Source organism: Nuphar pumila, chromosome 8, assembly GCF_984573655.1.
Source record: "Nuphar pumila chromosome 8, dmNupPumi1.hap1.1, whole genome shotgun sequence".
Taxonomy (NCBI): Eukaryota; Viridiplantae; Streptophyta; class Magnoliopsida; order Nymphaeales; family Nymphaeaceae; genus Nuphar; species Nuphar pumila.
In genome coordinates this window covers 16,307,068-16,379,156 of record NC_143256.1, presented here as the reverse complement: position 1 = coordinate 16,379,156, position 72,089 = coordinate 16,307,068, and the positions used below count along the sequence as shown (strand labels likewise).

Sequence of the window (72,089 nt, the reverse complement as noted above, 5' to 3'; positions counted from 1 at the left end):
AAGTAACATAAGGTAGATCAATGACTTCTTTTGGATAGGCTTCACGAAGATAGTGACAGTCCATTTCAATGTGCTTAGTCCGCTCGTGGAAAATATGATTTTTGGCAATGTAAATTGCACTATTGTTATCACAGCATAGCTTAGTGGGCCCTTCAATAGTGATCCCCATGTCTTCAAGCAGCTGATGGATCCATACAATTTCCATGGTAGTAGTTGCCATGACACGATATTCAGCTTCAGTTGATGATATGGACACTTTTTGTTGCTTCTTACATCTCCACGAAATCAGTGAGTCTCCTAAGAACACACAAAAACCAGTGGTGGAGTGACGGTTGTTTGGGTCACCTCCCCAATCAGAGTCAGTGTAAGCAATTAAATTTAAATCAGAAGAAGAAGACAGAAAAACTCCCTTATTTAGAGTACCCTTTATGTATCTTACGACTCGCAAGATGGCACTCATGTGAACGAAGGTTAGTGCATGCTGAAACTGGCTTGCAGTATGGACTGCATGAGAGATATCTGGTATGGTGATACTCAGATACATCAATGAACCAACAAGCTGTCTGTAGGGAGTAGGGTCTGAAAGGAGAACACCATCATCAATCTTCATTTTAGCTCCTACTATAGCAGGAGTTTCACAAACCTTTTCATCTGTAATACCTGATTTGTCAATGATCTCAAAAGCAAGTTTAGTTTGAAATAAAAAATACCCTATATGAGAGTATGTTACTTCAATACCCAAGAAATAAGTCAGAAAACCCAGATCAAACATTTCAAACTTATCTTTCAACATTGATTTTATGCTCTTAACCCCTTTAGAATCACTACCAGTTATGAGCATGTCATCCACATACAACAGTAAGATGACAATACCTGCATTGGATTTTCTAACAAACAAAGCAATATCAGTAAAATATGATAAAAATTCATTTTCTATCATTACAAAATTAAACCTATCATACCAAGCCTTGGGGGCTTGTTTCAAACCATAAAGTGCTTTTTTAAGGCGAATCACCTTTCTCTTAGGAGTCTCCATTCCAGGAGGAGCATCCATATACACTTATTCAGTTAGATCTCCGTTTAGAAAGACATTCTTAACATCCAATTGATAGATGTTCCATTTGTTGATTGAGACAACAGTTATAAGACATCAGACAGTAACCATCCGAGCTATTGGAGCAAAGGTCTCCTCATAATCAATCACATATTCTTGACTATACCCCTTTGCAACCAGTCGAGCCTTATATCTTTCGAGGGATCCATCACTCTTAGTCTTAACCTTAAATACCCATCTACACCCTATTGTTTTCTTACCTCTAGGAAGGTCTTGAAATTCCCATGTCTTGGCTCTTCTCATAGCTCCGAGTTCATTATCCATGGCGGTTATCCATTTAAGACATTTTCGTGCTTGCTCGAAGTTTCTAGGTTCTATGTAAGAATGAATGCCGCTTAGACAGACTCTATGTTTAGGTGAGAAGAATTCATATGAGATGAACCTAGAAGGAGTGTTTTTATGTCTTTCGGTCCTACGAAGGTTGTCCTCACTTTGAGGAGCAGTCCTACTAGCATCATCATATCTTTCAAGGGCACTTTTGAAGGTGTTTCTATCTCTATGAGTATAGGTGATGGGATCCCTAGGAGGTTCCTCATCGACATGTTGAGGAAAAGGAGAGGACACAAGATTGGTTTCCCTGGTTTCATTATCACTTGAGTCATTCTGATTTGACTCATCATCACTAGTATCATCACTTTCAGTTAACAGATCAAATAAAAAAGAATAATCTACGTTTTCGTCATTAGATTCAAGGTTTTCGAAACCACTAAGATTTTTCAAAAACCTTACATTTCTGGAAACATATAATTTGTCATTTTTAACATCATAACATCGAAAACCTTTTTGGGTTTCGGAATAACTAAGAAAGGCTCAAGGAATGGCCTTTGGGGAAAGTTTGTCGTTTTTATCAGTAAGAACAAAACATTTACATCAAAAAACCCTTAGCCTGCTATAATCAGGTTCTTTCTCATACAATTTTTCAAATAGAGAAATCTTGTTTAAATTTTTTGATGGAAGTCTATTTATAAGATAGACGGACGCGAGGGCTGCATCAGCCCAGAGTTTTTTTGGAATATTTTTTGAAATAAGCAAGGTTCTAGTTGTTTCAATAATATGCCTATGCTTTCGTTCAGCTAACCCATTTTGTTGTGGGGTTTTAGGACAAGATTTTTGATGGAGGATACCATAGCTTTCAAGATAACTCTTGAATTCATTTGAAAGGTATTCACTACCAGTCAGATCTAAGAATTTTTAAACTTCCATTGAATTGGTTAAAAACCATCATATGAAAAGTTTTAAAAGTGGAAAACACTTCATGTTTATGCTTAAGAAAATATATCCAACAAAATCTAGTGTAATCGTCCATAAAAATCACATAGTATGAGAATCCTCCTTTAGATATCACAGGAGCCGGACCCCATACATCAGAATGAACAATTTCAAAGGGTTTTGTTGTAAACATGGATCTTTGTGAGAAAGGTATACTTTTCATTTTCCCAAGAATGCATTCATTACATACAAAATCCTCTTTACAAAGATGTTTAATAAAAGGCAAATAAGAGATTTTAACAATGTTGGAATGTCCCAGTCTCTTATGCCACACATGAATATCTTTGTTTTGAGCAACATTACAAATTTGATTTTTGGGAACTTGAAGAAAATCAACATAGTAGAGGTCTCCTTTCCTAGAGCCTTCTCTAATCAATCTCCCGGACCGGCGATCTTGTATCCAACATTTGTTAGAAGAAAATTTTATATCGCAACCATGGTCCGAGAGTTGAGAAAGCTAAAGTAAATTTAAATTTAGTTTTGGTATAGGACGGATTTTTGGAATAAAGAAATCTTGTTTTTCAAAATTACTTATTCCTTTAATTTCAAGAGGTGTTCCATCCGCCGTTGAGACAAAATATGGAAGAGAATTTTTAGAAAACTCGAAAAGAGAACAAGCACTCGGGGTCATGTGAAAGGATGCACCGGAATCTAGAAGCCAAGATGTCTTACCGGGTGGTGAGGAAGTAGACATAGCGGCTCCGGAAATTCCTCATTTGAGAAGGGGTTGTAAAGCTTCTACAATTTTTTGAAGGGAAAGAGACCCATTTGACGATGAAGGTTGTTCTTCCGGTTGAGATGTCATAGCCGTTGCAATCAATTTCTTCCATTTTGGACAAATAGGTTTAATGTGCTTCGGTTCTTTACAAAAATGACATGTAAGCTTGCTATAGTCCCTCTTTGCTCCTTGACCACTTGAGTTTTGATTCTTGAAGTAAGGGGGTTGTAGGTCCTTAAATTGCTCCTCGGTCTTGAGACAACATTAACACCTTCATTTTCTTCATTGTTGAAAGGTGTAGCAAGAATACTTGGGTTGCTCTTGCTTATACCCATCCGAGTCTCTTTCCCACTAAGTTTAGTAATTACATCTTCAAGAGAGGGGGAAGTGAAAGCGGATAAAAGAGAAGATCGGATTTGTTCAAATTCGGGCCTAAGCCCATTCAAAAAGTTGAAAAATCTATCTTCTTCCATTTGTTTATGGCGGAACTCTATGGCTTCACCACTCCACTTAGGTTCGAGCATAGCAAGCTTGTCCCAAATAGAAGAGAACTCGGCAAAATACTCTCTTATAGTCATCTCCTCTTGTTGAAGCGTTAGTTTTTGGAGATAGTACTTATGGGACAAAACCCTAGAGGTGTACATCTTCTCAAGATATTCCCATGCTTGAGAAGCCTTTTTGAACTTGATGATATTTGCATTAATTTTCGTTTCTACGGACGAAAACATCTAAGAGAGGATTTTAAAATTCCTTATTTCCCATTCTTCATGCTTTTTCGTATATTCTTCAAGAGCCTTGGTCCTTTCATCACCTTCAAGAATTTTTATCTCTCCTTTTTCTAGAGAGGTTATCTTGGGTTCTGGTTCGGGAATCAAGCCTTGGACATAGCCCCAAAGTCTTTTTTCTTTGATGTGAGCTTCCATATTTCTGGCCCAAACATGATAGTTGGACCCATTGAGTTTGAACCCAAGAGAGAAATGAGAGTCTTTTTCACCTATTAGAGAGGAAAGATGATGAAAAACAATACGTACCTTAAGGGTTTCTCAAGTCTTTCTTGATAAAAGAGGCTTCTAAAATATTGCCCGAAGAAGATGATCCACTCCAAAAAACAATAGCTTGAAGGCACGTTTTTTGAGGCACTAAAAAATGAACAAACGCACAATCCTTCTTCAAACGAGGCTCTGATACCATGTGAAAGTATCTTCAACAAGATACTATGATCAAGACCTTAATATTCTTGATAACAAATATGTGCACACATGTACAATAATTCCATTATTAATATTATTAGTGTTTATGCTCCTCAAGTAGGTTTAGATGATTCCATTAAGCGTCAATTTTGGGAAGATTCAGATGGAGTAGTACAAGGGATATCTTATGGAGAAAGGCTTTTTATCGGCGGTGACCTTAATGGGCATGTAGGCATTAGTAGGGATGGTTTTGAGAGTATCCATGGAGGCTATGGTATAGGAGAAATAAATGAAAGTGGAGAAAGGATTTTAGATTTTGGTTTGTCCTATGATATGATCTTAGCAAACACTTGGTTTAGGAAGAGGGAGTCTCACTTAGTAACATTTAAAAGTGGGGTTAATATGAGTCAGATAGATTTTTTCCTACTTAGAAAGAGAGATAGGGGTTGTTGCATCGATTGTAAGGTTATACCGGGAGAAAGTGTAGCTACACAACATAGTCTTAATTTTAGATCTTAGAATTAGATAATGCCGCAAAAGGGATAGACATAGGATAGATCCTAGAATTAAGTGGTGGGCACTGAAAGGAGCTAAACAAGGAATGTTTGTAGAGCAGGTAGTTAAGGAAGCTGATTGGTATCTCGGGGAGGATTCAGAATCAATGTGGAATAAGATAGCGGGTGGCATGAGAAATGTGGCTAAGGAGGTATTGAGTGAGTCTAAAGGCGGTGCACCGCTAGGTAAGGATACATCGTGGTGGAACGAGGATGTCAAATTAGCTATTAAAGTTAAAAGAGAGTGTTATAGAAATCTAAGAGTCGTGATAAAGAGAATTTGGAGAAGTATATGATAGCAAAGAAGGAAGCTAAAAAAGTAGTTCGGAACGCGAGGGATAAGATATATAAGGAGGTTTATGATAAGTTGGATACCAAAGAAGGCGAGAAGGATATTTATAGGCTTGCAAAGATGAGAGATGCTTGGGAGAGAAAGGTTTAGAATGATTGACAAATCTTTTTAACAAGATTTGGCGGACAAATAAGATGCTTAATGAGTGGAGGAAGAGTACTTTGGTGCCTCTATATAAAAATAAGGGTGATATACAAGATTGCACAAACTATCGTGGTATAAAACTCATGAGTCATACTATGAAACTTTGGGAGAGGGTGATTGAGTCTAGGTTGAAGAAGGTTGTCATGATATCGGAGAATCAATTTGGTTTTATGCCTGGAAGATTAACTATGGAAGCTATACATCTTCTTAGACAACTTATCGAGAGAAATAGATAGAGGAACAAAGATTTGCATATGGTTTTTATTGATTTAGAGAAGGCATACGATAGAGTACCTAGGGACGTTCTCTGGTGGACAATGATGAAGAAAGGTGTTTCTCTCAAGTACATTAAAATAATTAAAGATATGTATGAAGGAGTAGTAACCAATGTCTGCACTTGTGGAGGGGTGACAACCAATTTTCCTATAACGGTTGGGTTCCATCAAGGATCTGCTTTAAGCCCTTTCCTATTTGCTATAGTGATGGATGAGCTTACGAGATCAATTCAAGAAAATGTGCCGTGGTGTATGTTGTTTGCTGATGATATTGTTTTGATTGATGAGTCTAGAGCTGGGGTTAATGCTAAGTTAGAATTATGGAGACAGACATTGGAAGCAAGAGGTTTTAAGTTGAGTAAGAGTAAGACAGAATACATGGATTGTCGGTTTAGTAAGCAACAAAGTAATGATGGGAGTGTAGTGAAGCTTGGTGAGCAAGAAATATCGGTGGATGATTGTTTCAAATATTTGGGATCTATCATTCAAAAGTATGGAGAAATTGATGGAGATGTAGATCATAGGATAAAGATTGGGTGAATGAAATGGAAAAGTGCAACTGGAGTGTTGTGCGATCGTAGAATGTCATTGCGGTTGAAGGGAAAGTTTTATAGGACGACTATTAGGCCCGCTTTACTATATGGTACGGAATGTTGGGCTGCCAAGAGACATCATATTCAAAAAATGAGTGTAGCTGAGATGCGTATGCAGAGATGGATGTGTGGAAATACAATAAAAGATAAGATTCGGAACGAGGAGACACGTAAGAAGGTAGGTGTTGCACCCATTGAAAATAAGATGAGAGAGAATCGTTTATGGTGGTTTGGACATATTCGGCAAAGGCCTAATGATGCTCCAGTTAGTGTAAATTTTACCTATGAACAGACGTGTTCTGTTCAGATCGAGAGAGAGAGAGAGAGAAAGAAGCTTCTGCAATCGGCAGCCTCAATTAACTTGTTAGCTGCAACAATACATCATTAGGTTTAATAGGGTTACAATCATTTTACAATGACGAAGGTGCCCTTCATTAGTTGCACATGTTACATTTAAAATACAAAACAGAACTTGTGAATGGATATGGATCCTTTATCGGATCCATATCCATTCTATATTCTAATACCCTCCCTCAAGTTGTGCATGGGAGTGAACCATGTGCAACTTGTTCTTCAGATTCCAGAAACAGTGTCTGGTAAGACCTTTTGTAAACATATCGGCAACTTGGTCTTCTGAAGGCACATAAACTGGTTCAATCTCTTTGTCTGCTATCTTTTGTCTGATGAAATGTTGATCAATCTCAATATGCTTAGTCCGACTGTGATGGATAGGGTTGAATGCAATTTGTATAGCACTTCTATTATCACACATAAGTGTCAAATTTGAGATATCCTCTCCCATCTCTGCAAGTAGATGCCTAATCCAGGTCACCTCTGCTGTGGCAGCTGCCATAGATCTATACTCTGCCTCTGTGCTAGATCTTGCTACAACCTTCTGTTTTCTGCTACTCCATGAGACAAGATTTCTCCCAATGAAAACGCAATATCCTGAAACAGACCTTCTCTCATCTGGATCCCCTGCCCAGTCTGCATCTGTATAGGCCAGTATGTCATGTTTTGGTGTCTTCCATGAAGATTGAATATATATGAGTCCATCACCCACCGTTCCTTTTAGATAGCGAAGGATGCGTTTGACAGCATCCATGTGACCAGTTTTTGGTTCATGCATGAATTGAGACACTTGATTAACAGAGTATACAATGTTTGGTCGAGTAAAAGGTATTGCAACATACCCACTAAACTGCGATATTTAACTGCATCAGGATATAACTCACCATCACAAATACTGAGCTTTTGGTTGACAACACTGGGTGTGGGTAGAGGTTTACAATCTGTCATTCCTGCTTTAGCCAGAAGATCAAGAGTGTATTTGTGTTGAGTTAATGACATTTTTTCATCTTGTCTGTCCACCTCTACACCAAGAAAATATCTCAGTTCCCCAAGGTCTTTCATTTTGAACCGCATACTCAACAAAGCTTTAATTTGTTGAATGTGGTCAGGAGCATTACCAATGATCACAATATCATCAACATATATGAGTAAGAAAACCACAGTGGTACTATTCCTGTATATAAACAGAGAATGGTCAAGTTGGGAACGAAAGAAACCATGTTTCTGAATTTCTAAGGAAAAGCTTTCAAACCATGACCTAGAAGCTTGCTTCAACCCATACAAAACTCTGGTTAATTTGCATATATATTCTTTTGTGTCTCCCTCTGCATAACCTTGAGGTTGCTCCATGTAAACCTCTTCCTTTAAGTCCCTATGAAGAAATGCATTCTTAACATCAAGCTGACTAAGGGTCCAACCTTGTTCAATTGTCAAACCAAGCATAATGCGAATAGTTCCCATTTTTACCACTGGGCTAAATGTCTCGTCATAATCCTGACCATATTCTTGAGTGAAACCCTTGGCAACAAGACGTGCCTTGTACCATTCAATACTACCATCCGGTTTATATTTAATTTTATATACCCATTTGCATCCAACGACATTTTTATCTGAAGGACGGCCAACTATCTCCCATGTTTGACACTCGTGAAGTGCCTCAATCTCCTCATTCATCGCTTCAATCCATTTGTTGGATTGGATAGCTTGATGAAAACCAAGTGGTTTATCGTGTTTTTCAATCTTGGATAGGAAAATTTGAAAGTCCATAGAAAAGTTGTCATAACTAACCCATTTTTCAATAGGATGCCTTATCCTGCCTGATCTTCTCGGTGCTTCTCTGTTATTGGACGATGCAATGTGTTCTTCAACAGGTTCATTTGTTCGCTCTTTGGGTCTCCTGGTATACACATTACCTTTGTATCTCAGACATTCTGTTTGTGATGCATCATCCGAAACCGTCTCCCCATGTATGCTTTCAGGGGTTAAAGTAGTATGTTCGGCAGTTTGTGAAATAAGTTCTGCACTAAGCCATGGGTCATACCAATCAGCAACTGCACCAATATGTTCACGATTGGCGTCTGCTTCTTTTCCCAGAAAACTATTTTCATCAAAAACAACATTTCTGGAAATTCTTATCTTCTTGTTGACGGGATCATAGCACCTGTAACCCTTGTATTCATCTGCATAACCTACAAATTGGCAAATAGAGGCTTTGTCCTGGAACTTAGTCCTCATGGATTTGTCAATATGTACATAACATGTGCATTCAAAAACTCGTAACTCATTATAATCGGGATGTGCCCCAAAGAGAACATAATAGGGAGATTGATTTTCAAGAATGGGCATAGGAAGGCGATTTATCACATGAGTGGCAGTGTGAAAAGCTTCAGTCCAAAGACTAATGGGTAAGTTACTCCCATGTATCATACTCATTGCGCTTTCCACAATATGTCTGTGTTTACGTTCAGCAATTCCATTTTGTTGTGGAGTGTACGGGCAAGAAACTCTACGATGCATCCCATTATTTTGGAGAAAATCAAAAAATTCTTTGGAGGAATACTCACCACCTCCATCACATTGGAGAATTTGAATATTTTGAGAGAATTGATTTTTAACATAGGCATGAAAGTGACGGAAAATGAGAAAAACCTCTGATTTGTGTTTCATGAAAAATATCCAGGTAAAACGAGAGAAACTGTCAATGAAGGATACATAATATTTACTTCCAGAAGAAGAAGAATTGGGGGCTGTGCCCCAAACATCTGAACATATTATTTCAAAGGGCATGGAGGCTCTTTTATTTATTTGATGAAAAGGAAGTACATGACTTTTGCAAACCTGACAACTAGGACATATTTTATCCTTCACTGAAGGTGAAACAGACTCTGAAAGAAAACCATTTGACACTAACTTTTCAATAAAGACTTGACTACAATGACCAAGACGAGAATGCCAGAGATCTGACTTATTGCATTTGGATGTACTTAGGATGCTTTTAGAGACGAGATCAGACTTGAGCTTCATGATACTGGAGGCTGGATCTTCATTAAAGACATACATGTCTCCACGTCGCTCTCCTTTAGCGAACATCTCCTTCGTTTGAAGATCCTTGACAAAGACAGAAGTAGGAGTAAATTCTACAGATGAATTGGTAGAATCAACAAGTTTAGAGACAGAGACAATATTTTTCTTTATATTTGGTGCATGAACAACATCAGATAAAGGGATAGATGACTCAGACAAAGGAATGAGGACGTTGCCTATGTTTGAAATAGGGTGGTGAGTCCCATCTCCAGTTACAATGTTAGATTTTCCAAAATATGGAGTCAAAGTAGAGAACTTACCTGCATTGCCAGTCACATGGGTTGCTGCCCCAGAGTCAACATACCATATTCCATCATCATTTTGCTTCAGATTCAAGTTGGCCATTGCAGATAGTAGAAGATCCTTAGCATCATCACTGACCCGAAATGTACCTGCAGTTCCTGATGTACCAACATTTCTAGTGTTTTGCATTCTATTCCGATTTTGTGGGTTGAACCAGCAGTTAGCTTTGATGTGACCTCGTTTGTTACATTGGTAGCATGTGGGAACATTCCTTGAAAAACTAGCAGTGGAATTTGGTGGTGTAGGTAGTAACCCACGTCCACCCTGGATTGGATTTCCCTTGCCTCTGCCCCGTCCTCCTCGTGCACGATCAGCTATCACCCCTGTGGCAAGAACCGCATGCGTAGATGATTGTCCCGTTGAAGCTTCAGACATGCTTTTCAGTGTCATCTCATACTGAAAGAGTTTGGCGCGTAATTCCTCAAAACTGAGCAACGTAGGCAAGCACAATAAGGATGTAACAAGAACATGATATTCTGAACCCAGTGCATTTAGTGTCTGTTGCACCTTTTCTTTATCTGATACTGGATACCCAGCCATAGCTAATTGATCTGTGATGCTTTTGACTTGATTCAAGAATTCAATAATGCTCATTGTACCCTTTTTTAACATTTGAAATTCGCGTTTAAGAAACAATACTTTAGCCTCTGATATCTGAGAGTAGGTCTGAGCTAAAGCCTCCCACAAAACTTTAGATGTGCAATCATCAGGAATGAAAATCAGGACTTCTTGTGACAATGTGGAAGTGATGTACGCGACGAGGGCCTGATCGCGCTTCATCCAAGCAACAAATGCAGGGTTGCGAATAATCTTCGGCAATCCTCCATCATCTTTGTCTTCAGTTGTGAAAAATTCTAGAGGCATTGGAGTGGATCCATCCAAGTGGCCTGAAAGATCTTGGCTCCAAATAAAAGGAGCGATCTGCCTTTTTCAAGTCAGATAGTTGTTGGTGGTTAGCTTTTCTGAAACTAATTGCCCCAGGAAACTGGAAGAGAGACCCGAATTGACGGAAGAGTCCATTTGAAGATTTTTTGACAGGAATGGAAACGAAAAACACTAGTGGCTAAAGCTGGCCTGTTTTATCATAAACTGACAGTTATGACAGAATATGTTGAGACAGGCGTGGCAGCAGTAACGACAATCAGATCTTGGCAAGTGAGAGTGAAATCAGATCACTAACGTGACATATAGAAGCAAAGAAAATTTTTGGGCAAGAAACAGAAATGAAAGAATGTTTTAGAATAGGCGTGACGACAAAATCCAGATTAACACTAATGTGAATCTGGTTTCTTTCGTAGGAGAGTGGAACCAGATTCACTCAGGAAGGGACTTGGGTTTATGAAACTAAAGGTGAACCCGACTTTTGCAGGAAAGGGAATCTAGCAATTCCAAAACAGCTGTGACAGAATTCCAAAACAGCTGAAGATAAAAAGTAAGAAGAATCCAGCAAAAAATGGGGATAGGAAGAAAATAAAAGACAACAAAGATATTTTCAAAAGAATATCAAGAATTGCAAAGCAGCTGAAGATAGAGAATAAGAAGAATACCAGAAAATGGGGACAGGATGGAAGTAAAAACAGCAAAGAGACCTGTTGGCAGCAAGGAGAAGTAGACTTTTACATCGACTGGGCAAGCCTGTCACGCAGCAGAAGTTTCGTGGCTCGTTGACGGTAAGAACTTGATCTTCACGTCGACTGAGCAGAACCCTTCACGCCCAGAGGAAAAATCTGTCACGCAGCAGAAGTTTCGTGGCTCGTTGACGGTAAGGAGAACTCGATCTTCACGTCGACTGAGCAGAACCCTTCACGCCCAGAGGATCCTCTGCTGTGATACCATGTAAATTTTACCTATGAACAGACGTGTTCTGTTCAGATCGAGAGAGAGAGAGAGAGGGAGGGAGAGAGAGAGAGAGAGAGAGAGAGAGAGAGAGAGAGAGAGAGAAGCTTCTGCAATCGACAGCCTCAATTAACTTGTTAGCTGCAGCAATACATCATTAGGTTTAATAGGGTTACAATCATTTTACAATGACGAAGGTGCCCTTCATTAGTTGCACATGTTACATTTAAAATACAAAACAGAACTCGTGAATAGATATGGATCCTTTATCGGATCCATATCCATTCTATATTCTAATAGTTAGAAGGATGGAGAAATGGGAAAATATATTAGTTAAAAGAGGTTGGGGTAGGCCTAGGAAGACATGGATGGAGGTGATAGGAAAGGTTATGAATGCTTTGAACCTCACCAAGGACATGGCATTGGATAGAAATGATTGGAGGAGAAGGATTCATGTGGAAGACCCATAATGATTTTCTTTTTTGGTTGATATCGCCGACCCCAATTATTTTGGGATGAAGGCGTAGTTGTTGTTGTATGCACAATCAGAACACTTGTGCATAAAAGCACAAAATCATAAACTCTCACAAATGCACCAAAGGCATAAAAATAAATATTTGAACTTTATTAGGAGCTTGGGCTTTGACTCAAAGCCATGAGAATACAAGAGGGGAGAGGCCCCTATTTATAACCAAACAAGGAGCCACATAGGGGACTCCCAAGAGAGTCGTCCCAACAGTCATATATGTGACCGTTGGAGGCTCCCCAATGACTCTTTGGGGAGCCTCCATATGTGGCACAAAATACAAAAAATAAAAAAGAAAGAAAGAAAAAGAAAAAGAAGAAAAATAAAAGAATTAAAAAAGTTACAATCATATTCCAAAATGGAATATGCGTAAAATAAGTATTTATAGAATTACCCTTTTCGGGTGAACAATGAGACAAAAAAGAAATATATATGTATATGTATATGTATCTCTCTCTCTATATATATATGAGTATATATATATACGAGATTACAAGGTTGATATACATAATTTAATAGGTTCAACCCTCAAAATAAGGGAAAAACCCTACAAGCAGAGGCTAAGAGGGATGGAGAAGTAAAGGAGTTTCTATTGGCAGCCTTGGCATGCTTGAACATGAAACAAAATGATAAAGGTATTTGGTATGTTGACTCCGGAGCTGCGACCCACATTTCGGGTGATGCGGGTAAGCTCTTGAATCTTACTCCTTATGTTGGAAAAAATAGCATAGTCACAGGAGATGGTTCTCATCACTCCATCTCACATATTAGAAATGCCATTATACCTATGTCCAAATCGTCTCTTAATCTTTCAAATGTTATTCATGCTCCTAATATTCAGAAGAATATTGTTTCTGTCTCAAAACTTGTTGATGATGTTAATGCCTCAGTTGAATTTACTCCCTCTTCTGTTTATGTCAAGGATCTTTGCACGAGGGAGACATTCGCTGAGGGAAAGAGATGTGGTAACATGTACATCTTCCAAGAAGATCCCTCATTCTCACTTTATTCTGCCTGTTCATCCTTGAAGCCTCATCAGCATCCATCTTTTGTTTCTTCCGATTATGTGTTTGCCATTTCTGAATGTAATAAGCCAACTCTTTGGCATAGTCGTTTGGGTAATTGTGGTCGTTATTTTATTGAAAAACTTGTCTTGAATAATTTCATTCCCAGGTCCAGTCTGAGTCCAAAAGTCAGTGATACAAAGTGTCCTAATTGTCACTTATGTAAGAGTCGTGTTTTGCCTTTCAATTCAATCAATAAGAGAGCTTCAATGCCCTTTGAGGTCATATGTTCTGATGTCAGGGGTCCTGCCTCAATTGCTTCTGTTTCTGATAGTAAATATTACCGTATTTTCATTGATAGCTATTCACGCTATACTTGGATATTTTTTATGAAACACAAATCAGAAGTTTTTGGATTGTTCCAAAAATTTCACTCATTTGTCAGAAATCATTTCTCTACAATCATTCTAAATTTCTAATGTGATGAAGGAGGTGAATTCTCTTCTAACGATTTTGTTAGTTTCCTTCAGCATAATGGGATAAAGAGAAGAGTGTCTTGCCCACATACACCTCAACAAAATGGGATTGCTGAGAGGAAGCATCGACATATTGTTGAGAGTGCAATGAGCATGATGCATGAAAGTAATTTCCCTATCACCCTATGGACATAAGCTTTTCACTCCACAGTCTATGTGATAAATCGGCTGCCCATGACCATTTTAGAAAACAAGTCACCATTTTTCTTCTTATTTGGCGTTCATCCCCACTATCATGAATTACGTGCATTTGGATTAGTTTGCTATGTTCACATCAATGGTTCATTGAGACATATGTTTCAGGACAAAACCTTAAAGTGCAGGTTCTTGGGATATGTTGAAGACTACAAGGGATATAGGTGCTATGATCCATTAAGCAAACATGTCAAAATATCAAGAAATGTCATGTTTGACGAGATGAATTTTGACAATCAACCTGCTAATCCAAACCTTCATGTTGCTACTCCAAGTCCCAGTGTTGAGGTGTACTATCCATGGTTAAATTCAGAACTCTTCTCCAATACTAGGGATGATTGTTCTACAGGTTGCAGTTTGGGAATCAACAGATGACTCTCAACCAGAAGAGGTTACTACACAAAACTTGGAGCCAGTAAGGTATAAGGGTATTGTCTACACCCGGTGTGAGAAAGGCCCCTCATCCATCCCTGGCACAGATGTTGGTCCTTCTACTTCTGCTCCACAGATGTTGGATGTCAGGAGATCCACCCGGACCCGACATCCGCTTGACAGGTGGGTAAGCTATAAAAATTTTTCTTTGGATTTTCAACTGTTCCTAACGTCCATAAATAAAGAAGATGAGCCTCTCACATTCTATCAAGCTGCGAGTTTTGGAAGATGGATCGAAACGATGAATGAAGAAATGGAAGCCTTATATGAATGTCGTACATGGGAAGTTGTGCCTAGACCACTAAATATAAATGTGGTTGGGTCAAAGTGGGTGTGCAAGATAAAATATAAACCAGATGGGAGCATTGAAAGGTATAAAGCTAGACTTGTAGCTAAAGGGTTCACACAAGAACAAGGACATGACTTTGATGAAACTTTCAGTCCTGTTGTTAAGACGAGGACCATTCGTATTGTCCTGAGTCTAGCCATTGAACATGGATGGACATTGAGCCAACTAGATGTAAAAAATGCCTTTTTACATGGTGACCTAAAAGAGGATGTTTATATAGAGAAACCCACTGGGTACGCAGAACAAGATGCCAATCAGTATGTATGCAAGTTGAAAAGAGCACTCTATGGATTGAACAAGCTTCTCGGTCATGGTTCAAGAGTTTTTCACTGGAAATACAGAAGCACGGTTTCTCTCAGTCTCTTCTAGATCACTTATTATTCATTCACAATGAACGAGATGTTACCACTCTTCTATTGATATACGTAGATGATATTATTAGCATAGGGAACTGCAGAATAAATCAGAGATTCAAAATGAAGGATCTGGGAGATCTGCGGTATTTTCTTGGGGGTGGAAGTTGATAAGACATGTGATACCCTTACTCTTACTCAACACAAATACACAATGGATATTCTTAGTAGGGCAGACATGAAAGATTGTGAGTCATTAGCAACTCCCAGTATCATCCATCAGAAACTGAGTTCTAAAGAAGAAGATTTATATGAGGATCCGACTAGGTATCGCAACATAGTTGGCATGCTGCAATACCTAACTTTTACTAGACCTGACGTAGTGTATTCGGTTAATCAGGTATCTCAGTTTATGCATGAACCTCATACACCGCACATGGAGGCAGTTAAGCGAATACTACAGTATTTAAAAGGTACAGTTGGTGATGACCTGGTGTACAGGAAAAGTGAATCAAATCAAGATGGCCATGAAATCATTATTTATGCTGATGCTGATTGGGAGGGTGACCTAGATGAACGACTGTCAGTATCTAGTTATTGTAGTTTCATTGGGTCAAACATGGTGTCTTGGAGCAGTAGAAAGCAAAAGGCGGTTGCTAGGTCGAGTACAGAGGCTGAATATAGATCGATGACTGCTGCCACTGTTGAGGCTACATGGATAAGACATCTCCTAGCAGAGATGGGAGAACCGATTGCTCGACCACTTCTGCTGTGAGATAATCAAAGTGCCATTAATATGTCTTTTAACCCCATCTATCACATTCGAGCCAAGCACATTAAGATAGATCAACATTTCGTCAGGAAAAAGGTTGAAGAAAAGGAGATTGAGCCTATGTTTGTGCGAACCGATGAGCAAGTTGCAGATATTTTCACCAAAGGGCTCACAAAGGACAAATTCTGGTTTCTGAAAAGCAAGTTGTTCATGGTTCAAGACCATGCACAACTTGAGGGAGGCTGAAAAGAAGTGATTGGACCCGACCTCTACCGGATCGGATCCAGATCCAAACATAGTATTGTAATTCTTTTTGTTATTAAAGGGTATTTTTGTACCCTAAAAGTATGTATTAGTTAAATACTCGTACCCTAATATAATGAAAACACGTTGAACACTTTAACGTGTTGTTTTTCTGTGTAACCTGGAGATCATTGTATTTTAACATTCTCTTCCCTCCTTCCCGTTGTTTTTATTGGGAGAGCTGATGTGGGGTTGATATCATTGGAAATCACCATGACCAAGGTCCAACCCCTCCCTGCTGGGACTCAAAGGGGCAGCACTCCCAGCAAGCATCAGAATCACTGCTGTTACTTTCTCCTTTTTTGATTGTTTGTTTTTCTCACACTAAACAAACATCAGAATTGGAATCACATGAGATTCGAAATCATGTGATTTTTGAATCTCATGAGATTGCAAATCTCATCTGATTTATTCACTTTTGCAAATTACAACCAAACATACCCTTGATGTTGGTGGGGCATTTGGCTGAGCTTTCTCTTTTGTTTGTTTTCTCTTATGTGCTCAAGTCTCTTGAGTGTAGTCTATATTGAAGTAGTTCAAGGTTTGAGAGATCTTTTGTTGCGAAAACCAGTATGCTTGACACATTGTATGGGGAGTTCTAACCATGACCTGGTTTCATGGATACTTCATTGGTCCCTTTGGTGACTGAGACTTGGTACAAACAAATTTTTTTCTGAAAATTTTGTCATGCTAATCATTTTTCTGATTTGACAGTGAACTGCCATATGATCAGTGGTTTGGTGAGGTTTCGGAAGAGGCTATGCTTCGATTGAGTGGAAGAACTAAAATGATGAATGGGGAGCGGGATCTTAACAGTCCAACTGCATCTATATCAGCTCAGTCGATCTCTTCAATTAGATCTCATGGAAGCAACTAGTCATCAGTTAATGGTACCACTTGTGATCTATGGGGTCAGAGTAGGGTCATTGTGTTGCCTCGAAACAAGCCAATTCTTGATAGGCCTGCACATGTTCTGCCATTTTGTGGCAGTCATGTATAAATAGCAGACTGTTTATTCTTTTAACAAGCTGCCTTTGGTGTTTTAACCTGTGTAGGTTGCGATTATTTTTAGAGTTTAGGACGTCTTTTGCTTGCATTGGCCTAGCAAACCAATTTGAGATTGTAAATGTTATCCATTCTTTCTTTTTGTTAATGCTGTATTGTATCATTATCATGCATTGTGTCATGTTAGTTTGTATGTATAATTATTGAATTTCTGGCTGGGATGTGTTTCTGGTTTTTTGAGTGTACACCATTGATAAGAATTCTTTCCAATGGAAAGACCACATAAGGTGATGGATTCTCTGTTCTCAGCCCTCTCTCTGTGTTTGTGTGTTTGCACGTGCATACCCTGAATGAATTTCCTTTGTAGTTTCAATTAATCAGTCTTGGGAAAAGTAGAAGGAAAAATATAATGCGAGAAATTGCAGAAAGTAGAACAATTACAAATGGGAGACTGCAGAGATTGATCAGCACCTGTACATGATTAGCACGTCTATAGTCAAACCGCGTGGAGCATCACACCTCCCTGATACTAAACTGTAAACTGCAAAATAACATATCAAGCACCAATGGCATTTTATCGGGGGTGTCTGCCATTCAGACCTGTATTAGATTTCATAGTGCCGGTTTTAGTTAGTTAGCTCATTCAATCATATTGGATTCAGCCTAAATGATATCTGGATACAACGAAGCATACTTATATTTAGAAACTGGTTCAAAGATATTGTCATTCAAGCAACAATTGAAGTATATTAATATTTAGAAACTGTTTCAAATAGACTGTCAAACAAAAGTAGTCTACTTTATTTGTCAATGCTATTTTTTATTTCTTATTTTACTCTTTCATTGTATTCAAATGTGGGTGTCTATTAGTTTTGTATTAAGTGTATGGAATTTTAGCCCTTTCATTTATTTTGATCAAATTATTGTTTGTTGAGGATTTTGCATGGTTATAAAAAAATGTTTATGTAGCTTGCAAACTATTCATCATTTTTTTATAAGCAATTATTCATCAAATTTGAGATCTAGATGGTTCCATCTTTGCTACAGTCTACATGGAGCCATTTCAAGGTAGTCAAATGGGTCGAGCACGTGGGTCTTAAAGTTGCCACAGAAAATGCATGGTCCAAAACGTATTATGCAGTAAATGAGTTCCCGAGTGTTGAAAGGGTTTTGGTTTGACCCTGAATCTAAGCAAGTCATATCTCCTATGAACTATGCAACAATTACATAAAGGTAATTTTCTTAAAGGATCATAGTGCATTTTCACTTTTCTCTTCATGTAGTTTTTTTTTTTGAAGGAATAAATCATTTCTTCATTCAGCTCATACAAGCTGGTTGGTCGTTGAGAATTCGACCTTAATCAAATAGAACAAACTTCACATATAGAGGTCACCGTTTACAATGGGGTGTAGCCTCTCCAAATGCTCCACATCAGAAATGATAGATCGGTTCAGGTCACACAACATTGCAGCTTGTCTCTTTGAAGATTCTGGCATTCCTCTCGTGCCAGGCTGAGATGATCCAACAGTGCCAGACAAAGCACCAAGGCCCAAGAAGGAGATCTCTTGCCCAGGATTCCATCCTAACCATTAACCATTGGGTAAGGCAGCGACCAGGCTAGCCGTAAGAGCTCCTTGAAGAAAGGGCACTCCAAAAAGAGAGCACAAGGGCTGGGCAGTTGCATGCCCCACTTTTTCAGGTCCCCCTATCCAAGAGTAGCAACCAGGTGAAGAGGCTGGCTCTAGGGGATGGGACCCCTACCCTAGATGGTATATGCAGGTAGCTGTGCTCAGCCCGGATCAGTAAGATAGTAACAACTATTTGTAATTAGAACAAGAAATAAATAAATATAGGGTTAATCTAATCATTAAACTAGTTGTATTTAACATTAGATGAATTTAAACTTATTAAAATGACTAAAATATCTTTAAAAAAATAACATTTTTGAAAATCAAGGTCTCTTTTTTGGGAACTACAGGTCTTCTACATTTGGAGGGAAGTTAAAAGTCAAACATCTTTTTCAAAAACATAACTTTATAAATCTATCAAAATTACCTTTGTACCTCAAAAAGTAACTATGCAATTTCATAAATGTTATTATTTTATAGGCATTTTTAAGGTTGAATCCATCAATGTTAAATATAACTAGTTTAATGTTAGATTAACCTATAAATATAAATGAAGGCCTATCCATGGATATGTTTCAATTTAAGATAATTATAGCAAAGAATAAGGTCGAAAAATGACCGTACTCTATGGATAATTTGATGTGTTTTTCTAAAAATCGTATAATTTTCACTATTCTTCTGCAAATACTCAACTTCGTTAAGTCCTTTTTATCCTCCACAATTGCAAATTGATGGGTTATTGCGATAAAATTGTATGCTTGTCGGCTAGTGCAAACTCCCACTTAAATCCAGAATCACACGTTTTCTTGTGAACCTCACAAACTCACATAAATTTATTTACGAACATTCAGTGAAACTGAAACCCCTAACGTAACAAATATCCTACATAATACGCATATATAATATGAACCTCGCATAAATTTATTTGTGCACATCCGGTTAGACTGAAACTATTAAAATCACAAATATCCTACTTATTCACATATACTTTACCAGTTTTCATAAATATATGTGTGAACCTTCACTTAAACTAGTTGTATTTAACATTAGATGAGTTTAAATTTATTAAAATGATTAAAATATCTTTAAAAAAATAGCATTTTTGAAAATCCAGGTCTCTTTTTTGGGCATTACAAGTCTTTTACACTTGGAGGAAGGTTAAAAGTCAAACATTTTTTTCAAAAAAATAACTTTATAAATCTATCAAAATTACTTTTTTACCTCAAAAAGTAACTATGCATTTTACAAAATATTATTCTTTTGAAAGCATTTTAAAGGTTGAATCCATCAATGTTAAATACAACTAGTTTAATGTTAGATTAACCTATAAATATAGATGAGGGCCTATCCATGGCTGTCTCAACTTAAAAGAATTACAACAAATAATAAGGTCGAAAAATGACCATACTATACGAATAATTTGGTACATTTATCTAAAAATCCTATAATTTTTGCTATTCTCCTGATGTCAAAATTCGTAAATACCCAACTTTGTTAGGACATTTTTACCCTTCACAATTACAAATTGATGGGTTATTACGATAAAATTGTATCACTCGTCAGCTAGTGCAAACACTCAAATCTAGAATTGCACGCTTTCATATGTGTGCCTCACGAATTCACATAAATTTATTTATGAACATTCGGTTAAACTAAAAGCCCTAACATAGCAAATATTCTACATAATTCACATATATAATACGAACCTCACACAAATTTATTTGTGCACATCTGGTTAGTCTGAAACAACAAAAATCATAAATATCCTTACTTATTCGCATATACTTTACCAATTCTCATAAATATATGTGTGAACCTCTACTTAAACAGAATGTCACATCACAAATATCATACTTAAATATTTGTGAATTTATGACATATACGCAAATTTCTTGCATATATGTGGACTTTCTGACAAATATGCAAAATTTGCCGATACATTGCATATGTTTTGGATGAATACTATGCAAGTTTTCTTATGATTTGTGGAGTTCTCAAATCATATATAAACTCATTTTTGTGCCTAGGGTTTCTTTTTCTCGTTTGTTTCTACCTTCTAGAACCCTCTTTATTGTTTCTCACTCCTTGCAAAGATTTTCGTGTAATTTGACACTGCATTTTGAGGAGGTTGTGGTATCATCCATGTCATCGACTTTCCCATCTACAAGTTTGAACAGTGAGTTCCATACAATATATATGCATATTGTTTGTTTTTTCACACTGAACTTTTTTTTATATGTGATAATTTAATAACCCTATGCATATTTTTATTTGGTTGTTGCTATGGATGTCTTTTGCATGTTTTCCTATGTTGTTATCAACTTTTTCAGCCACCAGATTTATCGTTTAGGGTTTACTATGTTTAGGTTTTTTTTCATAGATATATATATTTGTTTTTGTTATAGATGATTTATGATTGTTTTCTTGCCCTTTAATTAATATTTGTTGCTCTTGTTTTAGTATAATAGGGCTAGGGTTCACTGTGCACAAGCATTGAACATCTATAGTGGTTGTTGTAGGCGGTCAAAGATGACATCTAAAAGGGATAAAGTACACTACTATAGGTCTGATTGATCTAATCAAAGATCTATAGTGGTCTTAAAAAATAATACCCTTAAAGAATTTATGACTTTAATATCTCATAAAATTGATATATGAAAGACTTATTGAGCCTCCAGTATAGTTATTCTCCGAACATAAACAACCAACAAATATGGATAAATGTTTTGAACGATGATGATGTAGAATATATGTTATTTAGTGGTAATGTTTACTTGGATGCATGCAAAGTTAATCAATAAATAGTTAAATGAGGAATAGTTGATGAATTGAATGATGTGAATAGAATGCGCATCTATCTCAGACACCGTTTATCGAGCTCAGTCCTTTGCCAATTTGATGTTGTACAAAGGCCAATGAAAAGCTAAAGGTTGAGATGACATCGATCATTTAGGTGCCAGGTGTCGATATCTCGATAGATGAGTTGTGGACACTTGTGGGTTAAATGTAAATTTATATTGTAAGCTTCAAACATTAAGGATGTAACCACATACACACATATAAGCAGTGGATAATGTTGCACTTCTTTTATTATTTGTATGGTTTAGATTCAGTTTTTGCTTTGATTTATGAAATTTTATTATTTTTGTGGTTTGTACATGCACACACACACATATGAATGAATATATGAGCATGTATGAATGAATGAATATATGAGCATGTATGAATGAATGAATGTATGAGAATATACAAGCAGGTTCATTATAAATAAATGGATGCTAATAAATTTATGCAAATATTTACTAGAATGAGAAAGTTTGCATAATTTGTCAACTTTCACAATTATTTTATGCAGAATGTCTCAATTTTCATAAATATTTTATGTGGACTTCTTCATCCTCACAAACATTTGTTAATTTCTGCATTTATTTTATGTAGACTTCCTCGTTTCAAAAAATATTTGTATATGATTGACTTTTTAATGGCTTTAACATGTGTCACGTTCTGATTGACACAATATTTTTTAATTATTTTTTGGCCAATTCAGAATAATTCACTTGAGAATGGATATTGGAGGATTCACCTGAATCATTGGGCCAAACGATACAAGTCCGATTCCGATACAGACAACAGTGGTGTGAACCCATTTTGACAGGAAAGATGCTTGTTTGCCTTTATTATGTAAACACCACCACATGTTTTCCATGGAGATGTTTGTTTCACCTCCCTTAGTAAAAGTTCTCTTTCCTACGAAAGAGTGTCTCTTTCATCCCCCCCTCGAAAAGAAAGCAATATCCATGCTTGAACAAAGAAGAGAGTGCGAATAGGCCAAGGGATTAAGCATTCTATTATTTCATCACAATTCCAGCAATGAACATTGCATACACAAATATGATCATGGAAAATATTTAGGTGTATGCATGGCTGATCAGACCGACAAAAGGAGAAGGAAAAAAAAAACACCCAATATAACCCAAAAAAGGCGAAAAACTCACATCAGCAAAATCATATCAAAACACGAGCCATTCTGCTATGTTCTTCTAGTCTTCAATCAAAGACAAACTGGAAAGGGTTTTCCTACAAACAAAACAGAGAATTCTTTTGACGAAGACTGCACAGAGCAAGAAATGTAAGGCCACACAACTTGCTTCCAAAGCCAAATCAACCATCAATTGCAGTTACGATCCCGTTACTGCTGCACTAATCTCCACACACGAATGCATGCATCTTCACCAGAGCTTACAACAGTGCAATCATCATTGAAAACTAATCCATAAACACCTCCCAAGTGAGCACCCTTTATGGTTATACGACTTGAAGCTGGCTTATCAACTTCATATATAATTATGCTTGTGTCTAGAGATCCCGTAGCAACCATTGTGCTATCAGGAGACCAAGCCACACAATTTATACGAGCAGTATGGTACAACATGTTCTTAAGCTTAACCTGCAGAAGATAGTCAACTGGTTAGTGAGACAAATGTTCAGGAAGTTAAAAATCAAACCTTGGTAATTAACATTACATTTCTAAAAAGGATTAATGCGGAAGGGAAAGGAAGAAAGAGAGATGGACTATGCAAATGGGAACCAAAAAGTTAGAAGTATGAACAACTTAAATATAGTGACAAAATCTATCAAAATAAAAGAAAAAAAAAACATGGATGAAGCATGACAGCCTTCCACTACTTTAATGTGTGTAAAAAGAATTTAGGAAACAAAAAGAAAATTAAAAAACCATATAGGATTTACATTGTGCTTGATAAATTGAACCATGGCATTTTGCTATGTCACATGGGTGCGGGTGCGGCGCAATTTCAAAAATTTTGGACACGGGGACTCGGCTATATATATATATATATATATATATAATTCTAGTAAACAATTAAAATTAAGTAGCCAAAAGTATGACCTTAATTTTTTCGAAAGTTTCAATTTGGCATTCCCATTTCTTTATGGTAGTTCTTAAGCTAGCTTTTCTAATACTTGTGAAACTAGTATTTTTTTAAACTGGAAAAGCATTTATTTAGCTATCTCAAATGGTTGGGTTACCTTTTATCGTGTTTTATACATATTTTTACATAAGTTGTGACTTGTGAAACAGTCACACAGACTGTGCACACAGTCTGTGCAATGCAGTCTGTGACTGTGCAGACTGTGCACAGTCACACAGACTGTGCATAGTCACACAGACTGTGTGCAATGACTGTGCAGTTGCAGTTGCACAGTCTGTGACTGTGCAACTGCATTGCACAGTCTGGTTATATATTAAAAAAAAAGATATATAAAAATTGTTTTTTTTTGTTTTTTGTCTTAAAAATGGACATTTTTGGACTCGGTCAAAGTTGACCGAGTCCAAAATGTGGACGGACGCGGCCTGGACTCGTTGACCGAGTCCGACTCGGCGTTGACCGAGTCCGGGCCGAGTCTGAAGCCGCACCCGTGTCCGCACCCGTGTCGGGGCGTGTCGACTCGGGTGCGGCACCTCCCTAGCCGAGTCCGTGTGACATAGGCATTTTGTAGTCTAGGAAAACAAGGGTAATTATAATACCGCACACAAGGCCATAAATGCTTAAGAATTTTCAAGGTTTTTTGATCTAGAATGCCATTGACATACAATAGAATGAATGTCTACTACATTTTTCATAACAGGGATATTGCGCCGAATCAATTCATTCTAGGTCTTGATTGCTTTGTCACCTTCTCATGAAAATCCAGAACATGCAATTAATAGCAAAGTACACCATTATTATCAAAACTGGTATTTGTCTTATGCACCACAATTTGCTTTGTAATCCCATTGTTGCTTAAAGCTAAACTTATGGTCCCCAATAGTAATATTCCTGCTTATTGCTGATCTCCAATCTTTACTGGGCTCCTCCTTTTCCCAGTTCCTTCAACTTGCTTCATGTCAAATTTTTTGTGTTCTGTAATTTCAGACAGCTTGTAACATGCCCATTCTATCCCTGACAATGCTCATCTTTCTGTTTAATTAACTCTTAAGGACAAGATGTAAGGATATGTGGCATTTCTTCAATATGTGTTTTTATTTTTACTTTACGTAACATGCATTAGTATTGTATCATTGTCATCAATGGCTCGGGTAATTGATTTGTAGTACCAGTTGGAGTCACACTATCTCAACCGGGCCATATTCAGGCAAACCTAGCTTGACTAATAAAAAAAAATTAACTCAATCCTAGTGAGGATTAATCTATTATGAGAGATCATCCCATGTGATTAATGAGTTGGGACATCAACCTGTTGTAGTTGGAATATTCATTTTCTCTTTCCTATTTCATTGAGTCAAATTGAAATGACAAAAATTGACACAGAATTAGAGCAGCCATGACGAAGTGATCTATTAATCTCATCTTCATGCTTTTTCCTCTAATCTTCTAACCTCTTTCTTCTCTATGGATTTAATATTTTTCAGAAGATTTCTTTGTTTTGAATGTTAAATTTTAAAACACTTACTGGAATCATAGGCAGATCTGACTGTTAGCTTTGAACAAATCTGGAATCTAACTTGTTTTTTGGTCCCATAGGCTTGGGTGAAGGGGATAAATGGATTGGTACGTGGAAATGGTAGCTCTATCTCAGCTGGTGGTGTGGTTGGCTGGAACCAAATAATCAAATCTTCAAGGGAGTACGACCTTGCAAAGGGGGGTGATTGAATTGGTAATTAAGTTTATGGTTCAAATCAAGCTTGCAAAGGGGTCAAGCTGAGGTTCCAGACTGACTTATGGTCTAGGGATGTAACTCTTGCTGAAAGATATCCACAATTTTTTCACATAAACAGAGATAACAGCATACTTGTAAGTGAATGTTGGAAAGGAAGAGCTAGTTAGTTCACTGAATTCAGAAGGAATTTCAAGGAGCAAGAGGTAGAAGATTGGTTTTGGTTATGACTATTGGATTTTTAGGCCCATGGAAAATTTCTGACAGCGAGAATTCCTTATATGGAAATGTGACGGATGTGTTATGTTCTCTATAGCTTCATTTAGCCATGCTTTTGGCTGTAAAGATGTAGACCACTTTCCAAATGACACCGTCCAGGGTTTCCATCCCTCTCCTACAGCCAAGATATTTGTGTGGCTCTTAGCACTTGATAAGGTTAATAACCAGTGCAAATTGAAAGACAAAAGTTTCCAGCTTGCAAGTACTTGCTACTTCTGTTTCGATGAGAACAAAACAATTGAGCATTTGTTTTGGTTTTATCCAGCATTTCAGTGGTTGTTCAAACAAGCTTTGGATTGTGCCAATAAAATGGCCAGATGGGGATTTAGCTTGGATTGGTCGGAATAGGACTGGTGGTTAAGAATCTTAATTTGATCTATTCTGTAAGCTTGTTGAAAGATTTCTTATCCCCTGGCTTAAATTATTTCTCTTAGACAAAAAAAAAGGATTTACATGGTTTGCAAAGTGTTATAATGTGCATCTCCCTCGCATACTGTCTGTAGACTCTGTACATACACCAATTCTTGTTTTCTTTTTGTTATGTGTGTGTGCTTGTGTTCAAGGATTGATACACACACACACACACACACACACACACACACACACACACACACATATATATATATATATATATATAGAGAGAGAGAGATGGTACCTCTCGAGTGACATGGTCCCATACAACAGCTTCTCGATTGAGATCACCAGAAATAAACATAGAGGCATCTGGGGAGAAACGAATGGCGTTAATAGCACCACGATGCTTCTCAAGGACTGACTCTTCAGTGAGAGTGTCCCCATTGACAGAATAGACGTGGAGTTTCCCATCTTGGCCACCAACAATGGCCTCACTTCCATCAGGTGAAATTGCAGATGCCGTCACAGCAAACCCAAGATTCAGAGTTGACAACACTTTGGATCCACGAAGCATGAGTACTCCTGAATCAGTTGAAAGCAATGCCAGCTCGGGCTTATCAAGTGCAATATTTAAGTCCTTTGGTTGTGCACCAATATCAATTTGTTCTTCATCACCACACTGATCAGCATGCAGCGGAATTCTCCTTACCTGTAAAATTTTGGGAAAAGGATCATCTCTTGTAGCAAAAGCAAGTTGAACATATTGTACATAGCTACAGTTGTTGTACAGTCAGCAAAATATAAGCCCCACAGCAGGATATCATCAATTGGAATTTGGCAGGTAGATTAAGAAATTGTTCCTTATTATAGGAATATGCTATTCATCAGACTTGGTGAGCAATACTACCGTGTATTGAACTTTTATAATTGGCTGGAAAGCTTTCCAGACAAGAATATATGGACTATCCCTGATATTTACTATCCGAACATCAAAGAAGAGGACCAAATATTTGGAGAACACCTGATAAAATCATCAAATTGGACTAGGACAATATAACTTAAAAACGAGGAGAAAATCTCCAACCGAATAGCCTTTGGAAATCTTTCACATGTTATTGCCATTAGACATACTAGCGAGCACAGACATGCTCCCAGTCTATGTCACAGGGACTCACCAAAGAGGCCTCTGCACCCACGTCGACGCGACGCGGGTGTGGCACCCAATTCGGTCAACCCGCACCCAAGGTTATCATTGTCCAAAATGGACTTGGTTAACTTTGTCCATTAAAAAAAGGGACAGGGCTCGATAATGGGTAAGGGTACCTCGAGCACCCCCCTCCCCCCCCCCCCCCCAATTAAAAAAATAAGGGGGTACCTCGAGAAGGGGTAAAGAGGGATGGGGCTTGAGAATGGGGTACCGCGAGTGGTGTTAAAATATATATATATATATACCCTCCCGCACCCCCACACCCAAGTTCTTTTAAAGTGCCGCATCGCCGCCCCTGCATCTGCACCCGTACTTATGTGACATAGCTCCCAGTTTATCCAATACATATATGCACATGTATGAATACAAATTGTAGTTAGTTGCCTGTTTATAGAGAGCGTGAGAGAGGTTGACTATACCATGCACGTGCGAAAATCAAATTCCACTTGTACAACTTACATAATGAATAACAAATAGTGTCAACTGTCACATACAAATCAATTCCTTATGCTGTGAACATTGGATCAAGAGAATTTCCGCTCATGACATTTTATATGTCAAAATTACAACTGGCACGGTAACAATGTCAGAACAAAACAATATCCATAGTGCTATGATTAGGCCAATGAAGCACTGCTCGTCATATTATATCATTACATGGCAAGGTGTACCTTTCAAAAGGTATATGTGTAATTAGGTTAACCTAAAGTTAGACATAACATACAAGAGAGTTGACTGCGACATCACCCACCATATGAGGCACTTTACAGCCCTGTGGTACCTCCTGTTATCTCTTCTCTATTCTTCGTCTTCACCACATGAACATAAAGTTGAATTACTTGCTTAAAAGATGTAGTACTGCTCATTTCAAGCATGGGCGTGAACAAATCTCAATTCATTTTTTATTTCTTCTCAAGGAGTATTGAAAATGATATTACTTGCATATTTTGGTCAAACTATTTCAATGGAATATTATATAGAATTTCAAAGGCTATTTAAGTTTCTAATTCAAGAATTTGACATCAAGAAATTGGTCTCATTTACGTACCTCTTAGAGATTGAAGTTACAAGAACAACAAAGAGTATATTTATCTTTTAGAGAGAATATGTTGGAAGATACTGTTATTAGTCAGTTTGGAGCCTTGTGAATTAACTAACATATCTGTTATCCGATTAGCCTGATTAATCAATTCATGCACAATGAAATGATACTGAGATGGGCCATGAATATTCAAAAAATTGAAGGCTACTCATCAAAAAGGAATCTTCTATGCCAATTCCTTTGAAGTACAAAATAGATGACCTGCATGTATGTGCATAAAAGAACCGCCTCTGGTTTTATTTTCTTTGAGAGTGAATTCCGTACCATTGAATAGAAAAGAGACAAATGATCATAAGCTTAAATGTTGAAGCCAAATTATAAAGCCATGTCTTTTGGGCCATTTGAAAAGAATTCATGTAAAAGCAATATTACAAAAGGCAGAGATTCAGGTGAAACTTCTAGGAAGCTTTATGGTGATAAATAATATCTATGAAAAGAAGCAACCATATATTGGTGACTTGCCACTTTAATAAGAAAGAGTTGCATTCAAGATGTTTAGCACTTCAAATTTTCTGAACAGAATTGCAAATTCTCCAAGTGAGTTCAAGGCTTGACTTCATAAATCAATTCGATAGATATCTTTGCAACACCTCAAGATGGAGCATTGTTGCCTATCTCAATTAGGGGTGGCAATCGGGTCGGGTTGGCAGGTCGACCCGGCGGGTTGGCTGGTCAGCATACCTCAACCCGACCCGTTTATTAAACGGGTAACCCGACACGACCCGCCAACCCGTTTATAAACGGGTTGGGTCGGGTAAACGGATTGGCAGGTTAGCAGGTTGACCCGCCCGCCTAACCCGTTTATTAAACGGGTCAGCTGGGTTGGCATACCCCTAACACGAACCCGACTCGTTTAATAAACGGGTTAGGCGTGAAAAGATATTGTCATTTAGTATAAAGTCTGGATCTCAGGATCCAGACACAATTCATTTTAAACACATGCTCATTAATGTTTCCTTAATGACATGCTATAATTTTATCATAACATGTAATGGGTATTTTCGTACCCTAGCTATTGTATCTGTGTGTATTTAATCAGAGAAGCAAAAATGAATACCCTGATTAGGGATTTTTGCTGCAGCCTCGTTCTCTCTCCCCATGCTGTGTTGTTGCTTGTAGATGAAGAAAGGAACCCATGATTTCTATCATGGTATCAGAGCAGCAGGTTCAATATTGAAGATCGGTTCCTTCTATAACTGATTTGTCTCCTTCTAAGGTACCTGTTTTCTCATTTTTCCTATCGATTTCTCTTGTATTTAAATCTGCAGTCCGAACTGAAATCTCTTCTTCGTACTCTCCTCTTTCTTTTTGCTCTTTTGAAATACATCATTAATCTGCTTATTGTCTTCTTCAAGTACCTCTTTTGATTCCCCTTTTTTATTTAAGCCAACGTGTTTCTCTTATTTCCAAAATCCAAAACTGAAATTTGGTCACGTTGGCATATTTCCTCCTTCTTTCATTCCCTGTTGTTCTTCTGTCATATCTACTACTTCTTTCACATTGTTGCACGTGATCTTACCCATCCATAAGCAAAATAATCAAGCAAGATCAATTTTTTTGATCTATGTGTGATTACAAGAGTTGAAAAGGATCACTCCAAACTCATTTGCATATTGACGTCAGATCAGATTGTGATCTGCACGCCCAGATCTATCTTGATTAAAATAATTTCATCTTCGAATTCATTTTCATCTCTGTTTTGCCTGTTTTCTCATTATTCTAAAAGGAAAACACATTATTTTCAAAATAACGTACCTATTACTGATTGAATTTTATTCAGAACAGATTCTTTACTGTGCAGTCCTGTTTTTCTGCCTCGTGTTCATTAGTTAAAAAAAAAAACTAGTCTGGTCTTTAGACTTCTCTGATACTAAAATTTATGTTCTGAATTATACTAGAATTCAATTGTGGTTGGGTCTTTGTCGTAAGGCCATTTCTTATTTTTTATTCCTTCTCTTGGTTGGATCTTATTCCTTCTTGTTTTTGGCTTCAAAAGAATATGGACTCATTCCCTCATTCTCAGTCTGGTCTTTCCTCAAACTTTCTCAGCCAACTCGTGTCTGAGAAACTGAACAATTCCAATTTCCTAACTTGGAAGCAACAAATCATACCATTCATAAGAAGTCAGGACCTTTCTGGACATCTGGATGGTTCTGTTCCTGTTCCTCCAGAATTCATACCACAAGAAGAAAAGAATGGTGAGAAAGATCTTTCTATTACCTATGTAAGAAATCCTGAGTATGTATCCTGGATGAAGTGAGATCAGGCGTTGGTTGCCTATATCACTTCTACATTGTCACAAGAAGTGCTTGTGGCAATTCCAGATGACTGCTCTGTTAAAATGTAAAACTGTGCAAATGTTTCATATTTACTGACAAAAATGATAAACTTTCTCCTCGTGTGATTCCCTGTGCCTTTTTAGGATATGCTGAAACCAGAAAGGTTATAGATGTTTTGACTTCAAAAATAATACACTATATGTGTCTAGAAATGTTTCCTTTCTTGAAAAGGAGAGCTTCTTTGATTTTAAAAAATTAAAAGACGTCACTGAGTACTCCTTTTTGCTAGATCTAATATCAACATCTGATGAATATGACCTTGATTGTAACTTTGATGATGATCAAAGAATTATTGATCTTAATGTTGAAAATGAAGAAGTTCATAGAGATACTAGTATTCAATATTCCAGGCGACAAGAGTCTAATCCTCCATGTGCACTTGAAAAATATTCTAACATTCCAACTAGACAATCATCCCGAATCTCGAGGCATCCAGGAAAGTTTATATCAGTGGCGGAGCCAGGGGTGGGCATGGGTGGGCGGCCGCCCACCCTAAAATTTGAAAGCGAGTCGACTCATGACTCGGAAAACCGAGTCGAATCGGGACTCGTGAAACCGAGTCGACCGAGACCCGGGCTCTCGATGAGTCTAGAGCCTGCCAAAAGAGGCGAGGGGTAAAACCCTAGCCAGTTTTCTAAAGCTCTTCCCCTCCGTTCCAGCATTCCCCTTCAGTCACAGGCAAGACGGCAACCCCATTCGCCGGCAACCCTTGTGCTCTGCAGTGCCGCCGGCCTCCCTTCGGTGAACCCGCGGTGGCGGTGCCCCCCTCCGAGCTTCTCCCTCTCGGCTGCAATCTCTGGCGACGTGAGGCACCGGTGTCGCAGTCAGTCGGACCTTTGCCAATCTCCGGCAACCATCGCTAGCAGTTTGAAGAAGACCCTCTTATCTCCTAAATTTGAGGGTGGGTTTTGTTCATGTTCAGTGGCTCTGGTGATACAGTATCCAATTATCCATTCTACAGGAGCAATACAGGCCAATCCTTCAATTTGGTTCTTGATCCTTTCTTTTTGGGGCACAACTGAACGTGGGTCTAGTTTCTTTCCTCCTTTTTGGGCGCAACCTCATTGGAAGAGTCAATCTTGCTATCCTTTCTTGGTCATCGTGCGTGCATAGGACTCTCCTTTTGTGCCTGCTGCTAAAACAAGGTATGGATGTCTATCAATGTAACGAAGGCAACAGATAGCGTATCTTTATCTACCAGATAGTTGGTGAGTGAATTGCTTGTTCTCGATTGTCTAGGATTCTTGTAGTGAGTAACTGTGGCCATTGACAGATTTTAATAATTGGGCGTCTGTATTTTTTGTCTAACAGGCATTTTTATACTCTTTTTGCTTGAATTCTGCATATGGTGCATGTTGGTCATCATCGGTGTCATAAAAAATGTATTCATTTTTTAGCTTAAAGCTTTTTCGGGGTTCTACGGCCAATCTTGGTGGTCAGAGGCGGAGCTGGGGGGGGGGGGGGAGGGGGCAGGAATGGGCTGTAGCCCAGTCCTGCCTCTCGAAACAGTTAAATATTTTTTTTTTTAAAAGCCCAGTCCTAGCCCAGCTCAGCCCTGACTGCAGCAAATAGTTTGATTTGTCCATATAAAATAGATTTTTATTAATAATTGTAGCCATTTTTTATTTTATCTCAATTTTTTTTTTTCGGGGGCGCTGCCCCCGAGCCCCCGACTATCACGCCAATTTTTTTTTTCCTACACCCCTGTTTGCCCATCCCCCACGTCAATCCTAGCTACGCCACTGGTTTGTATCATACGAGTCTTTCTCACCCACATATAGGGCAGTTATTGCATTAATTCACTCATATGAAGAACCATCCACATATTTTCAAACAAAAAATGATATCAAATGGATAGAAGCCATGAAAGCTGAATTAGATGCACTTGAAAAGGCTTCTACATGAAATATTCAAGATCTTCCTTCAGGGAAGAAAACTATAGGATGTCGATGGGTTTATAAAATTAAAACCAAGAGTGATGGTACTCTTGAAAGATATAAAGCCCGTTTAGTAGCCAAAGGTTATGCCCAAGAATATGAGATTGATTATGAAGAAACCTTTGCTCCGATGGCTCGTATGACTACTGTCCGAACCTTAATTGCCTTAGCTTCTATCAAAAAATGGTCTATTTTTCAAAAGGATATCAAAAATGTTTTTTTAAATGGAAAGCTAGTTGAAGAAGTATACATGGAACCCCCTCCTGGTCTAAGTATTCCTAAGGGTAAAGTCCTTCGCTTAGAAAAAACTCTTTACGGACTTAAACAAGCACCAAAAGCTTGGTATGATAGGTTTAGTCGTGTTATGATTGATATTGGTTTTCAATTCTGTTTAACTGACACTGCTTTGTTTATTAAGAATTCTGATGCAGGGATCATTGTGCTTCTTCTCTATGTGGATGATATGATCATCACCGGAAGCGATAAACAGGGAGTTGAAACAATCAAAACACTTCTTAAATCTCATTTTGAAATGACTGATTTGGGCTTGTTGAGATACTTTTTAGGCATTGAAGTTGCTTATTCTCCTAGAGGATATTTATTATCTCAGACTAAATTTGCTTTTGATATTGTTTTCAGGTCTGGTATTACTGATGATAAGAAAGTTGACACTCCAGAAGTTGTTAATGTTAAAATGAAGATTGATGATGAAGAACTTCTTGCAGACCCTACTCCTTATAGACAGCTTGTCGGGGCACTTTCCTATCTATCCATTACCAGACCAGATATAGCACATGTTGTTCATACAGCAAGTCAATTTCAACATGCTCCTACTTCTGTTCATATGGGAGCAGTCATGCGTATTATCATATACATCAAGTCCTCTCTTTCACAAGGACTTTTCTTATCTTCCTCCTCTTCTCTTGATTTAATTGCATATACTGATGCTGATTGGGGAGGTGATCCCAATAACAGACACTCAACCACTGGCTTTTGTGTCTTTTTAGGGGAATCATTGATCTCGTGGAGGTGTAAAAAGCAGCAGAAGGTATCTCTCTCATCCACCGAAGCTGAATACAGAGCCATGGCAACCACGACCATGGAAGTAGTTTGGCTTCGACGACTGCTTGCTGACATGGGAGCTGGAGCAACAAAGGCTTCACAAATGTGTTGTGACAACAAAAGTGCGATCTACATTGCCAGTAACATAACATTCCACGAACACACCAAACACATCGAAATGGATTGTCACTACGTCAGAGAGGAATATCTACATGGGATAATTGATCTGCCATATGTCACTTCAGAATATCAGTTAGCAGACTTCTTTACAAAGCCTCTCGCTGCTCCCCGATTTCACTTTCTCTTAGACAAACTTTCGCTCATTGTACCGTAAGTTTGAGGGGGAGTGTTAAAATGTAAAACTGTACACATATGTATATATAATAAAATTATATTATTATTATATATATATATAAATACATTTTTCATTTCTTTCTTTTTTGTATTTTTTTTCCTTTATTTTTATTTTTTGTCTTTATGTCATCTAGTTCAGTTTGAACTAGAATGACTGTTGCTAGTCAAGTCCTGTCCAGACTTGACTAGCAATAGAGTTGTTGGACTGACACATTCCAACAGCTGTTAATAGAGTTGTTGGACTGTGTCCAACAGCTCTATTGAGTCCTCTTTGAGCTGTGTATATAAAGGGGTGCAGCCCCTCTTGTATTTCATTCCAATGCTTCTTAAGCAATTGGTTTTTCATATCAATAAATAATACATTTTTGTTTTTATTTTGTTTCCGGTTATACCCTTTTTAAGGGTTATGCTTTAGTGTCATTCTTGACACTTGCCCTTGTTAATCTAAGCTCGTGTTTCGAAGATCCCCATTTCATTTCATGCTCAACAATGCAATTATGGCATCGACTGGTTCAGACATATTCTCAAGTTTCTCAGGCCAGAGTATTATTTTTAAAGAAAGAGTTTCAAATGCTAAGAAAGGACTCCATGACTATTATGGAGTATTTGAACAAAATGAAGACTATTACAGATCAATTGGCCATTGTGGGATGCCCTGTTAGTGACAAAGATATGGTGCGACAAACTTTGAGTAGGTTGGGGTCGGACTATCATATGATGGTTACTTCCTTATTGTGTTTGCCAGATTTACCTACATTTGAAGATCTTCGTGTCAAGCTTTTATAGTATGAGATGACGTTGAAAGGATTTTCTGAAGATACTCATGCTCATGTTGGAGCACACAATGTTCTTGCCACAGGAGTTGCCTATGGGCGAGGACGTGGTAGGTATGATTTTCGAGACAAATGGGGTCAAGAAAGAAATGGACAAGGAAGTCGTGGAATACTACCTACACCCAATGTTCCTCCCAATGGGCAAAGGCAAAGGACAATACCTACCTGCTTTCTCTGCAACAAAAAGGGACACATAAAGGCAAATTGCTGGTTTAACCCGCAAAATAGAGGAAAGCAATTGGAGACAAGAAAGGGAACAGATACATTGAAAAATAGTGGAGAAGTCAAAGAGTTTCTATTATTTGCCTTGGCTGAATTGAATATCAAACAGAATAATCAAGGTACTTGGTATGTTGATTCGGGTGCAGCCACTCATGTCATTGGTGATGCTGGTAAGCTCCTAAATCTTGTTTCTTATGTTGGTAGAAATAGTATAGTCACTGGAGATGGGTCTCACCACCATATTTCGCACATTGAAAATTTTGTAATCCCCATGTCCAACTATTCTCTTGCACTTTTAAATGTCATTCATGCTCCTAATATCAAGAAAAATATTGTTTCTGTCTCTAAACTTGTAGATGGCATTAATGCTTCAGTTGAGTTTACTCCTTTTTCTGTTTGTGTTAAGGACCTTCAAACGAGAGAAACATTCACTGAAGGAAAACGTCAAGGAAATATGTACGTGTTCCAAGAGAATCCTTCCTCTCGTGTTCAACCTGTTGATTCCATCTTGAAGCTCACATCATCATCTTCAGTTTCTACTGAGAGTGTTTTTAATCTTTCTGAATGTATTGAGTCAAATCTTTGGCATGGTCGTCTGGGTCATTGTAGTAGTCGCTTTATTGATAAGCTTGTTTCAAGTAGTCTTATTCCCAAGTCAAGTCTAGACTTAAGTGTCGATAATAAAAAGTGTTCTAGTTGTCTTCAGTGTAAGAGTCATGTTCTTCCTTTTCATTCCATTAATAAAAGAGCTTCAAGACCATTTGAAATTATATGTTCTGATGTTTGGGGCCCGGCTCCAGTTCCTTCCATGTATGGCACTAGATATTATCTCATATTTGTTGACAGTTATTCTCGATATACATGGATCTTCTTTATGAAAAGTAAATCTAAAACCTTCAAGTTATTTCAGAATTTTCATTCTTTTGTTCAAAACCATATCTCTCAGAATATTATTTGTTTCCAATGTGATGGAGGGGGTGAATTCTCTTCAAATGACTTCATAAATTTCCTCCAAACAAATGGAATAAGTAGATATGTGTCTTGCCCTCACACACCTCAACAGAATGGGATTACTCAACGGAAGCATTGTCATATTGTCAAGAGTGCAATGAGCATGATGCATGATAGTAACCTTCCAGTTACCTTCTGGGCAGAGGCTTTTCACACAACTGTCTATGTCATAAATTGATTGCCTATGAACATCTTAGAGAACAAATCACCCTATTTCTCTTTGCATGGTGTGCATCCAAATTATCACGATTTGCGTGTATTCGGGTGTATGTTATGTTCATGTTGACAGTTCAATGCGGCACAAGTTTCAGGATAAGGCCTTAAAGTGCAGATTTGTGGGGTATGCTGATGATTACAAAGTCTACAAATGCTATGATCCCGTGAGCAAGCGCATAAAAATATCAAGAAATGTTGTGTTTGACGAATCAAATTTTGGTCATAATGCTAGCACTCCTCCTGAAATTGAAGTTTATCACCCTTGGTTGAACTCAGATCTCTTTTCTAGTATTGATAATGTATGTTCTTCTTAATGTAATCAAAGAGACTAGGGAAACGTATCTACTCTTGCGCAAAGAACTCAAGAAAGTGTAACGTCTGAATCACTATTGGCCCCCGAAAGGTATAAAGGCATTGGTTACTCTCGACGTGAGAAGGAGATACCTCCCAGCTTTAATCAGGAGCATAATTCTCCTTATGTTTCCACTCAATCACTTGCTCACAGAAGGTCTACCCGACCTCGGCATCCTATTGATAGGTGGGTCAGTTATGAGAACTTCACGATGGATTTTCAACTTTTCTTAACCTCTTTGGGCAAGGAAGATCAACCGACAACATTTTATCAAGCAATAAATTCTAAGAGATGAATTGAAGCTATGAACAACGAAATGGCGGCTCTTCATGAGTCTGGCACTTGGGATATTGTTCCCAGACCACATAATCGGAATGTGGTTGGGTCAAAATGGGTCTATAAGATAAAGTATAAGCTAGATGGTGCTATCGAGCGATATAAGGCAAGGCTGGTTGTCAAAGGATTCACACAGGAGCAAGGACAAGACTATGATGAGACCTTTATTCTAGTTGTGAAAATGGGAACTATCCGCATCATAGTATCATTGGCTGTTGAGCACCAGTGGACTCTCAACCAATTGGATGTGAAGAATGCGTTTCTACATGGAACTCCGAAGGAAGAAGTATACATGGAGCAGCCCACTGGGTATGCAAAAGGGAACTCTAAAGAATACGTGTGCAGGTTAAAGATAGCTATATATGGTCTAAAGCAGGCATCTCGATCTTGGTTTGACAGTTTCGCTCTTGAAGTAGAAAAATATGGGTTTAGTCGGTCTCTTCTTGACCATTCTCTTTTCATATTTAAATGCAAAGATATAATTACCCTGTTATTGATATATGTTGATGACATTATCATTACAGGTAACTCTAATGAACATATTGAACAGGTTAAAGAACTTTTGAATCATAAATTCAAGATGAAGGATCTTGGTAAACTGCGATACTTTCTTGGAGTAGAAGTTGACAGGACTCCTTAAGGCATGATGCTTACTCAGCATAAGTATACCATTGATGTTCTTAGCAAGGCAGGTATGACAGATTGTAAGCCCCTCAGCACACCCAATGTACTTCATCAGAAACTCAGTTGCTAAGATGGAGATTTGTACAAGGATCCTACAGGATATCGCAGGATAGTAGGAATGCTTCAATATCTTACCTTCACTCGGCCTGACATTGTCTATTCTGTCAATCAGGTATCTCAGTTCATGCATGAACCACATATTGGGCATATGAAAACCGTTAAACGCATTCTTCGATATTTAAAGGGTACTATTGGAGATGGTCTTCTGTACAGAAAGAGTATGCCTGGTCATCACATGCATGAACTCCTTACTTACACAGATGTAGATTGGGCAGGAGATCCAGATGAACGTAGGTCTGTCTCAGGATACTGCGTTTTCATTGGGCTAAATCTTGTCTCCTGGAGCAGTAGAAAACAAAAAGCCATAGCCAGGTCGAGCACAGAAGATGAATATAGATCAATGTCAGCTACTACAGCCGAAGTAACATGGATCAGACACCTGTTGACAGAAGAGAATCGATTTCTAAAAGTATTCTCTTGTGTGACAATCAAAGTGCTATCAACATGTCATTCAATCCTATCTACCACAGTCGTGCCAAACATATTGAAATTGATCAACATTTTGTAAGACAAAAGGTTGAAGAGAAGGAAATTGAACCAGAATACGTGCGGACTGTTGATCAAGTTGTTGACTTGTTTACAAAAGGACTTATCAAGGACAGATTTTGGATGTTCATGATCCAAAACCATGTACAACTGGAGGGGGGGTGAAAAGATACTGTCATTTAGTATAAGGTCTGGAACTCAGAATCCAGACCCAATTCCTTTCATTTTAAACACATGCTCATTAATGTTTCATTAATGGCATGCTGTAATTTTATCATAACATGTAACGGGTATTTTCATACCCTAGCTATTGTATTTGTGTGTATTTAATCAGAGAAGCAAAAATGAATACCCTGATTAGGGATTTTTGCTGCAGCCACGTTCTCTCTCCCCATGTTGTGCTGTTGCTTGTAGATGAAGAAAGGAACCCATGATTTCTATCAAGGCGGGTCGACCCGTTTATTAAACGGGTTAGTTTAAGCCCAACCTGAACCCGCCTAAAAGGCGGGTTGGCGGGTCGGGTTGGGAGGTCGTGTCAGGTTTTGCCACCCCTAATCTCAATATTTGTCATATTTTATGACAAAATCTTTGCAGTTTGTAGTTCTACTTTTAAAGGCAGTGACATTTTTTATTGATAAAAATATAATTTACAATCAAGCTCCTTTACCACCCGGAGAAAATTATTAACACTATCATAGTTCACTATACATGGAGTTCACAAAACTATACTAGTCATCAATAACTTCACTTTTCATATTCTTTATATATTTTATATTTTTCACTCCATTGTTCTCTAAAATGCCAAAATTACTTCTGTAATATCACATAAGGGCATTTTGTGAAGCACATTCTTGTACCATTTCTATATTGAGGGATCTAACATTTCTCCATCAACGCAAGATTTCATTTTCTTGTTATTCAATTGCAATGAACATCTAGTCAGTCTTTTCCCTCAAGACATGTTTTATTTAGAACACAAGATCTTGTTGGCTTACTATGCCTGACTCAACATTGAGTAGTAATTTTAGCTAGTGTGTAAATTGCCTACCCCATTAAGGTGCAAGATTGAATTGAAATATATTCATTTCAGTGATCATATTGGATAATAGAAAGACACATCATCATGTTCTCCAGCCTAGTTGCAATCATAAGTCATCAAGAAAATCAGCTTCAAAAAGATGGTGCAAGCACACAAACCACAAGATATAAAAATAAAGGCAACTACTACATGTACATGAAGAAATGGTGCTACCTTGTTATCAAAGGCAAATGTGGTGAGCTCTCCTTCCACCACTGCAAAACATTTAATTTGAGAGTTCTCCCTTCTCTGTAACCTTCCTGCACATCCAACTCCTTGCATCCATCGGACAATCACCCCATCATAACTGCTAGATAGAATAATATTCTGGCTGCCTTCAGAGGTGACTGCCAAACCAGTGACGCTCTTCATGTGCCCAGAAAATGATACTGGCATCTTTTCTAGGTCATTGGCTGAATATATACTAATAGTGCCACCAAGGGAAACAGTGACAAGATGATTATTCTGCCACAGGCAACCAACTAGCATTCCGTCCAGTCCAGAATCAGATGAAGTAAGTGTCTTCTTCACCTTACCGTTTCCATTTTCATCAATCTCCCACACTTTTGCAGTTTTATCTGCAGACACTGTTAGCACCTGAAACAGCAGGATAAGCTTTCGCAGTAAGATATGAGAGTTGGCTACTAGAGAAATAAATATATAAAACAAAGAATGAATAGGTATCTTTCTGTTGAGTCACACCAAAAGAAAAAATCATAATCAGCAAGTGCATTCTCTTTGAAGACCTAAAAATAAGAAAAAACAATGTATCAAATATTGCATTAACACTTTCCTTTAATCTACTTGTAAAATTGCAACAGGCAATTCAGTCAAAACCAGAAATCCAGCAGTAGCCGATGTGATTCGAAGCTAACAAGGAAAATGAAGGGCTTTTCACCATCTCTATTTCTCATAGTGACATAATCACTTCAACAGATTAAGTTTGCAAACTAAAGGCTATTAAGATACAACATACAATGCAAACTACTTGTCTTAGATGTTCAAATGATATAACCCAAATATTGTTAAGATATATATATATACATATATATATATATATACTTGTATATATATTATGTACTTTAAAGTTAAGTCAACTGTGGTTGACTTAGACTAGTTGTTGGACTGCTGGTCCAACGGCTAGAAATCTAGCCATTGGACTAGGTCCAACAGCTAGTCAAACTAATGTGGACTCCCTTTTTCTCTCCTTTAATCTCTTTTCTTCCTCCGTTTCTCTATAAATATGGGTGCCTTTGTAAGGTAAGAGAGTGATGGGTAGTTTTAAGCTTCTTGTGTGTTTTTGAGTGTATTGTAATGATGATTAAAATGTATTTTTCTTTGTATTTTTAATGTTCTTTATTAATGAAGTTATTCATTCACATTCTATTGTGTTTTATTTTAGTTATTATGTTTTTATCCAAATGCATTGTGTTTTTATTCTTGGAGTTCATTATAGAGTGCATTGAGGTCCATGCCATTTTGTGACATGGTATCAGAGCAAGGCATCATGGTCTTGAAAAAGATTCGTATTAATGAATAGCATGGATTCAAGGATTTTGCATTCCGGTATGTATCTTTAGCTTTTCTATCTTCATATGTATGGTAGGTGTTTTGAAAGGGTTATATTAAAAATGAATGTCTTCTTTTGAAATTAGAATATGTAGAAATTGTTAGAAGTCAAGCACCTTCGACCAGATCTTCATCCACAGCAGAAGAGAAAGGGATTTGCAAGAAGGAGAGACGGCAATGACTGACACGATTCTCAATGAGAGGTTGTGCCCTATATTCAATGTTATATATATGATACAAGTTGGATTGGGTCTGTCAACCCAGACCCGATAATACCAACCATGTAAATACAATACAAAAGAATCATTTTGGGTCTAGAACTAGACCTGTACACTACATTCTCAATACCCCCTTCAAGTTGTGCATGGTTTTGCAACATGGACAACTTGTTCTTCAAGAACCAAAAACGCATATTGGTACGGCCCTTAGTGAACAAATCTGCCACTTGGTCAGCCGTAGGAACATAAGTAGGTGCAACTTCTCTATCTTCAATCTTTTGCCGAATGAAGTATTGATCAATCTCTATATGCTTTGTGCGACTATGGTGAATAGGATTAAAAGCAATTTGTATGACACCTTGATTATCGCGCAAGAGAGTGGTGGGTAGCATAGATTCTCCAACTTCAGTCAAAAGATGTCTCAGCCATGTGGCCTTTATTGTAGCAGCCACCATAGATCGATACTCAGCTTCAATACTAGATCGTGCAAATGCACGTTGTTTGTTGTTACTCTATGCCATCAAGTTCCCATCAAGAAAAGCACAATATCCAGAAACCGACTGCCTGTCATCTGGAACTCCAGCCCAATCTGCATTTGTGTATACATCCAGTCGATGTTGCTCCCCTTTAGTCTTGGATTGATGATAAACTAGACCATCTCCAAGACTTCCTTTTAAATATCGAAGGATTCTCTTGACAACATTCATATGCTTTGTTCGTGGGTCATGCATGAATTGTGAAACTTGATTCACTGCATACACAATGTCTGGTCTAGTGAAGGTGAGATATTGGAACATACCCACAAGACTCCAATATTTCTTGGAATCTTCATATGCTTCCCCATCCCGGGATCCGAGTTTATGATTAAGGACACTAGGGGTGGATAGAGGTTTATAATCCTTCATGCCTGCCTTATCCAACAAATCCAAAGTATATTTGCGTTGGGTTAGTGAAGTGTTTCATCCTGTCGATCCACCTCAACCCCTAAGAAATAACGCAAAACCCCCAAATCTTTCATCTTAAACTGTGGACTCAATAAGATCTTGGTAGCTTCTATGTGTTCATCGGAGTTCCCAATAATAATAATATCATCCACATATATAAGAATTAAGGTGCGTACCTGACAATCTCGAAAAATAAAAAGGGAATGATCAAGATGAGATCGAACCCATGTCTCTGAACTTCAATAGAGAAACTATCAAACCATGAGCGGGAGGCCTGCTTTAGCCCATAGATGGCTCTTCGTAGCTTGCAAACATGCGTGTTGGGGATATGTTTGGTATAACTAGAGGGTTGCTCCATATACACCTCTTCCTTGAGAGTGCCATGCAAAAAATACATTTTTGACATCAAGTTGACTTAGAGTCCATCCATACTGAACTGACAAGGACAGAACTAATCGAATAGTTTCCATCTTGATCACAGAACTAAATGTTTCGGCATAATCTTGCCTGTATTCTTGAGTGAACCCTTTCGCTACTAGCCTCACCTTATAGCGTTCAATGGATTCATCAAGTTTATACTTGATTTTATAGACCTATTTAGATCCTACAACATTCTTGTTCGATGGTCTAGGAACAATCTCCCAAGTCCCACACTCATGTAAAGCTTTCATTTCCTCATTCATGACCTCAACCCATTTGATTGACATAGATGCTTGTGAGAAACTGATAGGTTCATCATGCTTTTCAATCTGGGAGATGAACAGTTGTAAGTCTGTAGAGAAGTTGTCATAACTTACCCATCTTTCAATAGGATGGTGAATCCTCTCAAGCCTCCTGGGTTGCACAATAGGTCGTTGAACTTTGTCTTTGTTTCACTGCACATAGGTAATCCCTTAAAACCTTGTAACATCTGAAATGACAGGCATAGTAATATCTTGTGTGTTTGTCGACATTTCCTTTTCTGGGTGTACAACTGTACTATTTTGTTCTGCAGATAGTGTATGACATGAGGGTACGTCATGCATCACCATTTGATCAAGCACCTCAGCAACAAGCCATGGCTGATAACTTTTAGCATCCTTACAGTGTCCCTCTATACTTCCTGAATCATCAGTATGAGTCTCGTCAAACACGACATTCCATGAAACTCTGATGCGACTGGTAGTGGAGTCATAGCAGTGATATCCTCTATATTGATCAACATATCCAACAAACCTACACCTGCATGCCTTTTTCTGAAACTTATCACGTTAAGAACTGTCAATATGAACATAGCATATGCAGCCAAACACTCGCAACTCATTATAGTCAGGATGAACCCCAAATAGTGTAAATAGCGTAAAATAAGGGGATTGATCTGCTAACAATTTCATTGGCAGTCGATTTATGACATAGACAGCTGAATGAAAAACTTTCATCCACAAGTTTAAAGGAATGTGAGTGTTATGCAACATACTCAGCGCACTCTCAACAATGTGCCAGTATTTTCTTTCAGCCGCACCATTTTGTTGTGGTGTGTGTGGACAAGATATTCGATGACCTATTCCATTATGTTAGAGAAATTCAGTAAATTCCTTTGATAAGTACTCTCATCCACCGTCACAATGAAAATATTGAATTTTAGTTGAAAATTGATTACAAACTAAAGCACAGAATGAGCAAAAAAGCTTGAAAACTTCAAATTTATATTTGATAAAATAAATACAGGTGTATCTAGAGTAACTATCAATGAAAGTAATGTAATAATGATTGCCCAATAAAGAAGACTGCGGGGCATGTCTCCAGACATCAGAATAGACAATTTCAAAAAGCACAAAATCTCTTTGATTTATTGAATGAAATGGAAGAACATGACTTTTACATAATTGACAACGGAAACAAAGAAGAAAATCAGCCTCGACATTCAAACTAGACTGCGGAACAAGTCCACTAGACACAAGCTTCTCAATAAATGAATGATTACAATGACTAAGACGACGATGCCAAATCTCTGGCTTATTACATTGAGATAGACTAAAACAAACTTTGAATGACACTGGACGAACTGGTTGTGAATTTATTGATGCATCATGAACTAGAAGAGACTCCTTGAAGACATACATGTTTCCCTGTCGTTCTCCTTCAACGAGTGTCTTCTTCGTGAGAAGATCCTTGACACATACAGAAAGAGTAAATTCGACAAAAGAATTAGTATCATCGACAAGTTTAGAAACAGAAACAATGTTTTTAACAATACTAGGAGAATGGTAAACATCAGATAAAGGTAATGAGGAATTGGGGAGTAGAAGGAAAATATTTCCAACATGAGAGATAGGATGAAGAACACCATCTCCGGTTTTAATAAATCTTACCAATATCACATGTCACATGTGCAGCAGCCCGGAGTTAATGTACCAAGTCTCCTACTCAGTTTGCTTGAAGCACAATTCTGAAAGAGCGAAAATCAAAAGATTCTTCACATTTTTCTTTTCATCTCCTTTACGGTCGTCTCCTGCTTGTCCCCTAGTAGAAGGCCCAGCACCATTAAACTTGCCTTTGTTTTGCGGATTATGCCAGCAATTTGCTTTAATGTGCTCCATTTTATTACACTGAAAACATGTCGGGATGTTTATAGGGTTCCCTGGATACAAGTTAGGTGACATGTAGGGTATGGGAAAAAGCCCACGGCCTCCTTGATTACCTCTTCTATGTCCACGCCTGCCTCAAAAGCCCCCACGTCCTCGCCCTAATACTACTCATGTGACAAGTACCTCATGGTTGTTGGAATTCAGGGTCATCTTCTCGCCCCTAATGGTAACTTCATATTGTAGTAGCTTAGTCCGTAGATCTTCAAAACTGGGCAATGAAGGGAGGCATAGAAGAGAGGTGACTAACATGTGGTAGTCAGAACCCAGACCATTCAGTGCCTGTTGAACCTTTTCTTTGTTAAGAATTACGCAACCCACCATGGCTAGTTGATATGTAATACTCTTGATTTTGTTCATGTATTATGTCACTGATAAACTCTATTTCTTCAAAAGCTGAAATTCTCTCTTTAAATGCAAAATCCTAGCTTATGAAATCTGTGAATAAGTCTGCGCCAATATTTGCCACAACTCTCTGGCTGAACATTCATCTAGGATGGCCACTAATATCTCATGGGAAAGCATAGAGGTAATGTAAGCCACAACTGCCTGATCTTTTCTTCTTCATGTTACAAATTTTGAATTATGAATCAATTTGTTGGAAACCTCCCCTTTATCATCTCGCTCTTCTTGCAGGACGAATTCTAGTGGTGCATGGATCGTTCCATCAAGATATCCAGAGAGATCCAGACTCTTAATAAAAGGAAAACTTTGTCGCTTCCAGGTCAAGTAGTTATATGAGTTGTCCAAGGAAACTGGAAGGGAGAATCCATGTGAAAGGACAACAAAAGAACACTCTGACCAGCAGTTTGATTTACCAGCAATATAAATCTGTTTTTTTTTCTTTTTGCTACGAAAATAATATTGCAGGGAAACAAATAATCAGTAGAACACGACAAATTAATGATCTGAATTTTTTTTTTGTATGGACCGAAACTTTGATTTGGTTTTGGAGAATAAGATTTGACTTGAAAGACAAAAGAGAGATCTAAGTTTAAATGGAAACACAAATCTGATCTGATACGATCAGATTTGATTTAACGCTGCTGAAGGGAAGAATCAATATGCCATGGCCAGATCTAATTTAGTCTGGCTTGGAACGAAAACACTAGATCTGGAACGATCCGATCCAGCATCAAAGAGGAAAAAAAAAATCAAGATTTAAGAAAACAGATTGGGTTTGACGTGACCAGACTGTTTGACGTGAACAGATTCAGTTTTAAGAGATCGAAAACTTAGAGAGGAAGAAAGATGTTTAAAAATTTTAAGAGAGAGATTTTTAACCCAATATGATAAGATCAATTTTCAGGACAGAAGGAGAATAGAATCTGATCTGATAAGATCAGATCTTGGATCAAAGAAAGGAAGAAGAGAACTCGACCTAGTATTTACTTCTCAGCAGAAGAGAAAGGGATTTGCAAGAAGGAGAGGCAGCAATGTCTGGCACGATTCTCAATGAGAGGTTGTGCCCTATATTCAATGTAATATATATGATACAAGTTGGATCGGGTCTGTCAACCCAGACCCGATAACACCAACCATGTAAATACAATACAAAAGAATCATTTTGGGTCTAGAACCAGACCCGTACCCTACATTCTCAATAGAAATTATTGTCTTTTAATATATTTTTTAGATTATGGATATGTATATTGAAAAAATTATATTTTGCAAAAATATGTGGTTTCTTAAAATCTTATGTGTTTCATGTTTTGCAAAATATTAATTTTTTACATTTTTTTTTGTGTCTCTTAATGTATGTATTTACATAGATTATCTTTGGGATTTTTAATATATAGTGATGTTTCTTTGGTGATTCTAACTATGTGACCATGCATGATTTTAATTATGTAGCCTTTGTGATTATTATTGGATGGCATAAGCATGATTTGTCATCATGAACTCGAATGCATATTTTAATTTCTCTATTATGCATTATATTTTTTAGTGGGTTCTTGTGTATGCTTCTTGAGCATTTTATGAATAAAACTTATATTTTTTAAAAGACTCTTGTATGATTGTTGCTTAGCCCTTAGTAGTTTTATGTGCTTTTTGGTAGCTTAGTGACTTGAGTGTTTGTGCACTTTTGTAACCCTTAGTGGTTTCTTTCTTGTGCATTGATACTTCATTGCATGTTTCTTTAAGATTTTATATTTGTTACATTGTGATAAAATTCTTTGTATGATATATATGAGTTCATGGTTGTTGATAGTTATATAGCTCTTTGTGAATCTCTATATGTTTGTCATCAATTGTCTAATAGTAGACTAATGATTTAGATCTAGCTTCTTAGAAGCTTTTCTTTAATAAAATCATATACTTTTGTCTTTTTATTGAGATTTATTGGATCTTTTGTATATGATGTGCCTTAGTGCACTTGTTTCTTGATTGGTGGATTCATGATTCCATTATCTTTTGAAAGATACTCTAACATCATAATTTCATCACATCTATGTAGATTATTTATATTGGGCATGATTCCTGTCCATTATTTGCTTGTCAAAGTTTGTAAAATTTGTCATGAGACATCTTGTGTTGGAAGTGATTGCATCAATTGACATATTGTTGTGCATATGATTGAACTATATTCATTCTAAGTCTTCATCTACCTTTATTGGATTTGATTTAAAACTTTGTTTTTTCAAATCGGTACTTTTATATATGAACTCACTTATTTGAAAATCAATTTTCGTGAGTATTTTTTGCCTTCTTTTGGCATTGTTTTTTGTCCATCATAGATTTTTCTAGGATGCGCCATTTATTTTTGGCCTTGTTGTTGGGTCAGAGTTAGCCGTTGAGGTGAGTTATGTGTGCACCTCATGTCATCTTACTAGTCTAGATTCCCAAAGGTTATGAGTGATGTGTTGTCACTTGTCTTGGGTTTGATTGGTATCTACATCCATGTTGCTTTTGTTGAACAAGAGATGCTTGTTGGGGTGAGTTGTGTGCACCTTGGTTTTCTTATCAGTATAGATTGTCGCCTTATAGTTTGGCTCTAATTGACGGTTGTTTGATCTCTAGTTCTATGAGTGTGTTATATCACTCATTTGTTTATTTGGACAATGTTATTATGAATACTTATAATTATGTTTATCTGTGATGGTTATCTATTTTGAAAATATGGTGTTTGAAAGATTGTTAAAATTGATACATTTATCCTTCTTGATGACATTAGTTTGTTTTTATTACAAGCTCTCTTACTTTGTGTCTTCTCCTATTATGTCTCTTATTTAAAAGATATTTTTGTGGTGAGTTATATGCACCCATTGGTTATTCACATTTTGTGTGTTTGTATTATACTCTTATTTTAGTAGCTGATGCACTTGAATATTGAGGTTTATCTCTTATTTAAGTGTCATTTTACGTAGACAAGAAAGATTTGTTTGCAATGAGTTAGGTGCACCTATTGGTTATTCATACTTTTTGTGTGTTTGTATTATGCTCTTTTTCTAGTAGCTGAAACATTGAGGTTTGTCTCTTATTTAAGTGTTATTTTATATAGATGAGATGTTCACACTTTTTGTGTGTTTGTTAAGCTCATAAGTGGCATTGTCATTGATCTCTTGTTCTAGCAGCTATTACACTTGAATTTTGAGGTTTGAAGGTCAAGCGAGGTAAATTGCTTATGGTGGTCGAACTATTGTGAAGGTTTGCAAAATATCATTTCTTGATATTTGTGGGATTTTCAAATCTCTCCACAAAATTTCTAAAAAAAATTCACTCATTTACCCTTGTCTGGGAAATGGTTATTGAAAATTCTTCATGCATTTTGCATTGAATATGTTTTAATTGCATGCTTAAAGATATTTTAAATGTGTTCCATGATTAGTTATCTTGGGTGATTTACATCATGATATGCCTTGGTTGCATAGGATGCAATATTTTGAGTGTATTTATAGATATTGTTTCTATTGTTGAGATTTAAATTGTTATTAATATTTGTCATTATTACAAAATATCTCTTGTTATGATTTGTACGTGGGATTTTGAACTTCCCCATTATTTTTGTTGTACATTTAATATGGCTACTTGTTTTGAAAAACCCTCTTTATGAATATTTTTTGTGTGGGTTAAACTCTTTTGTGAGTTATTTATTCATGGTATTGATGTTGTTTGAAAATTCATATTTCATGCATTAATGTGCTTTTCGAGATAGATGTGTGTATTGACTTTCAATAATGCATGTTTTCATGAATGTTTAAAGTGATGAATGATTTATACGTTTATCTTTGAGATATTTTATGCATGCATCTCTTCTTTTGATAATATGCAATTGTGTTCTCTTATAAATCAAGAACTATGATTTCGTAAAATTATCTATTGAGGTGAGACTCTCAATGAATATTGTGTATAAAAATTTAATGACTTTCAAAATTGATGTTGAAAAATTTTCTTACTATTAAAAGATTTTGAAAATTATTAAAATGTCTTATTAAATATGTATTGTATTTTTGGCGTGTTTGGTCATTTATATATATATATATATATATATATATATATATATATATATATATATATAGAGAGAGAGAGAGAGAGAGAGAGAGAGAGACAGAGAGATGGGTGTGTACGAAATGAAATATGCGAATGAAATGTGCTAAATGGGTTTTTCTGCTCTTTTGGTGTGGTTTTTTTTTTTGCAGTTCTGACCCCATAAATGTGTTGGGCATGGTCAATTTACGAGGAATCCACACTTGGATCATGTGTTTTCGATGAAAAAAATGATATTTGGAGCCTAAAAATTAACAAAGATTTTGGAATGGTGATTTTTTAAACGTTATAAAAACCCGCTCATGTGTCAGAATCGAACACTTAAAGAGTTGAACCCTATAAAATCAAGTACATAGATCACATTTGTACGATTAGAATTTAAAAATAAAACAAAAAAACCCTGAAAAACTCATTTAGCATGTTTCATCTAGCATATTTTATTTAGCACGTACCCATTACTCTCTCTCTCTCTCTCTCTCTCTATATATATATATATATATATATATAGTTATTTTTAGTTGGATTGCTCCTTTTGCACTCTTTAAAATATTGGCATTATTGATGATTCTAGAGACCTTTCGAGCATATCAAGGAAGATCTAGAAGCTCCTTCAAGAATTTGTATTATAGAAGAACATGTCGATATCTTGTGTAATGGGATTCCTTTTGTAATTGCAAACTTATAGTGAGTCAATGTAAGTTTGAGCGGGGGCGTTAACATATATCATGGTTGCCAGTCGAGGAAGCAGGAGCAGGAAGCGTGGCACTTTCAAAATTTTAGGAAGCGAGAAACGTGAGACTACTTAAAAGCGAATCAAGAATCATCTTGGAAGCGACCTAGGAAGCGAACCGGAAGCGACCTACGAAGCGAGGGGGAAGCGAAAAAATAAAAATAAAAAAAATGAAAAAAGGGAGGAAGCGCAGGAGAAGCGCGGGGTAAGCAACGGGAAAGCACGCTTCTAAACAAAAATGGCACTTCCCAACGCGTTTCGGAAGCACAACATTTTGTGCTTCCACTAGGCTAGGTGCTTTCGGTAACTCTGATATATATACTTTAAAGTTAAGTCAACTTTGGTTAACTTGGACTAGTTGTTTGACTTATGGTCCAATGGTTAGTGTGGTCTCCCTTTTTCTCTCCTTTAATCTCTCTCTTCTTCCTTCTTTTCTCTATAAATATGGGTGGGTGGGTGCCTTTGTAAGGTGAGGGAGTGATGAGTAGTTTTAGGCAGAGTTACTGGAAGCACCTAGCCTAGTGGGGAAGCATGTTTCAAAAGCGTAAAACGTCGCGCTTCCAAAACGCACTGAGAAGCGCCAATTTTTTTGAAAAGCGCATTTCCCATTTATGGGAAGCGCGTTTCTCTTTTATGGGAAACATGCTTCCCATTTATAGGAAACACACTTCCCATTTATGGGAAGCACGCTTCTCCTTCGCTTTCCCTGCATTTCCTCCCTTTTTTTGTATTTTTATTTTTATTTTATTTTTCGCTTCCCCCTCGCTTCCTAGGTCGCTTCGAGATTCGCTTCTGGTTCGCTTTCGAGACGATTCTTGATTCGCTTTTAAGTCGTCCCATGCTTCCCGCTTCCTAAAATTTTGAAAGTGCCACGCTTCCCGCTTCCACTTCACATATCGCTTCCCGCTTCCTCGACTAGCAACCATGGTTTTAGGCTTCTTGTGTGTTTTTTAGTGTATTGTAATGAGGATTAAAATGTATTTTTTTTGTATTTTAACTGTTCTTTATTAATGAAGTTATTTACTCACATTCTATTGTGTTTCATTTTAGTTCTTATGTTTTTGTTCAAATGCATTATGTTTTGACCCTCGGAGTCCATTATGGAGGGTATTGGGATCCGTGCCATTTTGTCACAAATATAACCTCAACCAGGTTTATCCAACTGCACAGAAAATATGAAAGAATTTTCTATCAATACCAAAGAAAAGCAGACTAAAGCACACAATGAAACTTTGGATTAACACTTCCACTCACACCTGCAATACAGACAAGTACAGCCCCATCAGAACCAGTATGGTGCTGGAGACCATTAGAATATAGGTAAACCAGATTGTATAAAACTTTCATTCAACAGATAAATGAATGTGCTTCTTCGATCAACCAAAAAACAAAAAAGTAGAAGAAAAACTCTCCATTAGTCAGGCATTTGATTATATAAGTAACATTTAAATTTAATTGTGTTCCAATTAAAATGTTCATATTATCAATCTAAGAATCTGAAAAAGGAAAAAGTAGATATCATTCAATGTAGATATTTGCATCCTAAGTCCACCACTGGAAGTATAATTATTAATCAATAATGAAAATAGCATAGGAATATCATAAATACCGCTTTACTGTCAGGACTCCAACTAACAGCATAGATGCTACCATTGTGACCTTCAGCAGATAGCTTCCCAATCTTTTCTCCTGTCCTCCCATCATATAGTATACCTTTCTTATCTGAACTTACACTGATAAACTTGCTTCCATCAGGAGAAAACCTTACGCAGTTGACAAAGTTGGAATGTTCCCTGCACTTCAAACAATAATTTTTCCTTTAGATACTACCTCTGTTCGGTAAGACACAATCAAGAACATCTTCCTCAGCACATTATATTTTATTATGGCCACAAGCCTACATTGCTACAATGCCATGAATGAGTTTTTTATCATTGACATAAAATTAAAATAATGACTACATTTCTCCTACAAGAAATTTTGAAAAAAAAAAAAGAAAAAATACCAAGCACTCGATGTTAATTAATATGAACCCTAGAACATTTTTCCAGAAGTTTTGCATTGGACTCTGCAAATCAAGGACACGACTGTTGCTCCAAAATAAAGAGTATGCTTCAACAATTAATGGGGAAAGGCATCTTGTAAACAATGTAGCCAAATCACACCAATGCACAATATTTGATGGGCCAAACAAGCAATGCAAGAAAACTTGAATAAATGTTATGTTTCTGCGTTCTATCTTGAACCAAGAGGCTACCATGAATTAAAATCTTAGAAGGATGAAGACATCTAACACTCAATCCAATTGCATCGATCAGAAGATGGCAGGTTTAGTGGATACTTAAGGGAAGTTTTCCACTTTTTCACTTTTTCTGTTTTGGTTAGCCTACCTGGAGTGCAGACCAGTGAATTAATGAGGTAACAAAAATAAAGGGTTCATATACATCATGATGACCAGTTTAGAGGTTTATCCCAGGGTTACCGGAAGTACCATAGGACATGGGGAAGCATGCTTCTCCGAAGCGTATTTCGGAGGCGCGAAACGTGGCGCTTCCAAAATGTATCTTTTTTTCCTTTTTTTGTTTTTTCCTTTTTTTGTTTTTTCCTTTTTTTGTTTTTTCCTTTTTCGCTTCCCCCTCACTTCCCGCTTTCGCTACCCGAATCGCTTCCCCAACTGGCAACTCTGGTTTATCCTTTGAAGTACAATATGTTATAAGGAAGCATTACATGAGAGTCAAAATTGATTGGCTAGTGAAGTCCTTTTTTGTATTCAAGACCCAATAGGTCAAAAGATATAGTTATGAAGGGCATTTTTGTAAACTGACTTAAATTACCTTTATAAGGGTCAATATGAGAGGGATAGGGCACGATTCCAGCCCCTATTCTCTTTCTCCCTTGTCTTTTCTCACTTCCTCTCTTTTCCTATATCTTCTTCTTCCTCCTCACTCACTCATTTCTCTCACCTTGTTTCACAGTTCGCACACACCACATATTCTTTCACACATCAAAGGAACATAATCATGTTACCATCAATCTGAAGATGGTATCAGACCAGATGAAGATATGAAGGGAAATTTTGAAGCATACATCAACCACAAAATGACAAGGGGATTCATGACCGGCCACATGGGAGCTCCAATCAGTTTTGGTTGCATTCATGCAGATAATATTTCAGAAGATTTTGGTTAGGGAGCTCCAAAATCCAAAATTCAGTTTTTAAACATTATAACAAAAAGTATTCTTAGGTATTTCCAAAAAATCTATGTAGTATAAACCTCCTTCTTTACAGCCTTCTCCAATCAGCTTCCCTGAGAGACGATCCCTCACTCATAAACCAATAGAAGAGAAAGAAACATTATACCAAAGGTCACATAATTAAGAGACAAATAAAAGATGTAGGCTTAACTTGGGAATATATCTAATTTTTTGAATAAAAAATCTCTTTAAAATATTTTCAAAATTTCTTATTCCCTTTATCTCAAGAGATATTCTATCAACAATAAAAAACATTTGACTCGCTTGAGTTATGACATCCAGATAAAATATCACAATTTAGTGTCATATGAAATGAGGCACATGAGCCAAGAAGCCAAAGAGACTTACTGGGATCAAAGATGCCAACAAAAGAGACCGTAGCTTCGGTTGGTGAAGCTCCTTTGAATAGAGGTTGAAGAGCTTCTACAATTTGAGTCAAGGACATGCTCTCAATAGTTGATTCTTGTGTAGCTTTGAATTCACTTGACTCTTGAGCAACGGAGGCTACCTTCTTCTCATAGGGTATCTTTAGTTTAGGACAATATATCTTGACATACCCCGGTTCACGACAATAATAGCAAATAATTTATTTTTTTTTCAAACTCATTGTCTTGCTTTCCATAGCTATCATTGTTTGGTCTCTTATAATGTGATAGTTATAATGTAGTAGTTGGTAAGCATGGACATGGTTTCTCAGCCTAGACACGGCTATGACCGAATTATCATCATCTTTAAATGTCTTTTTTTTAGTCTATTTTCTTTCATACTTAGCTCTTCAATAGAGAGAACTTCTCCTTTATGAAGAAAAGCCGATTTAGTAGACTCAAACTCCGGTCTTAGACCATTGATGAATTGATAGAAATGTTTCACATCAATTTGTCTTTGACGGAGTTCTATGTCTTTGGGATAATGTCATTGTGACTCAAGAAGAGCAAACTCATTCCAAAGGTCAAACAACTTACTAAAATATTCTCTAATACATTTTTCTCCTTGAATCATAGTGTGTACCTTGTCTTACAAGTTGCAAATGTGGGTAATATCTTTAAGACTATGTCACAGGGACTCTTCAACTAGGTGCCGCACTCACATCGCACCCGCACCCGATGCGATCAACCTGACCCTGGGTGCAGTCAATGCACCCAGGGTCATTTATGTTCAACTTTTTGCCGCATCCCCGCACCCAAGTTTTTTTAAAGTGTCGCACCCCTGCCCCTGCACCTGCACCCATGTGACATAGATTTAAGAGAATACATTTTCTTAAGATAGTCTCATGCAAATATTTATTTGCATGTTCAAATTTAGCTAGACTCAAGCACTTCTTGATATCAAGACTACTAATGACCCAAGACATAATCTTGGCATGCCCCATTCTCCATTCTTTCCATTTTTTCTCATATGTGGCCATAGCCATAAAGATTCAAATAGAGATACATGTTTAAATTACTTTGAATAGAAAGCTAATCTAGTTTGATCTAATTTCAAATCTAACAAATATGTTAATCAAATCCTCAAACTGTATGAATCCATATGTATATATGAAACTTAAACCTTTATGAATGTGCAATTAGATTTTCTAGAGAAGCGTCATTTGTTAGTAGCCTTTTCCCTTATCGGTTAACTTACTCTTTTATCATTTATATATCCATAACCTATGTTAACTGTTAAGAAAAAGAAAGTTTGCCAAGCCCCTCATGTTCTTGTCATATTTTCTGCTTTTTGCCATTTTTATAACCTTCCAGCCTTAAACACAGAGGGAGAGAGACCTAAATTAGTAAGTGTTCCTGATGTGCTCAGACTAGATTCATAACTATATCGCTCTCATAAAGGGGGCTTGGCAGTTATAATGTATTTTGAAGCAATATTATCAAGATATGAACTGTGATCTGGAAACCAGCAGGGCCCATCCTCTAGGACAGAAAAGCTCTCTAGTTATGGCTTGAAAAATCTGTTTAGATTTTTGGTAGAAAAAGTGGTAGTCCTGTCCCTACAAGAACAAAGATCAATTATATTAAAACATTTACCTAGACGGTGCAATTAATTTAAACCTGTGTTGGCCATTTTAGGAATAATAGTTTAAATGTTATCTTCAATACCCTGATATATTCCCCTTGGATGTTATTAGTTAATTCTCTTACTAGTTTTAAACAGACTACACATCAGATAAAGGGCAGGTATACATCTCCCTCACTAGAGCACATAATTCCTTACAATTTGGAGAAAATATTATTTACATCATGTGCATTGCTTTTGGAAAATGTCATTCAAGCATGAAGATACTAGGAACACTTATTTATACCATGATTTTATATTCCATTGCAAGTTAAACGTTATAGTAATGTTTCAAGCCAGAGTGCACTCCTAAAGTTTGAGAATGGTCATTATTTACTTAAAAGCTAACACATCATATACTGAATAGCTATTAGAATTTCATTTGCTTCGACAGGCTAACATGTCACGCTTCAGTTCCTGCATTGGATCCTCATACCTTTACCAAAAAAGAAAGACAATGTACCAAAGGATTCTTCATACAAAACAATTATGTTAAAACAGCTGAACCTTTAGCAAATTTGCACTATCCTTGACCTAATATAGTATAAATCAATCTCTTAAAACCATAAACAAGACTAACCTTTGTGACAGTTTGAACCTAAATGGTGGTCCCTCATAGAAATTCACCAAGTAATCTTCTCCACATGTAACAATACGAAAAGGTCTTGTAGGCTTGAATGCACAACTTAAGACACGTCTTGAATGACCGTCAAACTCACCAACAGTTGATCCTGAATCCCACCTGCAAACAAAAACAAAAAATACAACAAAGAGAAGGAGATCACCATGACAAAGATGGATTAAACTATAAATTGTGCAAAGCACAAAATACAACCGAAACAAATTTAAATGTAAAATATCAAGGCAATCTCAATCAAACTTCACATATGGTAAATAATGCTAGAAAAAAAAAAAGATATTATCTCTATCATAAACAAAATGTCAATGATAGAAAGACAAAAAAATCACCCTTTCCTTACTCTTTGAGGTATCAAAAGAAAATGGAATTAGCAACATTATGCATGCTTGCTTTGTCATTTTTTAATTGTGTGCAAATGATTCAATTATAAATAATAAAAAAACTACATGTGACGTGCACTAAATGGAATTAGCAACATTAAACTGTTTAAGAGAAAAAAGTTTGTTCGGTTCTGAGTGCCAAACGTGTAAGCCTGTTAGGTTATTAGTGGACAGGGTCACACGCATTTACTTTTTTTTTCCCTTTTTTTCGACAGTACCATTGGGATTCGAACTTACAACCAACACAAGTGACGTGCACTAACTGCTCTTGCCAGATAAGCGGATCTCCCGTTGGTATCTATTTTTTTTCTATTATATTTTTTTATAATCCAAAGAAGAATAAAAAATCATCACCGACGGCAGATTGTCGGTCCCTCATATTTTGCTTGCACTCTGAGACTAGGCCATGGGTTAGATTTAGATGGTGCATTCATTTATGTGAATCCATTGGCATTCATAAACGATAGGACAAACTCGGTCTGGATTCAAGTGGGTCTGGCGTCCTACTCTGTCCTTGAGGGACCTTTTACCAGACTGGCTTTTGAGAAAGCTACGATTCCGAGTCGACCAGACGTTTGCTGCATGGATTGTCAAAGTTGGGCCGCATTTAAAAAATGTGACGCCTCTTTTTCTAGTCTTTTGGCTACGATGAAACAAACATTTAGCGGCGTTTTCTTGTCAAGGAATAGGGTTCTGCGGCACTTCTTTAGTGGATTCCTCTGCGACGGAAACTAAATGGGACCCACATGAGAACAGTTTTTCGAGAAAAATGAGAGTTAAGTGTGTAAAATGACACACCCGTCGAGGCATTTTTCCATACGCCATGTTTGTTTTGGCATTGTAAGTTCTGCAGAAACGCACGCCCATCGATGCATTTTTTGCGAAAAAACTTGAATTTTCCATGACACACAAACACCCCCTTAAACATCACAGTTAAAATTGTCATGTTGGCATCGGTGAGTCTCAGTTTTTTTTTTGTTACCTTTTCTTTCTTATTTTTAATAAGCAAGATGGGGTTAGCCCGACTCCACCCGTTACACTACATACCATTGGGTTTTGAACTTGCAACGTTCCATCACATGGTGACTTGCACTAACAGCTCCTACCAAACAAGCAGAGCCCCCGTTGGTTACCTTTTATTAATCCTTTCATACTTCTCTCAATTAAATTGAACTGGCAAGAGCTTTTAAAAATCGATGCCTATTTTTGTATGATAGATCATTCCCATCCATGAAAATGGAACAAACAGGTCTTTGAAATATAAAAAACATTATTTTTTGACAAAATATTATTATGTAATATATACAAATTGGGGTCTCAGGTTCATGGCGTTATCCCTCAACTTGCTCATCAAACAGCAAAAAAAAATAAAAAGAAAAAGACAATTCTCCCTCAATCAACACAGCTTATTTGTCTCTTCTGGTTCATTTTTTATGTTTGTAAATGTAGCTATGAGAAACTCAAAGTTAACCAAGCAATGGGTCAAGTCAAGCTAGATGATGGGTTCAGGGCTAGTCAAACTCTTCCTATTTATTTCTTGTCCTAAGTAAGATTATGTTAAGACGTTGCCAAAATACATATTTGCTCCTAATTAAGTGAGTCATTAGTAGCCAAAGCTGTGTTGTTGGTAGGAGCTGTCAGTGCATGTCTCCTTGTAGTGGGAAGTTGCAGGTTCAAAACCCAATGGTAGGTTGAATAACTGATGGGGTCTGCCAAACCCCACCTTGCCTTTCAAAAAAAAGAAGTGAGAGCCATTAGTCTCTTAGCCTAGTTGATCATGTCTCATTAATTTATAACCTTAGGGAGACTGGTCATGCCCTTCAACGGACAAGATGGCGTGGATGCCAATTCCTTGGGTGGTAAGTCATGGATACAAATATAGTAAGTAGCAAGTCATGGAGACGTGGATTGGTAGCCCCAAAGGGTTTTGTGTAATGGAAGGGCCCTTGGCTGCTAGGCGGGTGGTTAGAGTTTCTCACAAATGTCAGCCCCTTGCATTATGAAGGGTAAGGGTATCATGCCTTTAGCTCGTGCCGAAGCAAGACGACTCCCTAAAGACAAGGTGTGTCTCTGGGGGTTTACACCGTGGTATCAACGGCTGAATGTGCGATATGCATAGCCAGCGCAGGGTCTGATTTCGCAGGTGGTTTCAACATTCCTCATAAAAAAAAGACTTCTTGATGTTTAATAGAGTCTTCCTTTTATATATATATATAGTTAGTTAGTTAGTTAGTTAGTTAGTGGAGATGTGCATACAATATATACATAGTTAGTTAGTTAGTTAGTGGGGATGTGCATACAATATTAATGAGTTGAAATGAGCAATATCTCATAGCTCGTGTTATTTTATGTGAATCTTTATAGATATGATCTACATGGTCTATTTGGTTGGGATCAAATTTTTTGTTTCATGGGAATCCAGTTTATGCAAGTGTTTTTTTTTGGTGATTCAAAAATCAATGGTCACAAATGCTCAATTTTTTCATAGCTTAAAAAAAGTTTCTTTTGTTGAAAAAATGTGATCGATATAAAACTCGGTTGTTAGAAAAAGAACACCGTGGATTATCATGGGTTGTAGATTTTGGACCTTCTTTTAGTTGGACGGTCCCTCTTCCTATATATAGAGCACCTACTCCCATCTAGTAAAAGGTTTGGGTTTTCCAAATCTTGTAGTTTTTTTTTTGTTGATAAGACCTTATAAATGTGATCTATATGCATTTTTAAACAGAAAACAAGTTTTAGATCATGCGATTGTAATCATTGTATAGGTTTTTTAAGACCTTAAAAAAATCAACGGCCTAAAATGTAGCAAAGTTTCATGATTTATAAAATCTTATTTTATGTCCAAAAACATGATCCGGACATGATTCTTATCAAATAACTATGTTGAACACGGAGTCCGATTGAGAAGATACTACATCTATGATTTTACTATGTGTGTAGGTAATCCCGAAGCAGCTTAGCATTACTTTATATATATATATATATATATATATATATATATATATATATATATATATATATATATATATATATATATATATATATATATAGGAAGATGGGTCCGTGCTAAACCCATTTGGTGCTAAACCGCATGCTAAATGGGTTTTTGGGCTTCTTCGGTGCTTTTTATGCAGTTTTAGCTCTATAAATGTGTTGGGCATGGTGGATTTACTAAGGATCCACACCTGGCTCTTGTGTTTTCAATAATGTTTGGAGCCTAAAAATTTTACAAAGATTTTGGACCATTGTTTTTTTGAACCTTATAAAAACCCACCCATATATTGGAATCAAATGCTTCAAGAGCTGATCCCTATAAATCAAGTACATAGATCACATTACGGTCAGAATTTAAAAGTAAAATGAAAAAAAGGACAAAAAAACCCATTTAGCATGTGGTTTAGCATCAAATGAGTTTACCACAAACTCATTAATATATATATATAACCTTGGTTCCATTCGCAGGTAGATCATAGATCAACCACCAATGGGGTAAAATTCTGAGGTCAAGACTTTCGCCGTCGCGCCTATGCTGGGCTTTGGCTTAAGTAATTCTTGTTTGATTAAATTTCACAATTTATCCCCTACTGTTTGGTGCACTGAAATCTATTGTCAAACAACCGAGGCATAGAAAGTAAGGTCGTAGCTCTAGATCATAGGGTTTTATTGTTGTTGTAACTTGCAATTAATGGGAAAAAATCACAATCACATTAGAAACGGTTGAAGGCATACATGTATACATTATGTTTACACTTTAAAGTGATAATTTCCTACTAAAATTCTAATATATGATACAAAAGGGCAGCCTTTAATTTTGCTCCCAATACATCACTAAGCCATGCCTGCGTATGTCAAATCGACCTCTTTCACTTTCTTACTAATATTATATTTCCATGCCTCTCTCTCTATTTGGTAGATTTTTTTTTCTATAAACTTGAGTAAGGCCCTGTTTGGAAGCTGTCAGTATGTGGCAGGAATGGAAATTTTTGTGTGTATATTGTTGGGGTTAAAACGGATGTACTGGGTCTCCCCACGAGTGTGAATTGATGGAAACAATACGACGATGACACTGGTAGAAAAATAAACCAAAACAAACCAGTAGCGAAAATAAAAACAGCACACAACGATTTACGTGGTTCTCTCTCAACTAAGGTACGTCCACAGCGACCAATAGGTCAACAACTTTTACTATCTTCAAACAAAGATTACAGAGTGGCCAAAAGGCATAAGCCTTACAAATACACAAGGTGTAACGAAATGAACAAGAGGATATACCTCACTGAGGAACAAAGAACGAATGATCTGAAGAATCAGCTTGACAAAGTTGTCCTGAAAGAAGTATCGTAGCACTTCTTGCTTTTTGTTCCCTCCGCACCTTTTCGGTTCCCTAAAAGTGTTTCTCACACTCTCTCCCTAATGTTCTGCCTTTTTTGCTCTCTTCCGCTGCTTTTGTTCTCTCATCCATCCCCTAAATAGAGGACGAGACTCGCATTAAATGTGGAAGACTAAACGTCCTGCATAACTTACGATGTGCCTGAAGCGCCTTATCACAAATCGCTATCCAGTGATAACCACAATTCGTCATCCAGCTGAAGCACATAACGTTAACCACAAATCGCTATGCAGCTGAAGGCACTCACCACAAATTGCCATCGACAACTCGCTGAACCTCAAACTCTGAACAACTAAAGCATCATTCAGCTGAGAGGACTTCTACAAATCACTATCCAACGAATACTCCAAATCGTCCTCGAAAAGATCAAGCATCGTGCTTAGAATTCTGCAGCGATACTGAATGTGCATCGAACCAATGGATCCCACAAAGGAGGAAACCCCAACAATTCTCCCCCTTCCCGACTTATGTGGAAGCTTCTTCCATTCCTGCTAGGAATCGACACTTCTCATGCTTATCCTTGGTCAGCATATCTGATGTATTGTCATCAGTATGCACTTTCTCTAGTTGCAGCAAATTTTTATTCAAGACATATCGAATCCAGTGGTATCAAACATTAATATGTTTCGATCTTGAATGAAACGAGAAATTCTTACTCAAATGAATAGCACTTTGACTATCACAATGAAGAACATACTCTTCTTGCTTCAAGCCCAACTCTTGCAAGAATTTCTTCACCCACAACAATTCTTTACTGGCTTCTATAATGGCAATGAACTCAACTTCTATAGTGGAGAGAGCTAGACATTTCTGTAATTTCGACTGCCATACAACTGCTCCCCTGCAAAAGTAATCAAATACCCAGAAGTAGACTTTCTACTGTCTACATCACCAGCCATATCAGAATCTGTGAATCTATCAAGAATGGGTTCACCCTTTCCAAAACACAGACTCATCTTTAATGCGCCCTGAAGATACCTTAGAATCCATTTCACTGCTGCCCAATGTTCTTTCCCTGAATTTGACAGAAATCGACTAACAACTCCAACAGCATGAGCTATGTCTGGTCGAGTACAGACCATAGCATACATCAACGAACCTACTGCCGAAGCATAGGAAATTTTTTGCATCTTTGTTCCTTCTTCATCATTTGTAGGACATTGTCTTGAGCTAAGTTTGAAATGGCCTGCAAGTGGACAATTAACAGGCTTTGCTTTGTCCATGTTGAACCTCTCAAGAACCTTTCTGATATACTTTTCTTAAGATAACCATATCATCTCATGTGATCTGTCATGAACGATTCTCATCCCAAGAATCTGCTTTGCTGGACCTAAATCCTTCATGGAAAATGTCTCACTTAGCTCCAACTTTAACTTGCTAATCTTGCTGATGTCTTGGCTCACAATCAGTATATCATCCATATAAAGCAAGAGAATGATAAAATTACCATCTGGAAATTTCTTCACAAACACACAATGGTCTGTGGAGGTTCTTGAGTATCCATGCTCATTCATAAAGAAATCAAATTTCTTATACCACTGCCTTGGTCTTGCTTCAATCCATACAAGCTCTTCTTCAACTTGCAAACTAGGTGCTTTTTACCCTTGTCAACGAAACTCTCAGGTTGCTCCATATAAATTTCTTCTTCCAAGTCACCATATAGAAATGCAGTCTTCACATCAAGCTGCTCAACTTCCAAATTCATACTTGCAGCTATATCGAGCACAGTTCAGATGGAGGGCATCTTCACAAGTGGTGAGAAGATCTCATCAAAGTCAACTCTTTTCTTCTGAGCAAAACCTTTCACAACAAGACGTGCCTTGTATCTAGGTTGAGAGTTGTTTTCATCAGTCTTCTACTTGAAGACCCATTTGTTCTTTAACACCTTCTTCCCTTTAGTTGTCTTTACCAGATCAAAGGTGTGATTCGCATGCAATGAATCCATTTCTTCTTTCATTGCCTTAAACCACTTAGACTTGTTTTTATCCTCCAAAACTTCTTCAAAAGTTTCTGGCTCACCTTGATCTGTAATCATCACATACTCATTTGATGAGTATTTTCTGGATGACTGTTTTTCTCTAGTGGATCTCCTTATCGGAGTCTGAGGAAGTGACTCTTGGGGTGTTGGTTCCTCCTCAATTTCTGACTCAACACTTCCTTCCTTTGCATCATTGCGAGGAGGTGGAATCTCCTCCACGAAATCATGAACAGTCGGCGCATCTAGGGGATCTAAATTAATAAGATCACCTGTACTGGACTCTGATGGCTCAGACTCACCAATGTCTTCAATGGTCTAATCTTTTAATAAGACAACATCTTGACTTCTGACCACCTTTTTATCAATAGGGTCATACAGTCTGTAGCCAAATTCTTCATGTCCATAGCCAATGAATATGCATTGCTTGACTTTTGGATCAAGCTTGGACCTCTCTTCCTTCGGAATGTGAATAAATGCTCTACAGCCGAACACTCTTAAGTGTCCATAGAAAGGTTCTTTTCCTATCCAAACTTTCTCTGGAACATCTCCCTTCAAGGGAATAAAAGGAGACAAGTTGATAAGATCAATTGTTGTCCTCATTGTCTCACCCCAGAAAGATCTTGGCAATTTAGAGTGTGACAGCAAACATCTGACTCTCTTAAGAATGATGTGCTTCATCCTCTCAGCAACCCCATTCTGTTGAGGTGTCATCCTTATAGTTCTTTCATGCTTGATGCCATGATTGGTGCAATACTGATTAAATGGCCCAATGTATTTGCCACCATTATCCGAGCGAACACACTTCAACTGCCTGCCAGTTTCTTATTTAGCCATGGCCTGAAAGTGCTTGAATACATCTAGAACTTGGTCTTTAGTCCTCAGTGTATAAGCCCAGACTTTCCTAGAGTGATCATCAATGAAAGTCATAAAGTACAATGCACCACCAAGTGTCTTGACCTTTAAAGGTCCACACACATCAGAATGTACAAGATTTAGAACATGAGATTTTCTAGATGCAATGCATCTATGGAAAGAAACTCTATTTTGTTTACCATGGAAGCAATGAACACAAGGTTCCAAAGATGTACCTGCTGCACTTGTCAGGAACTCTTTCTTAACTACGACTTGCAGCCCCTTCTTGCTCATATGCCCAAGCCTTCTATGCCATAATTTTGTGGACGAGCCAGTCTCCACAACATTCACAACACTCTTCCAGATCTTCGCTTACAAAGTGTAAAGGGAACGAGCCTTTGTTCCTCTGGCTATCACCAATGAGCCTTTGGTTAGCTTCCACCTTCCATCACTTTAGGTGTTGTTATAGCCCTCATCATCTAACTTTCCAGCAGAGATCAGATTCAGTCGGATGTCTGGTACATGCCTCACATTTTTCAGCAACAACTTACAGCCAACACTTGTTTCCAAGCAAATGTCGTCCATGCCAACAATCTTTGACACATCTTCATTTCCCATTCAGACATTACCGAAATCACCTTGCGAGTAGGAAGTGAAGAAATCAACCCGTGAGGTAACATGAAATGAAGCTCCAGAGTCAATCACCCAATCGGTCTCCTGATCGATCAAATTTATGCTAGTGCCATCACAGACAACCATGAGCTCTCCATCTGTGACTGTGGCACCTTATTTTTCTTCTGAGCTCTTCTCTCTGTTCTACTCCTTAAGCTTGAGCTTCCTGCACTGTCGCTTCATATGCCCCTTCTTGTGGCAATAATAATACTCGACGTCTTTCTTTGAGCTCGAGTGTGAGTGGCCTCTGGATTTGCCATGGTAGTGCAGAGCCCTGCTCTTACTTCTGCTTCTCCCCCTGTTTTCAATCACAAGCGCCTTTGAGGTAGAAGGACCTAATGACTTTCTCCTGGACTCTTCATTCAACAGACTGCTGGTAACTTGGCTCATCGTTACCATTCCATCAGGTGCAGAGTTACTGACTGTGACCACCAAGGTTTCCCAACTCTCAGGAAGGGAAATAAGAGCAACAAAGTTTGTAACTCATCATCAAAAGTGATTTTCATTGTGGCCAACTGATTTACAATGCTTTTGATCTCATTCAAATGCTCTGCAATAGAGCCGCTCTCTTTATACTTGAGGTTCACAAGCTTTCGAAATAGAAAGGCCTTATTCACTGCTGCCTTTCTATCATAAAGGCTCTCTAGTTTGGTTCAAAGACCATGCGTCAAAGTTTCTATGGATACATGATGAAAGACACTATCATCTATCCATTGTCGAATGAAACTGATCGCCTTTCGGTCTAGTTTTTTTCATTCGACATCTTTCATCTCTTCTTGTTTGCCTCTCACACCGTCTATGGGTCCATCCAAATCTTTATAACCCAAGAAGTCTTCTATTTTAGTTTTCTATGCCATCCAGTTTGTGCCATTCAAACTGATCATACGCCCAATGTTATTCTCCATGACTTCACACACAAATATACTAACCAAATCTCTGATACCCCCGTTTCCTGACATTAATTTGGGTTTGAACACGATCCAGAGCCACAAGTCACGCCAAAGCTTTTGCCCTTGGAGCTGGCCCCTTACCCCACATACAATCACTGGGAAACCAGTTCATCCCAGATGGCAACAAGGAATGGTAAACTTGCTTAATGGAGAACCTATCTCCGCTCGCTATGGCCCAGTGAAGCCATGTCATGCCATGGATAGGCCTAAAATCTCTGCCACTGAAGGATCGAAGTGTCTTCCGCCACTCTAGCCAGAGGGACGAATGACACACTGAACTGGGCGTGGAAAGAAGGGATTCATGTAGACTACCATATTTTTGCCTAACAATCATAGCCCAAGAAGATTGAGATGTGGAAGCTTCCCAAGCCCACTTCAAGACTAAAACGATGCTCCTCTTTCTCATAGTTGGAATCTCTAAGCCACCTTGGTGCCTCGGAAGCACGATCTGTTGACAAGAAACAAGCAGGTACTTTTTGTGCGACACATTCCCAGACCAAAGGAAGTGCGAAAGCAAACGATTGATCGTCTGCTCTACTGTCGTCGGTATAATAGACATGCTCATTCGAAACTCTGGTAATCGGGCTAAAACATGGCAAATGAGCATCACTCGTCCCACAAAAGATAAATATTGAGCCTTCCAAGCCTGCAATCTTCCTTGCACCCGCTCTATGGTAGACATCCAAGTAGAAGTTCCCGCTGATTGTAGAGAGTGCAACGATGGACCCAAGAAATTGACAGGAAGTCGGATATTGGGCAGTTGAAGATCCTTGCAGCAGCCGATTGGAGAAGAAGGTCAGCATTGAGTAAGACCAGAGCGCACTTACTCTCGTTCAGGCGAAGGTCTGAAATTGCAGCAAAGACTTTAATAATGAAGTACAACCTAGACATTTGATTAACATTCGCATGTCCAAATATTAAAGTATCGTCTGCATATTGAATTGTGTGACCAACAAAACCATGAATGCCCAAGGATTCCAAGAAGCCTGTTTCTTCTGCCCTTTTCATGAGAATAGGTAAACCATCTACCGCGATATTAAAAATGATAGGTGCTAGAGGACAACCCTGTCGTACACCTCTAGCCAACTTGAATTCTTCCCCTCTCATTCCATTGATGCAAACTGATGATACGGATTTTGTGACCAACTCCTTAACCCATGCTATAAATCGGCTGCCAAGCCCCATATTTGTTAGAGATTCAATCAGAAAATCCCATGCCATTCTGTCATAAGTCTTGTGAAAATCCAATTTTAGCATGAAGTGCGGTGATCCAGTCGACTGTAAAGAGTGAAGAAGCTCAGTTGCACAAATAAAGGATCCTTGCAAACTTCGATCTGGAATAAAAGCACCCTGGTTCGAACAAAACAAGTTGATCAATGACAGCGCGCAACCGATTAGCCAACACCTTAGATATAATGCGATACAGAGCACCCATCACCGAAATCGGCCTAAAGTTGGATATGTCTGATGCCCCTTGCCTCTTAGAAATCAAAGAGATGACTGCCACATGATATGGTTTAGACAGCCTCGCATTACGATAGAATTCATCGAACAAGTGGAGCAGGTCAGTTTTTACAGTTGACCAAAATGCTTTAAAGAAGTCAATGTGAAAACCATTAAGGCCTGGTGCCTTCCATCCCGATAGTTCGCTAATAGCATTCGAAATCTCCACTTCAGTGAATCTAACCTGCAAAGAAACAAATTGGTTTGCCGCCAACTGCTTAGAGCCCATATCGCCGATGACCCCCCTGACGCCTAAGTCGGCCGAATACAACCTGGAGAAATAAGAAGTAATAGCTGGCAGGCAATTATGCGGACCAAACTGGCATCCATCGATCTCGATCGAGAGTATACAGTTCTTACTGTATTTATTTGATGTGTTCATATGAAAAAATTGTGTATTATCATCGCTATTAGCCAACCATGCAACTCTAGCCCTCAACTTCCATCTAAGCTCATCTCGTGCTCTCCATTCTGCAACGAGAGTAGAGAGTACGACGATACGCTCCTGCAATTGAAGCACTTGACCCTTCGGTACACCAACAAGATCGACCTGACGTTGGGCCAAATCGGAGAGCTCAGCTTCCCACTGGCCGATGAACCTAAACTTGTTCAGGTTATTAAAACTTAGCCATTCCTTAATACGTTTCCGAAGACGAAGAAGCTTAACATGGATGCGGATGGCCACCCAAGATCCCGTAGCAGGTTGAGCCCACGATTGACCTACCAACTGCTGAAAGTCTGGCACCCGAAGCCACCATTCCTCAAAGAAGAACCTACGACATGCCTTGAAGCCTGCACCCCACGAAACAGTCATTTGTCCATGATCGGACATGGTCCGTGGCAACAGACAAGCAGTGACATCCGGAACTGCGTGAAATAGTTCTGGGGAGAGAAAAACGCGATCAAGTATCCGCAAGCAAGGGCGAGACCTCATATTTGACCACGAGAATTGCTCCCCTACAAGAGAGAGAGAGAGAGAGATCTAAAATGGTTTACAATTTAAGTACTTGATTGCCAAATTATTCGAGATCTAAAATGGTTTACAATTTAAGTATTTGATTGCCAAATTATTCTAATGGCTGGTTGACATGGTGAGTTGATTCACTTTCTGGGAAGCATATTGATTTTGTCAGTTATCAAGTTTGAACTGAAAAGTTTACTTCAACGATAGGGTCGCGAGATCGAAACTCAGAGGAATTGACAGGGGCCTGCACAAGATTTGAATTGCTTATCCGGTTCGGGCGTCAGGTGTACGGGGGACATAAAAACAATGAAAATATCAGATACAATATAATTGCACCAACATTAAGCACCTCATCACCCTCCATCTTGAGGACAGCCTGTCAGTTGTGGGGCCCAGGGCCTGATGGAGGGCAGTCAAGTGCATAATGCACAAATTTTGTGCCATGTGATTGCACCCGATCAGAATCCACAAAATAGGGTGGTTGTGTCTTAATCTTTGAGAGTCTTATATCGTAGTGGGCCGAGCCCATTAAGCGACCTGGTCTTCGATACGGGTTTTCTTGTCATTAAAAAATAAAGTTTAGATTAAAATATTGTTAAATTGTAAAATAGATGCCGTCATTATCCTAAAGAATTAAACATTAAAATTTTTTAAATATTTTCTAAATAGTCACTTTTTGAGCGCACAATGGTGAAATTTGTCCTTAGCGACCTGTTCCAGCACACAGAGACAAGGTCCTACCCCAGAACTACCCAACAATTAAGCGCACACTCTATCCTACTGAGAAAGTGGAAACTCACTATGACACTTTAGTGATTGGATGTCATCCAAGAAAGTTTGCTCACAAAAAAACCAGGACCGTTTTATGGCACAATATTTGCTACCCCTCGTGGGTAAGGAACCCCTCAGTGAAAAACTGTAATATTTTTATTATTTTTTGCACATTTGACACGATCTACATGTTTAGTTTAGTAGAAAAGGACCTTTGAAACATGTTATTATAACATGCATGTGAGATTTTTTTAGGGTTAAAAAATCAACGGCCTACAATGTACCTTCAAAAAATAATATTTTTACATAAAAAAATATGATCTAAGTGTTCATTCTTACGAATTCGACCATGTTGAATACATTTGCTCAAACCAACCTTCTCCTGTGAGTTCCAATTAGAGGGTCAAATGCTTTCCCCATCTTATATTGCCCTTCGTAATGATGCATCTACTCATTCAGGAATCATGTCAGCCTTTTACATTAATGTTAGATCGTGGTTGTTTTTACTTTAAGCTTACGACATTGTATGTAAGGGTGTCAATAGGTCGGCTTTGGTTCGACCTAGGTGGAACCAAACTTGGATCAGATTTTTGGGTAGGATACTGGGTCTAGACCCAGGTCTAATCGAGCCTACTATAAGATAAATCATACCTAGATCCAATAAGAACTACATGAACCAGACCCAGATCACACCTGATAAAATAATAATTTTTTATCATTTTTACATTAAAAATTTATGGTCTTAATCAAAGCTTGAGTCAAGCTTGGGTCTGGTATAAAATTTCACAAACTATACTCGGGTCCATATATTAATCGGTTCTTCAAGTCGGGACATGAGTCTTAATCGGGTATTCTTTTTTGTCACCAAACCCGAACCCTATAGGGTTTGGTCGAAGTAAACCCAACCCGTTGACACCCCTAATTATATAGAGTCAAACATATTACTTTTCCCTAACAATTATGAGGGTGTGCTTGAGTGCCGAGATCTTGTAATATCGTGTATTAAATTTAGAGATATTTGAGGTTTTGGCTAAGTGCCATAAAAAAATCGATAAATCCTCGATTTTAGGTAGCGTCAATTGAGTTTGGGTTTGACCCATGGGTCATTGATAAGACCTAAATGAGCCAAACAAGATATGATAAAAACTTTTATTTTTGACCTTTAAAATCAAGCAAAATTTGAGCAAAATTCAGGTTAAATTCAAGTTATACATCATTAGATATACCTCAAAATGTTGAATTCAACTATATTTTATTTTTCTGAACTCAGGCTATGGTCTGCTCGAAAATCATATTTTTTAAAAAAGGGTCTGTCTCGATGGGACCGGGTCCAGATTGGATCAAACTGAATCCAATCTGTATGATCCAAGTTAATATGGATCTGAACTCAATCCAAAACCCATATTAATTAGGATCTGATCCAGTTCAAGATCCATATAAATATTGGATATGAATTTGCATCTTGGATCTGGACCCAGATCTAAAATCTAGGTCCAACGAAATTAAAGCTTTCAATTCGGTATAAAGGTTTAATTTAAGGAAATTTAAGGTTAAAAAGACTCCAAGGTGGATAAGGCACTCTATGAAATTTTCTAGATATTTATTAATTATTAATTATTAATTAATTCCAAATTTTAGTTATATATGGTAGTTACCAAATAGTGAAGTCTCTAAAAGAGTCCCTTTGATTGCTTTAAAAAAAAATTATTTTTCAATAGGGATGAGTTGGGGTCGCTACAGGTTTGGTATCAGAGTCGACCATAAAATATTATATTTTAATCATTTTTGTGTACCAGAATTTTCTTTTGATAATCAAGCCATGTCCAAATTTTATCAGAAAGTCATGACTTGTATTCTAGAGCAGTCTCCATCACTAGTAAGGGCTACCTGGTATTTTTTTTTGCTAATATCAATTTATTTAAATTTCATATGATAGACTGTGAGAATGGCTTAATTTAATTCCTTTTTATGTGAATTAGGAATTTGATGTGAATATGCAATTATGATTGTTGAGGGGATCAATCCTAAGGGGGTTGGTTTGATAAGGGTGCAAATTTTTTAACTATTTTTCATGTTTTAGATGTATACCCGCTCCCGAGCTTTGACTTCTGGTGCTCCCGCTGATTGACAGGAGCAAAAGGACTTCATGTTGAATGCCCTGAACACCTTGACAACGATAGTGACCACATACGTCCAGGCACAGGTGGCGCAACAGATCATGTGTGTCTATCTTGCCGAGGTCACTCCAAACCCCACCGTGGTGATGTTCAAGAAGTTTCTTAGGTTGAATCTCCAACCTTCTCAGTGAAGGCCGACCCAGAGGCAGCTGAGAGTTGGGTTGAGGAAACTAAAAGGGCGTTTTGTATCCTGCCTGTGCCTGAGGATAGGCAGACTAATTTTGGCATGTTCCAATTGAAGGGTGATGCCAAGAAATTGTGGGACACCCTGTGATGAGTGAAATACGACAGAGTGGAGGTAATTCCTTGAGTGACTTTCAATGAGAATTTCTTAGATGCTTAGTTCCCTGCTTATGCACGAGAATGTATGTAGCAATATTTTTTTGGGTTTGTTCAGGGGAACATGAGTTTGGTGAACTATACCACCAAATTCAGGAGTTTGGAGCTCTACTACTTGAACCTTTTTACTAATGATAAGGCAAGGGCAACGAAGTATGTTCGTGGGCTGAAAGACGGACTCCAGGTTCGTGTGATGACGAGTTGTCCTACTATATTCAGTGATGTGATCAAGTCTGCATCCATCTTGAATGAGGAGTGGAAGAGGTTCAAGGATGAATCACAGAAGAGTGGGGGGTAACCAGGGCATCACCAGTGGCGAAGCGAGGAAGAACCCACCTGTGGGTGGCAGGGGGTAAGGTAAAGAGGCAGAGGACACAACAAGGGCATCAGAAGGGTCGACCCCAACAGAGGAAGCAATAGGGGAAGACTTTGTTCATGTGTCAAAGGTGCAACAAGAGTCATCATTAGGGCTCTTGTCCACTCTTTAAGGGAGTCTGCTACTAGTGCCAACAGCCCGAACATATCGTTATCTATTGTCCGAACAAGGCAACGACTCATGGAGGACAACAATAGTAGCAACATAGGCCTCAACAATAGGCGCAACAGAGGACCAACAGGAGAGTGTACGCTGCAACAACTGCCACACAGGGTAATCAAAATGACCTGCTCGAAGGTATTTTCGTAGTCTTTGAACACTATGCTCGTGTGATGTTTGATTTGGGTGCTACCCATTCTTTATATCCTCCTCCTTTGCGAGTTTGCTTGATCTTGTTACATCTAGCCTCGAGAAGGCTTTTTACGTGATGTCTCCGATGGGTATATCTTCTTCTTAGGAAAAATATTTTCCTACAGTCTGAGTGATCATCGAGGGGCATGAGTTGTTTGCTGACCTGATCATACTGAACATGACTTTCTATGATGTCATTTTGGGTATAGACTGGTTGTCTAAATACAATGCTACTCTTTAGTGTTGGAGAAATGAGGTTCCGTTAGAGCGCCCTGATTTGTCTGTATTGGTGTTTTAGGCGATTTGATCAACGAGCGAGGTGAAGATTGT

General features: G+C 37.8%; 1 protein-coding gene across 1 annotated transcript; it reads right to left on the bottom strand.

Annotated features, from left to right (window-relative positions):
* Positions 1 to 39,551: 39,551 nt before the first annotated feature.
* LOC149829680 (actin-interacting protein 1-2-like) lies at positions 39,552 to 61,816 on the bottom strand. Its single transcript, XM_090015244.1, has 7 exons — positions 61,761 to 61,816; positions 61,524 to 61,667; positions 55,994 to 56,155; positions 51,719 to 51,902; positions 51,331 to 51,408; positions 39,711 to 40,133; positions 39,552 to 39,593 (listed from the first exon to the last, which is right to left on the bottom strand). Exons 1-7 carry the CDS (start codon positions 61,814 to 61,816, stop codon positions 39,552 to 39,554), a joined length of 1,089 nt encoding a protein of 362 aa, XP_089871370.1.
* Positions 61,817 to 72,089: the final 10,273 nt, after the last annotated feature.

What these genes read in the sequence shown, in the direction of transcription:
- LOC149829680 (XM_090015244.1), bottom strand. Translation starts at nt 61,816, where the DNA reads ATGGATTCTAAGGTATCTTCAGGGCGCATTAAAGATGAGTCTGTGTTT. An exon ending in GAGTCTGTGTTTTGGAAAGG is followed by an intron (nt 61,668 to 61,760) that starts GTGAACCCATTC and finishes TTACTTTTGCAG; the next exon opens with GGGAGCAGTTGTATGGCAGT. An exon ending in GGAGTCCTGACAGTAAAGCG is followed by an intron (nt 51,409 to 51,718) that starts GTATTTATGATA and finishes AATGGTCTCCAG; the next exon opens with CACCATACTGGTTCTGATGG.